Here is a 72,089-nt window from a genome sequence, read left to right as displayed (position 1 = left end):
AGGAGATGAGTATATGGACTTAAAATTCTAGGACTATTTGATAGAACATAGAATTCATTCTCAACCAACACTTGACACACCTCAACAGAATGGTGTTGCAGAAAGAAGAAATAGAACTTTGTTAGACATGGTTCGTTCTATGATGAGTTATGCTCAGTTGTCAAATTCTTTCTGAGGATATGCAATACAGGCTGCAGTATATATTTTGAACATGGTTTCCTTAAAAAGTGTTTCAGAAACATCTTACGAGTTATGGAGAGGACATAAAGGTAGTTTATGTCACTTTGATTTGAGGATGCCCAACACATGTGTTAGTTCAAAATCCTAAGAAAGGTGGTTATTTTTATGATCCTTAGGAAGATAAAGTATTTGTATTGACAAATGCAATATTTCTAGAGGAAGACCATATTAAAAATCATCAACCTCGCAGTAAGCTAGAATTAAATGAGATGACCAGAGAAACTACAGATAAGGCGGCAAGAGTTGTTGATCAAGCAGGTCCTTCAACAAGAGTTGTTGATAAAACTAATGCTTCACATCATTCTCAAGAATTGAGAATTGGTGAAAAGGAAATATACTTCTTATTTTGATGATGATTTTCTATGCGTCGATGGTCATGCATTGATCATACGTTGATAAGAAGAATATGCGGTAATGGTATATGCAATGATCACAAGATAATCTAAAGGATATGTAGTATGCGTTAATCGTTTATGCGATGACCGTGCGTTCCTGCCACAAGTTTTCTTGCTCTCTCGCCAAGTATAACGAGAACACAAGTTTATTGGGATGATCTGAGGTCAAACACAAGGACTTGCAACTAAAGGATGCTTATAAAGTAATGTGTTTGAGGCGGTGAATAAAAATAAAAAGAAAGAAGTTAATTAGGTATGCGCTACTCCTACTCCTAGCTAAACAGACTAAACAATTGAAGTTTGACTATGAGAATTGGTAGAGATGCGACAACTATTAACGCATAATGAGATGCATAGAGAAGTAGAGTAGAGGGAAAATTTCACCAAGTCATTTAGTTTGATCGCAATGGTAATCCCAACCCGCCAGACTAACGCATCGCACACCTCTCGATGGTCAGCCACATGCTTATATCTCTATAACGTATGGTTGTGTTGAGCATAAGATTATTCCTATCTCTAAGAACACTGCTTACTTTGCTTAGTGAGTTTCATTACTTACCCTCTTGGGCAGTTGGTTATAGCTACTCAGCTCATAGACAAGCATTGTGATAGCCTCACACTAAGCAAAGAGGATTGACTCACTATACTCGCACAACGCACACCTCTCTCGGTGGTTTACTACTTGCGTTATATCTCTATGCCACATGATTGAGTATTGGATACTCTTGCAATCTACACTTAACTCATTGCGATGAAAGTAAAAGACGATGGAAATGGTGTTAAAGGAACTAGAGAGATGCATTGATTACAAAATGTATTAATGTCTTAAGCCAAAATGTAATACCATACAAAGGTAAGAGGAGAGGTGGAGGGCTAGATGTACGTAATCTCTTACTTCCATAAGATGCATGTCAAGGCTGCTGGTGGTGCCATGGATGGGCGATGGAGTAGTTGATGACATGCAGAAATGCATGTCATCTTAGGCCTTTTACTTAGAATTATGAGGGCTGTTAAATGGAATATGCGACAATTATGGTAGAAATTCATGAGAAATTGAGTTTACGGCATTCAGCATTAAGAATCTCAGGTAACTCGTTATTATGCGTTCAATTGTCTATTTTTGTAGCTAACGCAAGAAGTGGACGCAAACGCGAAAACTGGACCACCGCATAGACGACTGCATGCAGAGAAACTCTCCATCGCAAAGGTGAGTGTGCTCGATCAACGCATGGATGTTGCGGTAATCAGCCTTATGCGTCCATCGCATAGGAGTTGCGATCGTCAATCGATTGCGGTCATCGTGTAGAAGTTGCGGTATTAAGCGAATGCGGTCACTACACGATTACGGCTACACGATAATGCATAATAATGGGATCAACGCAAGGTAGGTGGAATGAACATATCAACGCAAATCAAAAGATGATGTTGACATCTCACCTACCACGCCGTTGGCAACAGGGATTCAGAAAGGACTAAACGCGTCGAATGTCAGAATTAGAGCAGTCCATTAATGTTGTCGGTGATCCAAGCTCTATATAAAGAAGTTGATGAGCAGAATTCTAAACTGTCCAGGGCTTTCGCCTGAGGTTCGCCTAGGGCGGATCCTTGTGATCCGGACAATTGTGTGAGAAGAAGCTTGAGAGCTCTTCACCTCCTTCATCCATTCAGAGTGACGACCGGAACTTTCGACTGGAGCTAGATCTCGAGAGAGTCAGCTCCATTGCCCATCCATGGTACCACCGATAGCCTTGACGCACATCCGCTAGAAGTAAGTCTTTGCTTCCAGCCGATCATTTCATTTTCCTTTCTTTTCTTATATTGTATTGTATACATTTTGTGATTAAGGAATTAATACATTTTTTGTTCAATGCATTTCTGTGTTTTCTTCGACTCCATCTCCATCTTCTTTGCTTAGCATTTTTACTTTCATTGCAAAACTTAGTGAGATTGCTTGGGTATTGCATACTTAGTCATGTGGATTAGGGATATGAAGCATGTAGCAACCCACCGAGAGGTGTGCGTTGCATGAGTGTGTGAGTAATCTTATTTACTTAGTGTGAAGCTGGCAAGAATGTTAGACCATAAAGAAGCTATCATATCCCATTTAAGTTGGGCCAGCCTTTTTCTATGGCGACAACATCTGTCTATAGACTAACACAATGTTTGTCTATGAGTAAAGTTGGCAACAATCAACTGCCCGAGAGGGTAAGTGGTTGGTCGCATTAAGTAATGTATGCATTGTTCACTAGAGATAGGAATAATCTTGCGTCAACCAAGTTCATGCGGTTACCTTGTCCTATGAGCACATCATTCATCATTTAGGCATACTTGGGAGAGTAGTCTAAAACCCAAATCTAAGACTCGGGAGAGCGGATTGGAACGCATAGAAAAGAACGGGGAACTTAGAAATAAGCTCTATTTGCTAAGTTGCATCGCATGCACCCTAGGAATAGGAATGATATTATGTGGTCGCCTTATTTGTGTGTGTGTCACTTTGTCATCGCATAAGTAAGAATAGAGGCTTATGTGTAGGTCCTATAGACTTATCGCATATATCGCATGCGTTCTAGCATTAGAAGCCGTAGCATTCGCACCGAGAGATGGTTTACTATTGTATGGGGTTGCATGATCGCTTGGCTTGCGTTAACTAAGGTTGCCCTTGCGATTGCTCTTAAGTATTGCAATGAAAACATCTCTGCATTTTATCTATTTTTCCCATTCATTTGTTTCATGTCAACAGTTGTCGTATCTCTACCTCTCATGCATAATCTCATTACGTTGTCTGTTAGCTAGGAGTAGGAGTAGTGTTAGCTTAGAAACCTCTTCATCATTCTTTTGTTCAACCGTTGCATTCACAATCACCGCATTCATTTTGCTACAAGTCCCTGAGTTTGACCTCAGATCACCCGAGAAACTTACGTTCGTGTCATACTTGGTGTGAGCACAAGAAAACTTGTGATAGGACACATGGTCATCGCATACATTTGTTGGCGCATATTCATTCCAACGCATGACCATCGACGCATGACTATCAACGCATACCTTAAGAACATGCATTGCATATTGCGTCCAAGGGATTTTATTTGTCGAGTAATTGACATCTAATTTCTCATCATCAGTAGTCTCTCTCGAGCTCTATCTTCGGTGAAGCTTTGGTCGTCAATCAAAAAGGGTTTTGGGAATGAAGAACTCTCAAAGTATGTCTGCTCATGCTTTCGTCTGTTATCACAAGAATCTATCTAAGGCAAAGACTCGAATGCTTTGAATTTGGGCTCTATTTATAGAGCTCATATGCCGACAACATTGGTAATCCCGCATTGAATCTCTGCCATCCTTGTCGCGGTAGGTGAAATGTCGTCATGACCTTATCTCTTTGACACTTCCGAGGTATGTGTTCACGATTGTTTCTTTTGAAATATCAACGCATCCAACCCACTTTGTCATCATCCTCTATCACGACTATCACTCTGTAGTTGCAGCATTCCATCCGACGAACTTGTCTTCATGAAAATCAACGCACGCGATCAACTTTGCGATGGTTTGGGATCAACACATGCGATCGATTCCTGCGATAACTACAAAAATAGGCATTTTGACACAAGATAACGCATGATATAGGGTTAGCGGGAATTTTCAACGTTGATCGACGTAAGCTCATTTTTCCACATGGATTCTTATCAATATCAACACATATTTTTCTCATCAATCCTCATAATTCTAAGTAAAAGGCTACAATAGCTTGTATTTCTACAAGCTATCAAGAATGCCTCGTCGTAGTGGGAGGGTTGTTCAACAACCTGACCGTTACATGGGTTTAATAGAAATTGAAGTCGTCATACCAGATAATGACTTAGGGCATCCATTGTATTTCAAACAGACAATGGAAAATGTGGATATAGACCAGTGGATAAAAGCCATAGACCTTGAAATGGAGTCAATGTACTTCAATTTATTCTAGAAACTTATAAATCAACTAGAGGGAGTCAAACCTATTGGTTGCAAATGGATCTACAAGAGAAAACGAGACCAAGTTGGTAAGGTACATACCTATAAAGCTAGACTCGTGGCAAAAAGGGTTTACCCAAAGAGAGGGGGTAGACTTTAAAGAAACATCCTCTCAAATTGCCATGATTAAGTCCATTAGAATACTCTTATCCATTGCTACCTTTTATGATTATGCAATTTGGCTAATGGATGTAAAGACAGTTTTTTTAAATGGCTATCTTGAAGAAAGTATCTATATGTCTCAACCAGAGAGGTTTATTGAGCAAAGTCAAGAGCAAAAGGTTTGCAAGCTTAATAGATCCATTTATGGGTTAAAACAAACATCTCGATCCTGGAATATGGGATTTGACATTGCGATAAAATCTTATGGATTTGAACAAAACGTTGACGAACATTGTGTTTATAAGAGGATTGTCAAAAAAACTGTAAAGTTTCTGGTTCTATATGTTGATGATATTCAACTCATTAGAAATGAAGTTGAATTTCTAGCTGACGTTAAGAAATGGCTAGCCACGCAATTCCAAATAAAGGATTTAGGAGAAGCATTGTATGTTCTTGGGATCCAAATAGTTCAGAACCGTAAGAACAGGACGTTAGCATTGTCTCAGGCATCTTACATAGACAAGATGTCGTCTAGATATAAAATGCAAAATTCCAAGAAAGGTATGCTACATTTTAGGCATGGAATTCATTTGTCTAAGGAATATTGTTCTAAGACACCTCAAGAGGTTAAGGATATGAAACAAATTCCATATGCATCAACAGTTAGGAGCTTGATGTATGCCATGTTATGTATGCATTTTGACATATGCTATGCAGTTGGAATCATCAGTAGATATTAGTCCAATCCTAGATATGATCATTAGATTGTTGTTAAAAATATCCTCAAGTATCTTTGGAGAACGAGGAACTATATGCTCGTGTCTGGTACTAAGGATTTGATCCTTACTAGATACATTGATTTTGACTTCCAAATTGATGTGGATTCTAGGAAATCAACTTCGGGGTCAATATTCACTCTGAATGGAGGAGTAATAGTGTGGAGGAGTATCAAGAAAAGTTGTATTGCTGACTCCACAATGGAAGTTGAGTAGGTAACTGCAAGTGAAGCTGCCAAAGAAGCGGCGTGGCTCAGAAAGTTCTTGACCGATTTGGAAGTCATTCCAAATATGCATCTGCCTATCATTCTGTATTGGGATAACAGTGGAGTAGTTTTCCACTCCAAAGAACCATGAAGCCACAAACATAGAAAGCACATCAAATGAAAGTACCATCTCATCGGGGAGATAGTACATAGAGGAGACGTGATTGTCAGACAGATAGCCTCCGAAGACAACTTAGCCGATTCATTTACAAAGGCCTTTCCAGCTAGAGTGTTCGAGGGTTACCTAGTGGGACTAGGTCTACGAGATAGATAGAATTAGGGCAAGTGGGAGAAATATTGAGCATCTGATGCCCTAGTTTATTGTATTTATTCATTTATTACTCAATGTTTGTATATATGTAAATCCACTGAAGTTTTAGTCCAAGTGGGTTTGTTGGATTTTATGTCCTAAAACTCGTGGTTTGTAAAAAAGAAACATATTCTATTTGTAATAAAGATGTTATTGACGTTTATTCAATAAAGTTGTTATTGAATATATAAATTGCACTTGTAAAGACTAAATCCAATAAACTTAAGATCCATGGTTATTATATGAATACCTAAACTTTATGTGGAGACATAAGAGTGCATCAAGTTTGAGTAAATAGCCAAAATGGTCTATAGTATATGAATAAGGTTGGGTACTTTATTTTGGTAACATTATCAGATGCGGCCCACTCTTTAGTTGTTACAATTTGTTGTAAAGTACTACAAACGAGTGATCCTGATTTATTCATGTGGTGACATGAGGAGTGAGGGCATCCTATGTAAAGAGTTTACATAAGATTGGACCAAAAAATAAGTCACTCTTACTTTATAACATTGTTTACTGTTTAAGATTGACTATTTCAAAGCGATAACCTAGGTAACTTAACCTTAATATTGAGCTAACTATGAACTCCTATTTATTCGGGATTATCTTTAGATTTTCATGGGTGTGGTATGACTAAAAAACATTGACTTAATAAGTCTCCTATTTTAGGGTAAGAGCGGGTAGATAGCTGGGGACATAAGGTGCAAGATGGAATTCACTTCTACCCGCTTTTAGGGATTGTAAAAAGATTGTTCCCTTAAGTGCTGACTCCAAGTCTTCAACAAGGGATCACACCCTCTCATTGGCCCGAGAGGGACTCAGTTTGATGATTGGATCTCAAACCAATTATTCATTAGAGAATGAGTGAGATTTAAGGAATAATAGGTAATCTCAGGGGTAAAACAACGATTGACCCAACCGTTATTAGGAACAACCTTTGAAGGATTAACTTACTAATTATGGTTATATCGAGTGGACACAATATATCTACATTGAGGGGAGTGTAACTACTGGGCTTTAGTGGAGTGACCCGATAGTTAACGAATAGGGTTAATTAGGTTAAAGTATTTAGCTGATTAATCTCGGATCGTTGAAGCCCATGTTCTATAGATTCATTAAGTCCCCTTACAAGCTCCCAAACGGAATAAACCTTTGAATAGCGTGATGAGTTAATTTGAATCATTCAAATTCAAATTAGGGGAATTAGTAATTATATGTGTTATAATAACATATTTAATTATCTAATTAAACGAAATTGGAGAATCGAATAATATTTAAATATGATTTAAATATTAATTTCATGAATAAGAATTCATGATAGTGGAGTTGGTGTTTAATTAATTTAATATTTGATATTAAATTAATAGAATTAATTAAAATATTTAATTAATTTTTAATTTTATTAGAAAAATTAATTATTGAATTAAGTTTTTTAAAATCAATAAAATTTCAGTTTAATTAAAAGAATTAAAACGGAATTTTGAGTTTTACTTTGAAAAGTATTTTCAAAATTAAAGAGGAAATTGAAAGTTGGAAAAACCCATTAAAAGTGGGATTTTCCCACTTTGTATTTCCACTTTAATCCCGTCACAATCTCAAAGTATGAGATGTGTGATTTGTGTGCAATCCGATTGCATGAAGTAGGGATGACTATTCAAATCGTAAAAATCGAACTGTTTCTAAAAACCGAACCGAACCGAACAAAAAATTCAATGAAACGAAAAATACGGTTTGGTCCGATTTGAAGAAATTTTGAAACTGAATTAATTCGGTTCGGTTCGATTTCAGTTTCGAAAATTGAATTTGAATCCAAATCGAACCGTTCTTAACTAATATATATATATAATTTAAAAACCAGTAAAAGCGAATTTAAAACTGAATCGTTTTTAATTAAAAAAATAAAACCAAATTTAAAATCGAATCAAACCGAACCATTTTTTAATTAAAAAATATAACATAGATTTTTTAAAAATGCTAAAACCGAATTTGAAACTGAACCAAATTGCATGTATGCAATTCGGTTCGATATGGTTTGAACCAATAAATCGGTTCTGTTCAGTTTTATATATTAGAAAAGTTGGTTCGGTTCGGTGGTCTGAACCATTTCCACCCCTAGCATGAAGGTTTGATACAAATCTGAAGTTCTAATGTTGAGAAATGGCATGCAAAATTTGTTTTTGCTAAGATTTTGACTGAAAAAAAGTTTTTCAACCCAAGTGATCTTCTCCTCTAATATTTCCTCTAATCTTAGCTCATTTTGAGTCCCACAACTCAATCTAAGATCCTAGAGAATAGTAGGGAAGATCTTGTGGTTGGGTGAGGAGATTTGAGCTGAATTTGAAGATTAAAGTAGTTCTTCAAAGGTATTTTTGAAACCCTTCTTCTTATTGTATGAGTATACTTGATTGAAGCTATCATTAATGAATTAGAGTGCTTAATGATCCTAAATTCTTCCACTCTATGTTTGCTACTTCCAACACAGACGTCTAAAAATAGAGAATCAATGTCTGTCATGGTTTTGAATTGAAAAAATAAATATGCATATACTTTTTTTTGCTTACGTACATGCAAATCAATAATATTTTTCTTTTATCTATACATGCACAAAATAAAATCTTAATTGCTATTATATATACAACTCAACTTTAAACAAACACAAAAATTAACTAATTCACAACGAAGAAAGTGACAAATTGTTTAACTAACCTATCAACAATTTATATTGATCAATATATACATAAAGCTCTAAAGTCTAAAGATCAAGAAAGAGTTGGTTGTCTACTTTGGAAGGTCATATAGATACATCCAGCAAAAAAAAAAAAAAAAAAAAAAAAAAAAAAAAAAAAAAAAAAAAAACAAACAAACCTAAAATAATTGCACAACTAAACTAAAATAATCACGCAATCGAATCTCGTCGCACCAAAAAAATCCTGCCAATTTGGAGTTTTATCTTGAAAAAAAAGCATGCATTTTCTTAGCAAATCGAAAACTACAGTTAAGAGGTAAACATCACGACAAAAGTTCAATAGATTATTTAACATGATGTTTTCACTAAATGAGATATTTTAAAATTATTTCTTCATTTCTTCAGGAAAATTTATACTTATAAACACAAACAACTTAATGAAAATCATAAACAAATTTTATGAATCCAAACAAGCAAGCTTGTCAAATTTAAAAGAAAAGGCACTAACACAAAATTGGGCTATAGTAGCCATAAACAATTTAACAATCTAAGCTAACAATTTAACAATTTAACAACCCAAACATGAAAATAAGAATTTGATATCAAAACTAAAAACATGAAACCATGAACTTATCAACAACAAAGCTATTTATAAGCCACATGTTCCAATCTCAAAACTAAAGACTACTTATCACCAACATTATTTCCAATACATTCATTTAAGTCTTCTAGCACATTAATTATAAATCCAAAAACAACATGACTACCAACCATAACAAAACTCACTAACGAAGACATTAACATAACATCTCTCTTTTTCAACAAACCATGACTACCAAATGTTGTTGTTTCAATCGTGTTTATACTTTTGAAGATAAATGATGATAAGAATAAATGATTATGAAAAAGGTGTTTAATCTATCTCTTGGTATGAAGATGATGCTATGCGTTAGATTGATGATAGATTTATGTCCGTGACACCTTGCTAGTGCATACAATTTCTCTTAAGTTAGACACAAGTATAAATCTAATTTAAGTGTCTTGGTAAGCCCAAAGTTGAACGTAGGGACTTTAGAGTACACTAATGCAGGTTTGGTCTTTGGATCTATTGCAGAAGTTTCCTAATTGTTTGATATGCGTTGGTTATGTATATTAAACTATTGGCACACATGCAAGAGGGTAATAGGAGTTCAGAAAGAGGGAAAAAGGTTCGTGGATGATTGGATCAAGCATAGATGATATGCATTAATTTCCTAGTGGGAACAACAAGCCTATGTAAGCACAATGACAATGAAACAAAAATGGTGCAGATGCCTGATAACTTGTAGAAATACAAGTTATTTATACTACTTTATTTAGATATTGCGGCCAAAAGAAAGGAAAGTTGCGTCAATTGTAGAGAAATTAGCTAAGAAATGCAAGAATTATAAATTGTCGTCAATACACCCACTAACACCATTGCGATGGTAGAAGAGAATATTTCAAGTATGTTTTGCAGGAAATCAAGTCACCGCATGTGTTCATGGCTCAAGATAATCTGAACAACGCATCTACGTCGCATTGCGCCAATCATTCAGAAATGAATAGACGATTAACGCAATGACGACTCATGTGACAATCGATCAAGAGCTAAGTGATCAATGCAATCTCAACTGCATGTGGTAATAAAAAACAACACCGCATGCGGGCAAACGATCGAAGATGTAAAGAGAAACACAATTGCAGAGGATTCAGACACATGTACAACTGACCGTTGTGCATTTCTGACAGGATGGATTGTGTAGCAAAAAGAATATTCACTCTACCATTTCCGGAATTGCCATAACAATAAAGTGGGATCCACACTACAGAAAGTCAAAGCTGAGCCTATAAATAGCCTCTGAAATTCTATTGGAAGATATACTTTATACGGGCATATTTTGATATTTGTATATTGAAAGAGAGACTGGTATGAAGAGCCTGATTAGAGAAGATCTGGGAAAATTTAAGAGACAAGGCTGAGAGGTGAGTCTCAGAGCAAATTCTTTCAATCCCCGCCGTTGAAGCTCTGTATCAAGGTCATTTCTATTGGACGAGCACGCCTGAGAGGGAAACTCTTCTCTTCATCCATTCCATATGCCGGTAAGCAAATCCACCATCTAGATCTGTGTCAAGACATTGGCACTCTTCTGTATTTGTTTCTATCTCTTTATTATTAATTGTATTCATCTTCTTAGTCTATCATTCACACCATGTATCAGACGCTAAATATTAGTATTGAATGTCATGATCATTTCCATCTCCATCTTTCTGTCTATTTCTGTTCATCTGTAAATTGCTTTCTCCATGATGCTTTCTTAATCCCTTGGTAATTATTACAAATTGAGCAAGTAAATCAATTAGGTTAAGGAAATAAACATTTTTAGCTAAAGCATGCTAGACGACATCTTCACCTGTGAGAGCATAAGTGAAGATGTTATTCCTCCTGTCGAGAGAAGGTTGGAAGAATATGTTAACTAAAGCAAGAAGTACTTCTAGAAATGGAAGCAACCTTGCGTTCATTACGTTCATCCATGTTTCACCACAGAGATGTGGGAACACAGCCGATCACCGAGAGGTGTACGCCAAGGGAAAGTGGAACTGTAGTTATGTCTTTAACACAATTAATAACTTGCGATGTTTATACTAGTTTCCTTTTCTATTTCTATTTCATATATAAAGACTTGCCACCGCATAACACGACCCTTTGTATAATCTTCATAGTCAGTCTCAAACTCAGTATCATGTATCATGTATCCTATATCTTGTATCATAATAGCTTAGGTTTACTTTTATGCACTTTATTTTATTAACGCAAGTTTACTTTACCGCACAATTTTACTTTATCACAATTTAAATTCATGTACAAACCAATCTTTTATTAATTGTAAAAACCGGTCGCATATATCACAAATGTAGTGCATTAACTAAGCAATCCCTGTGTTCGACCTCGGACCACTCCGAGAAACTTGCGGTGAAATTATACTTGGTTTCAATGCAAGGAAACTTGTGACAACGCATAGCATTACTACAAGCATTCCATTAATAACGCACACATCTAGAAGTAGTATCGCATAAAGTCTGAATAAGCACAACACAACATCCATATTCCATTTCCATCTTTCAAGTCATCAAGTTTATGGCAGCATGAGCTTGTATGGTCCATCATTCATCACTGTCCATATGCTTATTTAGACAACATCAAATTAAGCGTACCATGCCTGCTAAAATCTAAAGATAAGTGTGATGCGTTGAAAGTCTGTTATTTACTTTATGTTCAACATCTCTTGATGCGGATGCCACACTTATCCTATCTCTAAGTTGCATGAGTTAATTAAAATGGACAGATGAATGACATGAATAATTTTATCTCTAAGACTACTCACGCCCTAACTTGATGCGTTCAACAAGTAGAAACTCTCTCGAGTAACTAATTACTTTTTCACTTCAATCAATTGATTAGGTGGAACAAAGTTATGCACTTATCAAGTCAGAAGATTCACATACATAAATACTTAGAAAATTAATAGATGGAGATGTGAAGAATGATTGAGATTGAGATTTAATTAAAGAAATAAGTCTTGATACATATAATCTTAGTTCAATCAAATGAGATAGTGAATGAGAATGCAAAGTAAAAGAAAGAAGTCAAGCTGCAAGGTTCAATCTCTTGTTCCCATTGGATTTTTTTTATGCTTGTTGTTGCCAACTCGATGGAAGGGTTAAAGGAGATGTAAACCCCGAACCCTATTTTTCCTAATTAAGTATGATAATTAGTATGTTAATTAAATTTAAGTATAAGTTAATGTAATATTTGTAGGGAAAACTTGAGAATGATAAAGAAGAAGGAAAAGTTCTAAGAAAGGAGAAACAAGGCTCTCGGATAGCATTGGCATTGAGACATTAGGTGAGGAAATTTGGCTAAGTGTGGAAGTTAGATGTACCATGCATTGATAGCCCATACGTTGAAGGATGTGGCCTAGTTCACGACAACTATGCTCATGGAGGTTATTTAGGTGCATGAAAGGCATTAGCCATGAGGCTAAGTATGATCGAGAGTGAAGCCATGTGTTGAAGCATGAGCAATGCGCTAACCAAGCCATGTCTCAGTGAGGTTAATTGGGCGCTTGTAGGGTGTTAGACAAGAAAGAAACGGCTAAGTGCTGGCCGTAGGCATTGCATGCATTGGCCATGAACTATGCATTGGTAAGGTGGGGCCTTGGCGTTGGGCATTGGTCTATTCTTCGGTTGAAGAGTCAATGACGTGTAAGATTGAGGGAATTTGGCCGCGAGTGTCAAAGTAAGGTCATGCATTAACCATCCTGCCAAGTGATGAGCACATGATGCGTTGACGCTATGCATGGCGAATGGCTGTCCGTTGAAATGTGCCATGTGATGGTGAGTTCATGGTGAAGCTTGCATTGGTTAAATGGTGACACAACTTAGTCACCCACTTTAGTGGGTCAGTTGTTGAAATTAAGGGAACTAATCCCATTTAGTGGCTGAGTTGGCAGTCTAAGATTTAAAAGAGGCATGCAGTGTTTAGTATAAAAGGAAAGCATCAATTCAGGAAGTAGGTTTAAGCAAATTACTCATGCTATTGCAGTGATTTTAGAGCCATTTGAATGTATGTTGAGTGTAGTTAAAGCACCAGGACTGCTAGAAGAAATTTCCTATGGATTCAAGTTGGCATTTGAAGAAAATCTTAAGAAGGTCAAGCTCTCGGATGAATCTGAGCCAGTGGTGATTATTGAAGAATTCCAGCCAAACAAAGAGGAATTCAGAGCCTAAATTTTAAGATAAGCAAGTTAAGATGTTTTTAAACAAGTTTATAAAAGGAAATTTTCCAAGAAAAGTTTAGAAAATAAGTTATTCGAGCTCAAAGATGAATCTGGAATTTTGGTTTGAATAAACAGGCAGTTGCTTAGGTTGAACAAACAAGTAGCTTGAAAGGCCAGATGGTGATGCTGGTTGAACGCGAGCGCGAAGGGCTAAGTCACGTGCAAGGGATGCACTGTGGTTAACGCAAGGTATTGCACGGGTAAGGGCACTCGGTTGTTCACGAGAGGAGGCGTGAATCTGCGAGTCGAGTGCTTGAGAGCAAGGGCCGCATGGAGCGTGTGTTGGCACGTGGCTGGACGAGCGCATGAGGCATATGATGGGCGCTTGGATGGTCTTGTGGATGTATAACCTAGAAATATAACTCAAGAAAAATATAAATATTAACTGCATAAGAAGGTATGCGTTGAGCTTGAAAAGGATGCTATAAGTTAAATGTTAAGCTTATTTACGTGAGTTAATCTCACATAAGGATTAAAGGCAATGACTAAACATGGTTATTATTTCCACAGGGTTAACCCCAATAGGAAAGGCTTATCAACCCTAGGAGAAACTGTTGGGGTTGATGTCCCTAATCTCGTAGGGTCCTGTAGTTTGTAAACACATGTATCAACAAACAGTTTTGTGATTTATAATATGAGATATTTTATTCGTTTCAATCTATGAAATATGAGATATTTTAGTTGCATTAACCACAAACCAATAAACTAAGATCTCTGGTTATCGTTGTAACCTAAGCATGTATGTGGAGACATACAAGTGGATTGTGCTTTAAGTTATAACCTAAATGGTCAGTAGTATATGGATAAAGGAGGGAAACCTTATCCTGGTGACACTACGAGTGTGGCCCACTTTGTAGGTATTACCAATGTTGTAAAGTGCTACAAATGATCTGATCCTGATCATTCGTGTATTAGACATGTGAGCGGGGATACTCTATGCAAAAGAGTTTGTATAAGATCGGACCACGAAATGTTTAGTCTCGTTATATAGTGCCGTTCATAACAGAGACTTTCATTTCACTAGGATGACCATAGGTAACATGATCTTAATCCTGAGTTAGTTGTGAACTTTTGCTTATGAGGGTAGTTCTTTGATTTGCATAGGTGCGAGTGGCCAGATCACCGACTCAAACCTACCATTTTGGGGATTTTTCTGATTGGGGAGTTGGGAACTCAACTACAGAAGACAGAATTCACTTCTTTTCCGAAGCAAGGGTAAGTAGATAAATTGCTCCCTGAAGAGTTGATTCTGGGCTTGAACAATATGACGCTACACCTTCTCTTGGCCCGAGAAGGGTTTAGTCATAGTGGGACTATGATGTATTGTTCATTAGAGGAATCAATGGTACTTAAGGAGTTAGATGTAACTACAGGGGCAAAACAGTAAATTGACCTAGCTGTACTTAAGATCGATTTGTGAATGGTCATTGTACTATTGATTGGTTATATCCAATAGACATACAAATATATTTGTAGTGCGAACAATTTAGCTGTCGGTCTTTAGCGGAGTGCCTGACAATTAATGAATGGTGGATTTTGTGATTAAAGAGTTTAGTCAGTTATTCATGTACCATTGGAGCTTCAAGCTACAGGTCCATAAGGTTCTCTTAGTAGCTCAATGGATTCAAGTTGAGAATCAGTTTTTGAGTTAGTTTAAAATGTTCAAATTAACAAAAGGGAATTTGATTATATATGATATAATTAAATTGATTCAATTATATATGATATAATTGATTTAATGTATTTGATACACTGTTATTTGATTTGAGGAATTAATATAAATATGATTTATATTAAATGCCATAAAGGAGAAAAAGAACTATGGTTTATATGTTTCATATGATGAAATATTAAAACTATAGGTTATAAATATAATATGATAAGTTAGTTATTATATTTATTTATAAATAATTAATTATGAGATAATTGATTTTGTTTTCTCCAATAACCGACTTAGTGGTTGGTTATGCATGATTTATGGCAAATGATGGATAAAGTGAACAAGAATTTTTCATTTTCATAACACAAGACACACGCATCAAGTGATCGTTTTCATATTCGAGAGAGTAAACGATAGTCATCGAGTTTACTATACGATAGTTAGTCACTTACTAAACGATCGAGTACTCAAGTCTATACGATAGGCTTATTCCTTTTATCACATACTCGACTGTCTAGTTCCTTCATTCCTCTATCCAAATCCATATAAAGCCCACAACTTCTGGATTCTCACACTGAGAATACCAAGGTAATTGAGTTGTGGTGTCCAATTATGTTCTAAGGTCGAGGATCGAGTTATATTTGATGGTGATCGAGGATATTTTAGTATGTGTTGTTTGCTGAGTTTTCTCGTTGTGTTCGTGCTGTTCAACGTATATGAGTTTGATTGAGGAAATACGTGAAGAAAAGGGTTCTTCAAGGTATTGTACTCGATCTTTTTTTTTAATTAAGAAGCATGTTGTAATTTAGTCTTTAATGCATAACTGTTTCTATTTGATTGTAAATGTTTATGTTCTTTCACATTGGAGTTTGAAATGATCTGCTTCCGTTCACTGGTTCTCTAGATTTAGAGTTCTTTCAATTGGTATTAGAGCTAGGTTGTTCTAATATTCCAAATCCATTGATACATTGAATTACATTTACAATCTTGGTGGGTTTAAGCCTTCCACAATGCGTGTAAATGTTAGATGGGGTTGTACATGTGAATTGATGGATGTTTCGGGGAGATTGCCTCTGTTTCAGCTTTCTTTTACTTTTATATAAATTAATTTGTAAAGGCCCCTGCATTTTTGGACAAAATTAACTTGCTATTGAGTCTGCATTCAATTTCTTGTTTGATTCATTCGTGATGAAGCTTTAGACGCATGGAGATGTTGTTCACTTCGAGGAAGAAGACCAAAGGTTGGTCGCATCATGTAGCCTAGGCTAAAGGATAATTTAGATTTGGTTATGCGATCGTGTAGAAAAGTTCTACTTGATCGTGTAGTATTTGCTAAACAATCGCATAGCTAATGCTACAGAATAGAGTAAAGAGTTTACTCGATCGTGTTGCATTGGCTACTCGATCGCGTAGACGTTCAGGGTAAACAATCATTGAGTATATGGTACTCGATGCATGGCGTGCGCATTAAGCGATTGCGTGAACCAGCATGCTCATTGTATAGTCACTGGCTACTCGATCACTCGGTATATGATACTCAGTGCTTGCTCCTCGATCGTTTAGACAATCATGCTTTATCGTATACGAAAGAGTAATATAACATGCAGCGGAATAAATCAGAATCAATAAGCAATCTAACTACTCTTAATTTAAGTTTTAAACATGCTATTCAAGTGATATTCATAGAGGGTTTGAAGCAAACATTACCTTTGAAGACTTAATCCACGAATTCAGCAGCAATACTCCAAGATTGAGCTTGAAACTTCAACAAGACCGCCACTAAGATCTTCTCTACAAAGCTCAAGAAGGAATATGTGGTGAAAGCACTCAAATCTAGCTGAATTGGAGAGGAATTTTGGTGGGTTTGTGAGAGTTTTTATTTCTGCAACACTTCAGATAAATTTCCAGAAATTCTACCCCATTTCTCTGCATGAAGAATGTATATATACACTAAAATCATGCAAGATAGTAGGGCTGCATGAATAATACCACCTACTTGGTGATAATTGCAAAAAACAATTGAAATTTGGTGAAATTCCATTATAGTGTAGTTAGTGGATTTTTCTAAATTGGAAAAATCCACTAACTTAAAACCAATTTTTAAAAATTGAAAATTTATTTTAAATAAAACAGTTTTATTTAAATTAGTTTTATAAAATTAATTCAAAATAATTAATTTAAATAAAACTAATTTTGATTTTAATTAAACTTTTTAATTAAAAGAATATTAATTTAATATCTTAATATTAAATTAATAAAACAACAATTTCACCAATTTGATTCAATTTCATATTTAAATCATAATTTAAATATTAATTGATTCTCCAATTTCATTTAATTTTAAATAAATTAAACGTTTTTAATTTTATCAAATATAATCAATTGAAAACCCTAAAAATTGAATTTGAACATTTCAAATTCATAACCCTAATTCCAAAATTCTTCCAATTAATACTCAGTTTGTTATTCCAATTTATGAGCTAGTAGAGGGACCTAATGGACCTACAGATCATGAGCTCCAACGATTTGTAATTAATTGGTTAAACTCTTTAAACCGAATTAATTACTATTTGTTAACTATCAAGGCACACCATTATAGCTTGGTAGTTGCACTCTCCTCACCGTAGATGTGTTTCTGTCCATTTCAACCATAATCAGTAAGTTGATCCTTCACAATTCATTCGTATTACAGTTGGGTCAAAATATCGTTTTACCCCTGTAAATACATCTTGCACCTTAAGTTTCCACTGACCCTCTATTGAATAATTGATTTATAATACAATTTATAAATCATATCCCTCTCTACCAAGAGAGGGTGGGGCCCTATTGTTTAAGACTGGGCATCGACACTTAAGTAGGGTTGGCAATGGGGCCGGGGCGGGGCGGGGCGGGGGAGGGTCCCCTGTCCCCGGCCCCGTGGGGGAAGTTCCTTCTCATCCTTGCCCCCGTCCCCGCCATTGGGATTCTTCGTCGGGGAAACGGGTCCCCGCGACGCCCCATTCCCCATTTCCCCGCGGGGAATCCCCTATTAGATCCCCGCGAGGATTTTCCATTTTTTTCTTTTAATTTTTTAAGTTTGGGCTTGACTTTTAGGCTTAAATTTAGAATTTATATATTCAATATTGAGCTTACAACACTATAAGTCTATAGTATACATTATAAACATACATATAAATAAGTTATTTTATATATTATAAATATAAATTTATAAAATATTAAAAATATAACTATATAAAATCGGGGTCGGGGTCGGGGTGGGGATACCATCCCCGTCCCCGCCCCGTCCCTGGACGGGGCCCCGAAAAAATTCCCCGGTTTGACCCCATCCCCGGTCAAACCAGGGATTCCCCACGGGGACCCGAACCCACGGGGAATTTTGTCAACCTTACACTTAAGAGAACAACCTATCTACTGACCCTAAGTCGGGTAGGAGTGAATTCCATCTTGCATAGTTATGTCCCCAGCTATTTACCTGATCTTATCCCAAAAATAGGAGGCTTATTGAGCAGTGTTATTGGACTACGCTCACCTATGCAAATCAAAAGATAATCCCAAAATAAACAGGAGTTCATAGTTAGCTTAGGATTAAGATCATGTTACCTTAGGTCAATTTAATTTGAAATAGTCAGTTTTAACAATAAACGGTCGTTATAAAGAAAAGTGACTATTTCGAGGTCCAGTATTATGCAAACTCATTGCATAAGATATCCCCACTCACATATCTCTACATGAATGATTTGTGGATCACATCATTTGTATCAGTATACAAAATTGGCCGCATCCAATAGTGTTACAAGGTTGAAATACCCAACTTCATCCATATACTTATAGACCATTTAGGCTATATACTATAACTTGATCCTGTTTATGTCACCACATAAAGTTAAAGTATTCATACAATAGCCAAGGATATGTTTATTGGATTTTCTGAATAGAATGCAATATCAATAACTTTATTGAATAAGTTACTCAATAATAATTTATAGAATGTTTAACATGAATTATGAACTGTGAGTTTTAGGACATCCCCAACAACATAGTCGTTGTCTACTTGATCGTATAGCATGTGTTACTCGATGTGCACTGCACGATCGTGTGACCTTCATGCTCATTGCATAGTCAAAAGGCACTCATCCGCACTACATGATCGTTTATATTCAATAGGCGTTACTGGACGATCATAATATGCTATTACACGATCAAGAAACGAGGTTTCACTCGGGTGGTTTAAGACCCAGTTCGCCTGTTTGAATCGATTGACTCGATGCTTTTGTAATAGATAGCTTTATTTTTTCCGATTTTGAGGCTAATTATCCCGGTCCATCAATTTTTAATGAATGTACATATGATGTATGTTTAATTATATGCCATAATGTATGTCATATAGTTTTAAAACCCACCATAGCTTATGCATTTCTTCATACATCATCTTTATATTATAAGAATTTTAATATAGTAGTTTGCATGATTAAATTACATTAAAGCATGTTCATGCATCATATAATATAAGAATTATAAAATATGCATGCATTAAGCATATTCATGCATCATCTTTATATTATAAATGTTATAGTATAAGGGTGTATGTTGGTATATATGCTTGTTTATTACAAGTTATATAAAAGTTATATATAGTAATGAATGAACATTGCATGAAGCATGACACTTAGGTTAATTTATAAAAGTTATAAATACCTTATCTAGCTTAGCAATGTGGTTCATTTTAGTTGTTTTATTTTTTTATAAAAGTTATAATTAATGAAATTAGAATTAAAATTAATAAGAAAGACATGTATGCACCCTTAGGCTTAATCATGTTTTAAAAGAGTTTTAAAATTTTATTGAGATAGATCTAAGATCACGACTCTAATGAGATTAGAAACCTAAGTTTAATCTTTTAATTCGGTTTAATAGGATTAAATTGACTAATAAAATATTAAATATATACCAAATCTATCTATAAGGTACCTTTTATCTAAGGCGGTTTCTGGCTAGGCTAGGAGTATTTAAGCTGACGGAAACGAAACACCCCTACCTAGGAACCTACCTGAAAAGGTGAATTAGATAGATTTTTTGCATGCATGCAAATTTGATGATAGTCTGTTAAAGTGTTTAATACGACTTGACTCAAACTTGTTTAATTATCAAAAGCAAGTGTTGTTTTTTAGCAAATTAAACACCCATTTAGTTAAAATTAGTAGCAGGTAATGGAGGATGTTGACAGAGATGATTGGGTCAAAGCCATGGATCTCGAGATGGAGTTTATGTACTTCAACTCAATTTGGGATCTTGTAGATCAATCTGATGAGGTTACACCTATAGGTTGTAAATAGATCTACAAGAGAAAACGGGGTGCCGATGGGAAGGTACATACCTTTAAGACTAGACTGGTGGCAAAGGGTTATACCCAAGTAGAGGGAGTTGACTATGAGGAGACTTTCTCGTCTGTTGCCATGCCTATCCATTGCCTCATATTATGATTATGAGATATGACAAATGGATGTCAAGACTGCTTTTCTGAATGGTAGTTTTGAGGAGACCATTTATATGATGCAACCCGAGGGATTCATAGCTCAAGGTCAAGAGCAAAAGGTTTGCAAGTTGAATCGGTCCATTTATGGACTAAAACAGGCATCTCGATATTGGAACATAAAGTTTGATATTGCGATCAAATCTTATGGCTTTGAAAGAAACCTTGATGAGTCTTGTGTCTACAAGAAGATCATCAATAGTTTCGTAGTTTTCCTAGTGTTATATGTAGATGATATCCTACTCATTAGGAATGATATAGGTTTACTAACTTCAGTAAGAATTGGCTAGCGATCCAATTCCAAATGAACAATTTGGGAGAGGCTCAGTTTGTTCTTGAGATTCAGATCTTTCGGGATCAAAAGAACAAAATGCTAGCACTGTCTCAGGCATCATACATTGACAAGATGTTGATCAAGTACTCGATGCAGAACTCCAAAAAGGGGTCTTTTTCCTTTTTGGCATGGAGTTACATTGTCTAAGGAACAGTGTCCTAAGACACCTCAAGAGGTTGAGGTGAGACGAGTTCTCTATGCATCTGCCGTAGGCAGTTTGATGTATGCGATGTTATGTATTAGACCTGTCATCTGTTACACTATGGAGTTAGTCATTAGATATCAGTCTAATCCAGGACAGGGTCACTAGATAGCTGTCAAGAACATACTCAAGTATCTTCGGAAAACGAGGGACTACATGCTTGTGTATGGTTCTAAGAATTTAATCCTTACAGGATACACAAACTCTGATTTTTAGACTGATAAGGATTTTCGGAAATCCACTTCAAGATCAGTGTTCACTCTTAATGAAGGGGTTGTAGTATGGCAAAGCACCAAGCAGGGGTGCATTGTTGACTCCACCATGTAGGCCGAGTGTGTAGCGGCTTATAAAGCTGCTAAGGAGGTTGTTTGGCACAGAAAGTTCCTGACTGATCTGGAAGCTGTTCAAGACATGTCTAGACCCATCACCCATTATTGTGATAATAGTGGTGCTGTGGCGAATTCCTATGAGCCTTGGAGTTATAAGCGCGAGAAGCACATAGAGTGGAAATACCATCTCATCCGAGAGATTGTGCATCGAGGGGACATGATTGTCACGAAGATAGCATCGGACACAACGTTGCTAATTCGTTTATGAAGGCTCTCATGGCTACAATGTTTGAGGGTCACCTATGAAGTATGGGTCTATGAGACCGACAGCAACTGGACTAGGCCGAGTGGGAGATGTTGTACTGGCCATTTGTGCCTTAGTTTATTGTTTTATGTACTTGTAATGTGATTATCTTGTACACCTCACTAGCTTTAGGACAAGTGAGAGATTGTTGGGGTTGATGCCCTAAATCTTGTAGGGTCCTGTAGTTTGTAAGCACATGCATGAACAATCAGTTTTGTGATTTATAATATAAGATATTTTATTCACTTCAATCTATGAAATATGAGATATTTTAGTTGCATTAACCACAAACCAATAAACTAAGATCCCTAGTTATAGTTGTAACTTAAGCATGTATGTGGAGACATACAAGTGGATCGTGCTTTAAGTGATAACCTAAATGGTCTGTAGTATATGGATAAAGGAGGGAAACCTTATCCTGGTGACACTACAAGTGTGGCCCGCTTTGTAGGTATTACCAATGTTGTAAAGTGCTACAAATAATCTAATCTTGATCATTTATGTATTAGACATGCAAGCGAGGATGCTCTATACAAAGGAGTTTATATAAGACCGGACCACGAAATGTTTAGTCTTGTTATATAACACCATTCATGATAGAGACTTTCATTTACTAGGATGACCATAGGTAACATGACCTTAATCCTGAGTGTGTTATGAACTCCTGCCTATGAGGGCGATCCTTTGATTTTCATGGGTGCGAGTGGCTAGATCGCTGACTCAAACCTACCAATTTGGGGATTCGTCTGATTATGGAGTAGGAAACTTAGCTACACAAGACGAAATTCACTCATTCCCTGAAGCAGAGATACGTAGATAAATTGCTCCCTTGAGGACTGATTCTAGGGCTTGAACAATGTGGCCCCATACCTTCTCTTGGCTCGAGAAGGGTTTAGTCATAGTGAGACTATGATGTATTTTTCATTAGAGAAATCAGTGGTACTTAAGGAGTTAGATGTAACTACAGGGGCAAAACGGTAAATTAGCCTAGCTATACTTACGAGCGATTTATGAAGGGTCATCATACTGTTGATGGTTATATCCAATGGACACAAAAATATATCTGTAGTGCGAATAGTGCAGCTGTCAGTCTTTAGTGGAGTGCCCGACAGTTAACAGATGGCGGATTTCTTGATTAAAGAGTTTAGTCAGTTATTCACGTACTGTTGGAGCTTCAAGCTACAGGGCTATAAGGTCCACTTAGTAGCTCAATGGATTCAAGTTGAGTATCATTTTTTGGATTAGTTGTTCAAATTAACAAAAGAGATTTTGATTATATATGATATAATTAAATTTTTGATTTAATGTATTTGATACATTATTATTTGATTGGAGGAATTAATATAAATATGATTTATATTAAATGTCATAAAGGAGAAAAAGAACTATGGTTTATATGTTTCATATGATGAAATATTAAAACTATAGGTTATAAATATAATATGATAAGTTAGTTATTATATTTATTTATAAATAATTAATTATGAGATAATTGGTTTTCGTTTTCTCCAATAACCGACTTAGTGGTTGGTTATGCACGGTTTATGGCAATTGATGAATAAAGTGAAAAAGAGTTTTTCATTTTCATAACACAAGACACACGCATCAAGTGATCGTTTTCATATTCGAGAGAGTAAACGATAGTCATCGAGTGTACTATACGATAGTTACTCACTTACTAAACGATCGAGTACTCAAGTCTATATGATAGGCGTATTCCTTCTGTCGCATACTCGATCGTCTAGTTCCTCCATCCCTCTATCCAAATTCATACAGAGCTTATAACTCTTGGATTCTCACATCGAGAATACAAGGTAATTAAGTGGTGATGTACAGTTCTGTTCGAGGGTCGAGGATCGAGTTATACTCGATGGTGAAGAAAAGGGTTCTTCAAGATATTGTACTCGATCATTTGTTTTTAATTAAGAAGCATATTGTAATTTAGTCTTTAATACATAACTGTTTCTGTTTGATTGTAAATATTTATGTTCTTTCACAATGGAGTTTGGAATGATATGCTTCCACTCACTGTTTCTCTAGATTTAGAGTTTCTTCAGGAACATCTAAGGCTGTGAGTGACAAAACTAAATGTTTTAGTAACACATGCTTTATTTAAATATTAAACTCATGCTTAGTTTTGTTTAAAGAAATTTTTGAAATAATCTCCAAGCAAACTAGATTTCATGAATCCTATTAACGAATGCTAGTTTAAAGAAGTTTATGAAAGCACGGTTTAAGTATTTTTATACTTAATTTTTCAGGAAGCATGCGTTGGAAGTTTTATGCTTTATAGTAAAGATGTTTAAGCATATGATTTATGTTGCCTACGCTTCCAAAGTATGTTCTAATTCAAAGTATGAGTGTTATGATGATTACTAGAATCCGATACTGAAGAACATTGTAAAGGTATCTTGGCAATAGTACCTAATGTTGGGATTGGTGTTCTAATTCTCCTGGAGTCTCATTATTTTGTAAGGATACACATTGCTCAATGAATAAAATAAGTGTTATTTAATTCTGGCATTTACTCATATCCAATAAACAAAGCTCCTTGGTTATCTTATGTGAACTTAAGCATGTATATGTGATAAGTGGATCATGCCTTAAGTGATAACCTAAATCGGTATGTAGTATAAGGATTAAGGTGGGATACCCGATCCTGGTAACACTACGATATGACCCGCTTTGTAGAGGTTTGCAAGTGTTGTAAACTACTACAGATGGTAGATCCTGACCATTCATGTAGAGACGTGGAGCGGGGGTGTCCTATACAAAGATTTTGTATAAGACCTGAACCACGAGGTGACTAGACTCTGTATATAACGCCATTGATACTAGAGACTTGCATCTCACCTAAACGACCATAGGTGACACGACTTTAATCCTAAGTGTTTGGGAACTCCTGCCTTTGAGGGCGGTCCTTTGATTAGTATGGGTGAAAGTGGCCAAATTGCCAACTCAACAAGCCTACTTTTTTGGGGACTTGTCTGATCTGGGAGCTGGGAACTTAATCCACAAGATGGAATTCACTCCTTTCCCGAAGTAGGGATAAGTAGAGAGATTTCTCCCTTAAGGGCTGATTCCGGGACTTGAACATAGTGGCCACAACTTCTCTTTGGAAAAGAAGACTCAGTCATAGTAGGACTATGACTTATGTTTATTAGAGGGATTAGTGGTACTTAAGAAGACAGATGTAACTACAGGGGCATAACGGTTATTGGCCCAGTTGTACTATCTGTGAGGGGTTGGGCATAACGGTTATTGGCCCAGTTGTACTTAAGAGTAATCTGTGAGGGGTTGCCGCACCGCTGATTGGTTAAGATGGACATATAATATATTTGTAGTAAGGAGAATTCAGCTGTCGGTCTTTAGTGGAGTGCCTAGCAGTTAACGGATGGTAGATCCCGTGACTAAAGAGTTTAGTCAGTTATTCACGTACCGTTGGAGCTTCGGAGCTACAGGTCCATGAGGTCCCTTTGGTATCTTGGATTCATGTTGAGGATCAGTTCTTAGTGTTGATTTAAAATATTCAAATTGACAAGAGGTATTTTGATTATATATGAATAATCGGTTTGATGTATGAGATATATCTAGTGGAGGATTGATGTAAATGAGATTTACATTAAGTACCATGGAATAGAAAAAGAACTATGGTTTATATGTTTCATGAGATGAAATATTAAAACTATAGGTTATAAATATAGTATGATAAGTTGGTTATCATTTATGTTTATAATAATATTAATTATTAGATAATTAATTCTTTTTCTTTTAAATAACCAAAATAATGGGTGGTTATTGGATCATAGTAACCATGAGTTTAAAAGGAAAGTGGTTTCCTATTTTGAAAAGAGTTTTTTTTCTTTACAAACGATTGAAAAAAGGATTTTGAGTTTTTCTCTCTCGCACAAAGAAACTCGGTGGTCGTCAAGTAAATACGGATTTACTAAATGATGGCTGGGCGAGCTAAAAGATCGTGTAGGTGCGAGCTAAACGATCGTGTAGTGTTTACTAAACGATCACATAGTTTTGCTAGACGATCGCTGACGCAAGGTAAACAATCGTGTAATGTCTGTAGGCAACAGACCGAGCTAAACGATAGGCTAAATGATCGCATAGCTTTTGCTAGACGATCGCATAGCTTTATCTAAATGATTGGGCATCGACTTATACGATAGGTCTCATCCATCTCCCACTTGCCCAGTCGTGTACACGATTGTTGTTTCCTCCCTTCGTCTGCCTCATACCAAGTTCGAACAGAGCCTACCCTTTGGATTCTCACACCGAGAATACCAAGGTCGCCTTGTTGGTGGTGTCAGACTCAACTCGACATCGTCGAGGTTTTCTGAGGCCGTTTGTGGTGTTATGGAGGCTGTTTGTGTTGCGCAGGAGTTTGTGACTGAGGAGATCGTTGAGAACGAGCGTGAAGTGTTCGTGCGATGTTCGTGTTGTGTTCGTGTGGTGTTGCAATCGTGTAGATCGAATGTTCGTGGTCGCTGTCGTTCGAGCGGTCGCGTAACGAAGCGTGGAGACGCTTCTGCCTATGTGCGTAGAGATTTACTCTCTGTTCCGTTGTATTTTACATGCTGTAATTTCTGTATGAATCACATAACCGTTTGTTTGAAGTCGACTGTAAATGATTTATTGATTCATGATTGTAATTTGGAATAGTCTTGCTTCCGCTACTCACGGAAATCTTCGAGTTCCGATTTCCTTCATCTAAGGTATGCGGTACTTAGTTATTACCACGTGCACGTAGGTAGAGTTGACGTTGGTTATGTTGAGAATACTCCACACCAACTAAGGCTTGTCGTTGAGGGATTGAGCAAAAGGGTTCTCTCTCAACTAAGGATCATGTTAAGTTATGTTTAAGCCATACTATGTTTGAAAGTTTTAAGTATGAGTTTGTTTGGCAATTTTCTGTTTAAAGCATGATATTTATGATTTGTTAGTCATCACTAGGCTAGTAGTTCACTCGTTTTAAATGTTTTCTTCCTCAGGTAGTGGTTAATTCCCCAAAAGTTAGTTGCACTGCTACTCTGCCATTCAAAGACTCCAGTTTTCAGAAAAGTTTTAGGTGTCTACTTGTAAATGTTTGTACATATATGTTGTTAATGTTAGGGACAAGGGCTAGCTGTCGGGACCCAACTTTGTATTTGTTAATGATGTAATTATGTTGTGTGCTTAACCCTGGTTGTGTTATCTGAATTTAAGTATCTTAAACTATTATTTATATTCCAGGGTTTTCTAAGTAGGCAAAGGGTGTAGGGTAGACAGTAAATGCCACAAAGGGTTGGTAACTATTGTCATCACACTCTTCTAGATTAAAAGAGTAATATGGGAGATGGTATGACAGAAGATGTCTCTCTCAAGATTCTTTCCATCAACACCTCGTTACCAACTGTGGAGAATAACTATCGTCCCTCCTATTCCTTACTTGCAGTCGGTAAAGGTGAAAAATAGGAAAATGGCTAACTTTGTAACTAACTAACTGCTAACTCCTTCATTTATTGGCACCTCCTTATATAGACAATCAGCTCAGCCACTTGGTGATGTGTGATTGCCACCTACCATTTTACCTTAATCAGATGCCACTAGTCAGATGCTTATGCCTGCAAGTTGTGATTTCACGTGGATTGCATGAGTCAAATGTATCTTTCATGCGTCGATAAGCTAAATGCATTCCCCTTGCATTGGTCTTGTCTGCAATACTTAGTTGATTCTTGCATTAAAGTGCATTAGTGATGCAGTTTTTTACTTAAGAAGATACTTTTGCATGAGTTTATCACATATATACAATTTCATGCATTTTCCTTTATCCTGAGTATGTTTTCATCACATATAATCCTAATTATTCCAACTTTTAGAGAACACTAACTTGTATTTCTACAAGTTATCACACCTTCAAATTTTGAACAATGCTCATTCTCAAGCATTTTTAAAATAATTCCTTAACATACTCTTATGAACTTGGCACATTAACTCCACCTCTCATCATATACTTTAACCTAAAAGTGTTTGAGATTTGCATTTGAAATATAAATTTGTTCCTTTCCCAAAGAAATATATACCTGATCTCTTATGCGGAAATTACATTCTTAAAAAATTCTTTTGCTTTCCAAAACGTTTCCATCTTTCAAGTTCAGCAATGCATAAGAAGGTTTTCTTGTTATAAAAATCCTTTTAAATGTAGGTTTTTATTTCTTGAAGACTACTCATGCATCGATTCAAGTAACTCACCTTCGTTTTGGCTTGCTCCCACGGGTGTCATGTGGACATCCAATTATAGAAAGAACCTATACATCTTACTGGAACTCAGATCTTGATGGAACGAACTTGAATTTGGAAAGAACAGACTTAGATCTAGACGATGGCATGGACGAGAGTGACGGTATACGAAGCTCCCAGATTTGAACGACACGTGAAGCAAGCTCTCAGATCTAAATTACATGTGGACACACGCAACTGGCATGAAGGATCTAGACAAGCGTGACGACATGAAATTCTCGTATCTAGATGAGCGGACGAGCTGTGATGACCAACAATCAGATTTGGATGAATCAGATGGGCTAGATGACGACCAACAATAAGATCTGATGAACCTATTGCGGGGACGGTGTGGTTGAGAGAGAAAGGAGTGGATAGACGACGTGGTTGAGAGAGAAATGAGAAAATGATGAAGGTTGAGATAGAAAGATGGTGAAGGTTGAGAGAGAAAGGAGAAGATGGTGAAGGTTGAGAGAAAAAGGAGAAAATAGTGAAGGTTGAGAGAGAAAGGAAAAGATGGTGAAGGTTGAGAGAGAAAACAATAAGGGTTGTGTGAGAGAGAAAGAATGGTTTTACAAAAAAGAAAAGTGAGTCAGAAATTAAATAGGGAGGATCTTTAATGTCGATTTTAAATCGACATTGTAGCCTTATATTTAATGTCATGTCGGTTTAAAACCGACATCAAAGATCCACTTTTCATTTTGAAGAAACCGACATTATACATTCGTATTTAGTTTTTCTAACCAACATCAAAGGCCAAATTTCTTGTAGCGAATGTAAAGTAATGTCATTGCGAAGTCTATCAAATTCTATCACTGATAGACTTCAACACTCACTACAGATTAACAAGGGTTTAGCCCTTAGATTTTTAAAATAGATTAACAGAGTATGTGATGCCCTAGTTTATTGTATTCTCTCTAAGAACTCAAAAACTCATAAATATGTGTTACCATTGGAGTTTTAGTCCAAGTGGGAGTTTGTTGGATTTATGTCTTAAAACTCATGGTTTGTAAACAATAAACTTATTCTATTAATCAATATAGATGATATTGAAGTTTTAATTCAATAAAATTGTTATTGAATGTATGAATTGCTCATTTCGTTTTAGAAAGAACCTAAATCCAATAAATTAAGATTCATGACTATTACATGAGTATTTGGACTTTATGTGGAGACATAAGAGTGGATCAAGTTCGAGTACATAGCCAAAATGGTCTATAATATACGGATAAGGCTAGATACCTTATTATTGGGACACTATATGATGTAACCCACTTTATAGATATTACAATTATTGTAAAGTGCTACAAACGATGTGATCCTAATTTGTTCATATGGAGACATGCAAGTATGGGGTGTCCTATGCAAAGAGTTTGTATAAGACTGGACCAAGAAATAAATCACTCTTACTTTATAACGCTATTTACTATTTAAGACTATTTCAAAGCGACGACCTAGGTAACTTGACTTTAATCCTAAGCTAACTATGAACTCCTGTTTATTCGAGATTATCCTTATATTTTCATGGGTGAGGGTTGGCTCAATAGCTCTGACTCAATATGCCTCCCATTTCAGAGGTAAGACTGGGTAGATAGCTGGGAACATAGGGTTCAAAATGGAACTCACTCCTACTCGCTTTTAGGGATAATAGAGAGGTTGTTCCCTTAAGTGTGACTCCGGGTGTTGAATAAGGGGCCCTACCCTCTCATTGGCCTGAAAGGGACTTAGTTTGGTGATTGGATCACAAACCAATTGTTCATTAGAGGATCAGTGAGATTTAAGGAACAAGATGTAATCTCAGGGGTAAAATATCTTTTGACTCAGTCGTTATTACGAACAACCTGTGAATGGTAGACTTACTGATTATGATTATATCGAGTAGAAAGATATATCTACAATAAGGGGATAGCAACTACTGGGCTTTAGTGGAGTGACTCGGTAATTAATGAATGTTGGTTAATTAGGTTAAAGGATTTAGCCGGTTAATCTCGGATGATTGAAGTCCATGATCTATAGGTTCACTAGGTCTCTCTACTAGCTCAAAAACGACTAAACCTTAGAATAGTGTGATGAGAGAATTTGAAACGGTCAAATTCGAATTAAGAGAATCATTAATTATATACGATATAATTACACGTTTAATTATCGAATTAAACAAAATTGGAGCATTAGATAATATTTAAATATGATTTAAATATTTAATTACATGAATAGAGATTCATGTATGTAGAATTGGTGATTTAATAATTTAATATTGGATATTAAATTATTAATTAATTAAATTGATTTGAAATTCGCAATTTCTAAATTACATTGATTTAAATGTAAAATCAATTTAGACGATGAATTTTATATGGTATTAATTATTGAACTAGTATATAATAAAATTAGTTTTCATTTTAATTTCAATTGAATTTTGAATTCATTTTAAAATTGAAATTAGATTCAATTTTATTTTAAAATGAAAAGCAAAACCAAAGTGGGGTTTTTCAACTCTTTCCACTCACCATTCCACTAATCTTTTTAAGAGATTGGTGTCAAATTCTCAATATTAACAGTTGTGGTTAAATAAAAAAACTCAATTTGTTGAGTTGAGAGGGACATGCAATTTTAAAATCTCTTGTTTTATGATGAAGAATGAGTTCTTCATACCTTGAGGGAAAAAAAAACAGAAAATTGCTTCTCCAAAATCCTTCCTAAATTTAATTTATTTAGGATCCATTTATTTTGGATCCTACATTGATATCTAAGGTCCTAGACTATAATAGGGAAGATCAAGTTAGTGGTTTACAACATTTTGGAGTGTAGATTCAAACTGAATTCAAAGATTGAAGAGTTCTTCAAAGATATATTTTCAAAACCCTATTTTAGTTTATGAACATGCTTGCTTAGTTGTTAAAATTGAAGGAATTAGACTGCTTAATGATTCTATTTGATTTCGCTAATTGCATGCTAACTTCAACACTCTTTACCATGGATAATTTCTAATTTCTCCTCATCATTCAACATCTTAACATGCTTCTTCCAATCCACCCAATTATGAGGTTGTTTTGGAACCAACAAGTTTTCCAGCAAATAAAGATCGACAAGTTTTAATTTTTTCTTTTTCATCACTGCAGTTACTACAAAAATAGTTAAATGCACTCTTAAGATATTCTCTATTGATGATAATATCATTTCTAAAAAATGCTTGTCTAATCTCAAATCATTTTCTTCAGTTTCATCTAAAACATCCTCAACATGATATTCACCACAATTTAATTTTGTAATCAAACAAAAATCCCTCAATCCAAACTCTGCAATATTATTTTCAATGTTGAAAAAAGAACATTGTTATCAATAAAGATACATTGTCTTCTAATCAAATGTGCTAGAAGTTGTAAAGGTATTTTGGTCATTTTAAAACTTAACAAATGCCCGAATGGTCCTTCCTTAAATAAAGATAGACAACTAGAATCTAAGCTCTTAATGATATGGCCTATCACTTCCAGCATGAGGCAAACTTTGACTTTCAAAGTGGATTTCCAACTTTCTTCGGGAAGAATTATTGTTTTCCCTATTTAAACAAGAAAAGAAAATATATATTATAATTATGCTAAAGTACAAGTTAGAAATAGATGGACTAAATATATAGTGAGTACCTTCTCTTTCTTCATTTTTTTTTTCTTATTGTTATATATAATATATATATATAAATTCGAAATTTCGCGAAATTGAGTCAAATCGAAATTCTTAATTTTAAAATTTCGAGATTTCGACTGAAATTTTAAAATATGCACATATATACATGCAATTCTTTCATTTATCACGGGTAATAAAAAATAAAAATTTAATATTTTTTTAAGAAAGACAAGATGTAGGGTGTAGATAGATGTTAATGTAACCACTACCACATATATTTCTTTTATAATGGTTTATAAACACAAATACCATTTTTTTTCTCTACTTAATAATTATTGGGTCACTACTTGGCTTCCAAATTCCAGCCATGTCCTTCTTCTTTTGCTGCAAACATCTCATTTTCATTTCCTTTATCTTTTCTCTTTTGATAAACAATCAATTAATTGAAGCTCAAATAATGGAAATGGACCCTAATCTTGATCAATCCCTTCTCCCCTTCGGCTCAATCGCTAATATCGGTAGTGGTTTCATGAGAAGCTGCGGATCAATTCCAAGTGGCGGTTTCCCGACTTTCACTGTCCTCAATAACTGCTCCTACACAGTTTGGGCCGCCGCTAACCCAGGCGGTGGCCGCCGCCTCGACAGCCGGCAGACTTGGTTCTTAAACCTACGTCCCACCGGCACAACCACAGGACGAATTTGGGGCAGAACAAATTGCAAGTTCGACAGCTCAGAGCGCGGAAGTTGCGAAACCGGCGACTGCGGCGGCGTTCTTCGGTGCCAAACCAACGGCTCACCACCCAATACTGTGGCTGAATTTGCCCTCAATCAAATCAGCGATCTGGATTTCTTCGACATCTCTCTAGTCGACGGGTTCAATATTCCAATGGAATTCAGACCGACGTCCAACGGATGCAGCAATAGCATCCGTTGCACCGCCGACATCAATGGGCAGTGCCCGTTGGCGTTGAAGGTGGCCGGCGGGTGTAACGGCCCGTGCACGGTGTTCCAGACGGAGGAGTATTGTTGCATTACTAACAGGGAGAATTGTGGGCCCACAGGTTATTCGAAGTTTTTCAAAGAGAGGTGTCCTGATGCTTATAGTTACCCAACGGATGATGCAACCAGCACATTTACGTGTCCGGCGATTGGTGGGACTAAATACGACGTCGTTTTCTGCGCTCATTAGTGGTATGGACTATGCATTTTTTTAAAAATTTATATGATATAATAATTATAATATTATATAATAACTAATATATTCATATTCTGTTATTAATAATGATTTTCAAGTAATAATAATTGTAATATTATATAAGAAAATTAAAATTGAACAACTCTTAAATTACATGGACCAAAATAATATTAATCTAAATTATTGATAGTAAGTTTGTGTGAATAAATATCATTTTGTTGTGAATTCGAGGAGAATGGGAATACGGATGGTAATAAAATATAATATAGCATTAAAATAAATAAAACATAATATATAAGTAAATAAAATAAAACAAAATAAGAAATGAGAAAATTCTCAAATTTCTCCACTTTCTCCAATTTATATAGAATTTACTCAATATGTGTTATTTTAAGATCCGTCAAACGTCACTATTTACAGGCAAAGTGACAAGTATGATGTGGACTTAATGGATACCAAACATGAATAAGTACATGGCACATAGACAACATAAAGGGTGACACATGACTTTTAAAACACTAAGCAATGAGCATCTATTTATTATTATAATATTCATAATACTCTCCCTTAGATGCCTATATATATATATATGAAATATGCCTCATTAAAATTTTACTAGGAAAAACCCAATGGGAAAAAATCCTAGTAAAGAAAAAAAAGAGTATATATTTCATATAATATATACTCCTAAAAGAATACAATATATTTACTCTCCTCATGAAAACATCACTTAAGATTTTTGAGTTGTTGCATTCCAATGTTGTGGATCAATTTTTCAAAAATTGGTTGGTAATGTCCTTGTAAATAAGTCTGCCAGATTATATTTCTAACAAATTTGTTGTACAGTGATGTTGTCATTTTCTTCAAGACCGTGAGTGTAGAAAAGTTTCGGTAAAATATGCTTTGTTCTATTTCCTTTGATATATCCTCTTTTCATTTGGGCTATGCAAGTTGTGTTGTCTTCGTAAAATATTGTTGGAAGATTTTTATTAGAAGAGAAGCCACACATTTCATGAATGTGCTGAGTCATTGACCTTAGCCATACACATTCTCGATTAGCCTCGTGAATTGCAAGAATTTTAGCATTATTTGAGGAAGTGGCCATTATAGTCTGTTTCATCGATCGCCATGATATATCAGTTCTTCAACATATGAACAGATAATCTGTTTGAGATCTAGCTTTGTGTGGATCAGATAAATATCTAGAATCTGAATAACCAACTAGATCAAAATTTGATCTATTTGAATAAAATAAACCCATATCGATTGTTCCTCGGAGATAATGGAGTATACACTTAATTTCGTTTCAAAGTTTTTTTTTTTTTTTTTTTAGGAGAAGAACTATATCTAGCTAATAAATTTATTAAAAATGCAATATTTGGTCTTGTATTATTAGCAAGATACATAAGTGCATCAATAACACTAAGATATGGTACTTTAGACGAAGAAGTTTTTCATTATCTTCTCGAGATCGAAATATATCTTTCTTTATATCCTATGAACGGACTTCCATTGGAATATCTAATGAAAGTGCTTTGTCCATATAAAATCTTTTAAAAAAATTTTCCTATATAAGCTGACTGATTAATAAATATTCTATATGCTAAATGTTCAATTTGTAAACCAAGACAAAATTTTGTTTTCCAAGATCTTTCATCTCAAATTCTTTCTTAAGATATTCTATTACATTTGAAGGTTCTTCAGAAGTTCCAATTATATTCAAGTAATCAATATATACAGTTATAATAGTAAATCCTGATTGTGATTTCTTTATAAAAACACACTGACATATTGGATTATTTTGATATCCTTCTTTCAATAAATATCCACTCCGGCGAGTGTACTACATCTGTTCTAATTGTTTCAATCCATATAGTGATCTCTGTAACTTTATTGAATACTATTCCCGGGAATTTGATGTATATGTTTCAGGTACTTTCAATCTTTATGGGATTCTCATATAAATATCATTATCAAGAGATCCATATAAATATGTTGTGACTACATCCATAAGATGCATATCTAGACTTTTATATATAGTCAAGCCAATTAAGTATCTTAGTATAATTGCATCCACCATTGGAGAATATGTCTCCACATAATCAATATCAGGTCTTTGTGAAAAACCATGTGCAACTAGTCTTGCTTTATATCTTGTGACCTCATTATTTTCATTTCTTTTCTTTATAAATATCCATTTGTATCCCACAGGTTTAACACTTCGGACTACTGGTCCAAAAACCTAACATTTTGAAAGTGGGTTTAATTCTGTCTCGATTGCTTCTTTCTACTGAAGCCAATCTTTTTTATATCGGCATTCTTCAACAGATTTTGGTTTAGGATTCTCATTTTCAGATATAATATCAAGAGCAATATTATACGCAAAAATGTTTTCAATAATTACATTAGCACGATTCCATCTTTTTCCTGACATGACATAGTTTATTCAAATCTCATTATTATCTTAGATATTTTACCTTCCTCACTAATCATGTCGATGATTTCTTTATGGGTATTTACATTCTCAACCAAGTGTTTTTCACTATTAATTATTTTTTGTTTTTGAGGATTTTTATCTTTGGAACTCACTGGTCTACCATGCTTCTGGCATGTTCTAGACTCATTAATGAAAACTTGTTGTGTTGAGATATCAATTTTTGATGGAACATTTGTAGCTGGTATCTGTGACTTAGTTACTTTCTTTGCATCTATAAATACATCTGGTAATTGATTTTCTATATTTTGCAAATGAATTATTTTCTAAACTTCAAGTTCACAATGATTTGTACGGGGATCTAAATGAGACAATAACGATGCATTCCATGTAATTTCTTTTTCCAGTTTCTTAATTCCTCCCCCTAATGTTGAAAAATTTGTCTCATTAAAACGAAAATTAGCAAATCGTGCACTAAATACATCACCCATCAGGGTTCAAGATATTAAATAATTGATGGAGAATCATATCCAACATATATTCCTAACCTCCTTTGAGGACCCATCTTAGTGCATTGTGGTGAAACAATTGGAATACATACTGCACATCCAAAAATTCTCAAATAGAAAATATTTGGCTAATGACTATAAGCTAATTGTAATGGCGAGTACTTATGATACGCTACTGGCCTAATGCGTACAAGTGATGCTGCACACAAAATAGCATGTCCCCATGCAAATGAAGGAACTTTAGCTCTCATAAGTAATGGTCTTGCAATTAATTGCAAACGTTTTATAAATGATTATGTTAAACCATTTTGTGTATGAACATGAGCTATAAGATGTTTAACACTTATCTCAATTAACATACAATAATTATCAAAAGCTTGAGATGTAAATTCACCAACATTATCAAGACGAATGGTCTTAATTGTATAATCAGGAAATTATGCTCTTAACTTAATTATTTGAGCAAATAATCTTGCAAATGCAAGATTTCTACTTGATAATAAGCACACGTTTGACCATCTACTAGATGCATCTATTAATACCATAAAATATCTAAATGCTCAACTTTGTAGGTTAATAGGTCCACATACATCACCATGAATTCACTCTAAAAATGCAAGTGATTCAGTCCTCACTTTAGCTGATGATGGTCTAATTATCAATTTTCCTTGAGAGCAAACATCACATAATAATTCATTAGATTGAAGAATCTTCTAGCTCTTCAATGGATGTCCATTTGAATTCTCAATAATTCTTCTCATCATTATAGATTCTAGATGACCCATTCAATCATGCTTAATTGTAAATATGTCTGGACTCATGAACTTCAGGTTCATTGTTGCATATGTTTCAATTACTCGTATATGAGTATGATAGATCTAGAAGATAAAGCAGGCAACTCTTCCAATATACATTTTTCATTTGAGGCAGTGGATATGATATATAGATATTCCACATTATTCTTACTATCAGTCTAAAAATGATAACCATTGCAACGTATATCTTTAAAACTTAGAAGATTTCTCTTCGATTGACTAGAGAACAATGCATTGTCAATTGTAAATTTTATTCCTCTAGGAAAAATAATATTTGCTTTTCCAAAATCTTCGATCAGGTTTGCAGAACTTGATATCGTATTGACTTTTGCTTCTAGTATTGTCAGTTTGGAAAAATATTTTTTTATTTGTAAGTATTGTATGTGTAGTTACACTGTCTGCCAGACATAGATTTCTTTGCTCATTTTTGAAATACCCAACAGATGAAAATGATCCATGTTTCTTCATTAAAAGAAAATAATTACGATAAGAAAAACAAGACTTAAAATATACAAAAGTTACTAAAAAAACATGACAATAGATTTAAAAAAAGACATCATTAAGTCTAGATATTCTCAAAGTCAAAAGAAACATTTGATCTTGCACCAACTATGTCAATCTTCTCTTTAGGAGATTCAAAGAAGTCCGCCACATCCAAATTTGTCATGTGAGATGGGTCAAATATGTCATTATCCTGGTTTGTAAAATTTGCTTCCACATTTTTCTTTTTTTCCTTCAGGGAGGCTTGATAGAGGTCAACTAAGTGTTTTGATGTATGACAGGTACGTGACTAATGGCCAGTTGTTCCTCATCGGAAGCATTTATTTTCAACACTCTTTGAACTTTTATCTTGTGGAGCTTTTCTTTTGTGTTCATCATTTTACATGGTTCTTTTAAAATTTGAATGATTAAAGTGATCACCACGAAAATAATAATTATTTCTTCATCTACCATGGTCATGACCACGACCTCGACTACGATTATTAATATTCGTAGCATTCGCTTCAGGGAATGATGCTGTTGTGGTTGGTCGAGATTCATGGTTTTTCATCAATAACTCATTATTTTGTTCAGCCATGAGAAGATATGAAATTAATTCAGAACATTGTTTAAAACCTCTCTCGATATTGCTATTGCAGGAGCATATTCTAGACATGAAATATAGAAAATATCTTCTCTAACATATCAGAATCAATAATTTTCTCTCCGCATAATAACAATTTCGAACTGATTTTAAATAATGCGGAGTTGTAATCACTTACTAATTTGAAATCTTGTAGCCTCAAGTGCATCCACTCATAACGAGCTTTAGGAAAAATAACTATTTTTTGATACCTCTCTTTCAATTTTTGTTCACAAGATACGAGGATTTTTTATTGTAAGATACTCCATTTTCAATCCCCAGTGGATATGATCCTGACTGGATATCGTATTTCCTTTTTTAATAGTCTCCCCAAGATTTATAAAATCTAGGTGAATTTCGGCATCAAGTACCCATGAAAAATAATTATTGCTGTTAATATCAGAGGAGACAAGTTCTAATTTTGTGAGATCTGTCAGATGGCACTATCATAAAATATTGTACTTATGTTAGAAATTTAATAGATATTGAATATGCAAAATAACATTAAATTTATTAATTATAACGAAGAGGAAAAAACCGACATACCTTTAGGACCTACCTTTAGTGGAAAAAACAACAAGAGCTATAACGTGTTGTGAATTTGAGGAGCACAACGGGAACAAGGATGGTAATAAAATATAATATTAAAATAAATATAATATAATAACAAAATAAATAAATATTAAAATAAATAAAACATAATATATAAATAAATAAAATAAAACAAAATAAGAAGTGAGAAAATTCTCAAGTTTCTTCACTTTCTTTAATTTGTATAGAATTTGGCCAATGTATGTGATTTTAAGATCTACCAAATGTCACTATAGGCAGAGTGACAAATAGCATATGACAAATAGCATATGGACTTACATGGACATTAAGAATAATTACAAGGCAACCACATGAAGGGTGACTTATGGCTTTTGGAACAATAAGCAATGGTATCTATTTATTATTATAATATTCATAATAGGAATAATATTCTGGTCAAGATAATTGTTGATTCTCCCTTCCATTTAATATTCCTTCTCAAAATATTGTGTTTGTATTTTCTTTTGTAGAATAGTATATTTTTCAGATTGTTTTTGCTTCGTCGGATTGGAAATTCAAATTTAAATACCTCATAATAGTATCAATTTCTGAATTAAATTTTTCACAATGAAGGAACTTAATTAACGAGTGCCTGATGGTAGAAAATGAAGTTTCATTCCTTAAATAATTTGTTTTTTTATTCTTTCTTTTGCTAAATGGGAATTTTTTTTACCTCATAATAGTATCAATTGCTTGTGGATGTGCTTTTAGAAGAATCAATTGTAAAACGAAGTAAAATAGTGTCGGATAAATTTAATTTAAAATAGAAAAAACTAACTATGATGTTGGGTAAATTAATACTAAATTTATGTAATTTAGTTATATGAATCAAACTAGAGTTATTATTTTAATTATTTTTGTCTAGATAATTAATTTATAATTTATTAAAAAATTTCTGTGATTTAAATTTCAACTAATTTTATTTAATCTAAATAATTTGACAGAAGTTCTAAAACTATCTTCCTTGGCAAATGGTTAAAAAATAATTCTTATAAACGTGAATTAGTTAACATTTAAAAATATATATAACAAATATATTAATATAAAAGGATATTATTATAATATATTTAATTAAATGATTAAGAAGTTAGCAAATTTTTAGGAAACAAAATATAAAAACTAGTATCTATAAGTCATTTTATCCAATAAGATAAGCAGTTAGGACTATAATCAATTGCAAACGAAATTCAAATGAAGCATAATTGACCATTATTAACTACTTTGGGTTTCTTCTAATTAAATCTTTCCTTATTCACTAATTACATGAAAAGTAAACTTTTACATCATATTTAATTACAATGAGTCTCTTCGAAATGAGAATGATCAAACTAAGATTAAAAAGAAAAAAAAAAAAAAACACTAAAACTTAAGGTATAATTTTTTTTATATGCCCTAAAGTTTTTTTAAATGGATACTTTAAGTCCATGATGTTTGTGAAATAATAAAAAAATGTTCCTAAGTTTATTTGGACTAAAAATGTGATGTAGCATGGTTGAGTGTTACTTTTTGAAAATATGTTGTGCAACGGAAGATATTTGCTGAAAAAGATTTGTCTGATAGGGCTCAAGATTGCCTAGAGATTATGGAAATCAAGATTGTTTCGAACCTTGACCCTAATTATCCAAAGTTTGAGTGAGAACTCATTATGAACTTCTTCCCATCATTTGATGATGCCGGGTATCTTGAATTTCGACATGTTCATGTGAGGGGTCATAGCCTTGTGATTTTTACTTCTATAATTAACAAATTTCTTGATAGAAATGTTTCAGCGAACACTCGAGAATTACGTCCTTTGTTGAAGGAATTAGTGTCTGAATTGACTGGTGGTATGAAAAATTCCTAGCCTAAGACTGGTCAACTTGCTTAAGCAAGATTAAGTGCCATGTATGCTATATTGTTTTTTATTGGTATTGCCAATTGGTGTCCATCATCGCACTACTCAGATCTCTCTGTATCTCTTCTAGTTACCTTATTATATCAAATAGGTAAATTTGCTCAGTTTGACTATGGAATCTTTACTATTGATCAACTAAGGCATCACATTGGGTCTCAAGAGAGAAACTTTTCAACTCAAGGGGAGAGACAGAGTTAGACAGAAAAGGGAATTTCAGAGGCAATCAATTCTTTTAAAATCTTCCATTCTGTATAAATGCACACTTTACAGTTAGGATACCATTTTCTATTTATATAGGAGAAGAATGGTAAACCCTAAGAAATAAAAGGGTATTATACACAATTTATATATATAAAAGAATCGTACAAGAGCAGCCACATGGTAGGCGCAGAGAGGGTGACTTGGTAACAAAGAAATTCAAATATCTTCACAAATTCTTTTCTCCTAATACCTTGATATCCCCCCTCAAACGAGAGGGTAACATGGTTATCCCGAGTTTGGATCGTAGGTAGGCAAACTGAGAATGAGATAGAGGTTTCACGAGACAGTCGGCGATTTGATCAGCAGACGGTACGTACCGAACTTGAAGAAGGCCTTGAAGGATTTGATCACGAACGAAAAGTACATCTATTTCAATATGCTTGGTTCGGGCGTGGAAGATGGGATTTGTTGCAAGGGCACCGGCGCTAAGGTTATCACTCCAGATAGCAGGTTGGTTGCCTGATTTCGTATTTCAGCAGATGTACGGGCAAGGGCTCGATACTCGATACTCGATACTCGAATTTTGTACTTGATCGGGCAATGGTGGGTTGTTTCTTAGAAGACCACAAAATGAGAGAATTACCTATATAGACACAATAGGCAGCAATAGATTTCCAATCATCGATGTTGGATACCCAATCGACATCAGAGAAGGCAGTGATATTGAGATTATCAGATGGGGGAGTCCATGTCTTTCGTACCACTTAGACAATGGAGAATCCGTTTCACACCTTGCCAATGGATATCAGATGGCTGTTTGAGGAATTGACTGAGATGATTTACAATGTAGGTAATGTCAGGTCGGTATTGGTTAAGTATTGTAAAGCACCAATAGTACTTCGATAAAGAGATGGGTCTGCCATAGGGGTGCCATCATTGGAGTAGTTTTTGCCGAAGACAGATGGTGTGGGTGCGAGTTTAAGTGAGCTCATGTTCAGTTTGTGCAAGAGGGCATCAATGTAAATGGATTGATTGAGAAGAAGGCCTGAAGGAGTTCGAATTACCTGTACACCCAGAAAATAAGTAAACTGCCCAAGATTTTTTAGGGTAAACCTTTGATGAAGTGTTCTTGTTAGATGGTCAAGCAAGAAGGGGTTGTTGCCGGTGAGAATAACATCATCAACATATACTAGGAGTAAAGTGATGGAAGATCCTTGCCTGTGAATAAATAGTGATGAGTCGGAACGACTGTTTTGAAAACCCCAGCTGAGCAAAACGAATTTCAACATGTTATTTCAAGCACGAGGGGTCTGCTTGAGGCCATACAGAGCCTTTTGTAGCTTATAGACATGCGTGGGAAAGTTTGAATAGACATACCCCGGTGGTTGGGCCATATACACATCCTCTTCGAGATTTCCATTGAGAAAAGCGTTATTGAAATCTAAGTGGCGAAGCTCCAAATTACAGGAGACAACAATTGGTAGTACCACCCGAACAGTTGACGCATTCACCACGGGACTGAATGTCTCAAAAAATAGATGGCAAAACTCTGATGAAACCCCTTTGCAACAACTTTGGCTATATATCGATCAACTGAGCCATCAGGATTTCGTTTGATTCGAAAAACCCATTTGCTGCCAACAATAGTGGCATTTTGTGGAGGTGGAACAAGGACCCAAGTCTTATTAATGAGGAGAGCTTGGTATTCAAGGTCCATGGCATTTTTCCAGACTAGGGTAGCAAGAGCATCAGAAATGCGGATGGGTTATGTTTGTGTCCAATCAGGACTAGAGGTTGTCATCCACGCTTTGGGTTTGAATATACCGGCCTTTGCACGGGTGATCATAGGGTGACTGGGAATGAGAGGATTATGAGGGGTAGCCGAATGAGGCAGGGAAGAGTGAGATGAAGGCTGAGGGATAAAGGGTTGGTGTTCATCGGAACGAGGGGTGATAGGGTTTGGTGAAAGATGAAGGGGCAAGCACGTGGACAGTGAGGAGCTAAGGGATGATATTGGGCTTGGAATGGGGGTAGGGAGACGAGAAGTAGTGGGCTGAGAGAGTGGGCTCACAGGCGGTGCTGTAGGAGTATCAGTTGGGCCCATAGGTGGGGAGAGAGGGTCGTTTGGATGAGTGGGCTGGGCCCAAGGTGGGCTAGGAAGCTATGAGATTGAGGGTGGGCCGAGCTACTGTGATGACACAATGCTTGATCCAAAACCTTCTGCAAAAGGAAAAGAAGACTCATCAAATTCAACGTGCCTTGAAATAAAAATCCTCCCATTTTGATTTAGGCATTTGTGCCCTTTGTGTACTGGACTGGGCCCTAAATAAACACACTTTTCAGATCGAAACTGAAATTTATTTGAGTTGTATGGCCTCAGGCATGGGTAGCAGGCACACCCAAAACACCTTAAATCATTAAAATTAAATTTTCTTTTGATCAACATCTCCACAGGGGCTTTTCCTTTGAGTACTGAGGATGGTAATCCATTGATGATTAAGGTAGATGTCATGAAGGCTTCCCACTAGAAGCGTAACGGCATGGATGCTTGAGTAAGTAGTGTGAGCCCCATCTCTACAATGTATCTATGTTTTCTTTCCGCTATGCAATTTTGTGATGATGTATAGGGGCAAGAGTAACGAGATAGCATTCCTAGTTCAGTACATAGCTTGTGAATTTTCACATATTCTCCTCCATTGTCAGTTTATAGGGATTTAATTTGTAACCCAAAGTGATTTTTGACAAAGATAGTAAAGTGGTTAAATGCAGCAAACACATCACTCTTTAACTTAAGTGGGTAGATCCACACAAATCTACTAAAGTCATCAAGAAAGTGTATATAATAACAGTAACCTTCAGTAGATATAATCGAAGCAGGCGCCCACAGATCTGAATGAATTAATTCGAAAGGTGAGCTAGCATGAGAGGTAGATAGAGAGAAGGGAAGAGCAGGAGATTTCCCAAACTTACAGGCTTCACAGAATAAATTTTCTTCATTGGCTTTCACTGGTAGATTTAATTACATCATTGAGAACTTTAGGGGAAAGGTGTCCAAGCCTCCTGTGCAAAATGGTTTAGACACAACATTGATACTAGTATTGTTAACTACTGCAGAGCATGCCATTATCTTCTTGTTCGACTTCAGGTTTTTGTTTTACACACATGAAGCACTACCAGTGGCTCTGTTCGAAGCTATTTTATATAGTCCATCATCAAGTTCCCCCTTCAACACCACTTGACCCGTGTTGATATCCTTAATAAGACAGTAATGGGAGTGAAATTCAACTGTTACTTTGTTATCCTGTAAGAGCTTAAACACACTTATGAGATTCTTTGCAATGGCAGGCACACATAACACATTATGAAGATTCAGTAATCCAACATTAGTAGATATATGATACGAACCAATATGAGTTATAGGGAGAGAATTTCCATTACCAACAATTATTTTTTCTTTACCTGCATATTCATAAGGATTGGTCATGCTGTTATGGTCAGAGGCTACGTGATTGGAGGCTCCACTGTCAATGTACCAACCTGGATCAAATATTGACTCAAGTGTTGCAATGAACGGGTTGATGCTTTGGGTTGCTATAAACGCCTGATTGGGTGGGGGGCCTGAAGGGTTGTGACCTTGATTTGGATGTTGTTTTCCTGAAAAAGAATGGTCCTCTGTTCGATTGTTCACCGTTTGAGTTTGGACCAAACTGTATGTTGAGTAATTGATAACACTGAAGGGTAATGTGTCCAAGTTTCGAGCATATTTGACAAATCGAGCGATTGTTCCATCGACCCCTGCCCCTGCCACAACCATTTCCACGTTGGCCATTGTTTTGCTGTTGAGGAGGTATGCTGTCATTGAACAAATTTTGATTTGGCTTCTGATTTCCCGAATTGGGATTTTTGTTGGTAGTCATATTGATGGAAGTGGATCCACTGAATGAGATCGTTTTCTGGGTGTTCTGATGTTCAAGCTGCTTTTCGTAGATTAATATTTTCGACTGAAGATCAGTCCACTTGATATTCATCCTTCTTTCCATCGTTGCAACGATTGGGTTATATTCTTCATCAAGACCCAATAAAACTTGGGAGATCAACGCCCTTGAGGAAACCGGACTTCCTGCCTACTCTAGATTATCTGAGTGAGATTTCATGGTATGAAGGTAATCGTTCATTTTCATTGATCCCTTGCGAGTAGATTGAAAAACTTGCCTTAAATAATCCTCCTCAGCACGAGACTGAACGCCAAAGAGCTATTGCAAGGCATCCCATAGTCCTTTAGCAGTCTCGTGACCCATTACTTGGGTGGCTACCTCTGATGTCATGGAGTTGTATAGCCATCCCAAAAGGAGTTGATCTGTTACTGTCCATGACTCATACAATGGATCGACAATAGTCTGGACGGTGAGCGATGAACTTGAGGCCCCTGATGCTTCAACTTCTGAGATCATTACTCTTGGAGTTGGAGATGCTGTGGTAGCTGCATCCTCTTGTTGAACAAACATGGGTGGGCACACCTTCTCTCGTGAGATGCCCAAATAGCTTGTAACTTTTCAAAATAGGAAGGGCCAGGTTTTTTCATAGGAGAAAGTTTCTCCTATCAAGCTTAATGGAGATGATCTAGTTTAGGGGTGGGTTGCTGTAGGTAGGATTTGTAGCTGGTCTATTTGGTCTATGATCTAGTTGATTTGTAGGGCCATTTGTGCTCTGATACCAAGAGAAACTTTTCAAATTCAGGGGAGAGACAGTGTGAGACAGAGAAGGGAATTTCAGAGGCAATCAATTCTTTCAAAATTTTCTATTCTGTATAAATGCACACTTTACAGCTAGGATACCATTTTCTATTAATACAGGAGAAGAATGGTAAACCCTAAGAAATAAAAGGGTATTATACACAATTTACATGTATAAAAGAATCGTACAAGAGCAGTCACATGGCAGACGCAGAGAGGGTAACTTGGTAACAAAGAAATTCAAATATCTTCATAAATTCTTTTCTCCTAATACCTTAACATCAAGCTTTTAGACTCCTATTGCATATCCCCACCTCGTTTGTGGCATAGTGTTGTCACATAAACTAGATTTACTGACTACTTGTTCGTTGCTATCGTGATTCGAGTTGGGAGTGTATTGTATAAAATAAATTAGAAAAATAAGTTCTGAGTATAGATGATGCGTTGATGCTTTGATGCGTTTATGTGATTGTAACGCATTGGTGCATTAGAGATATGCAACATAACGCACAACTTTCCACTATTATTGACGTTTAAGTTTTCCTAAACCAGACCCAAGTATAAATCCAATTTAGATTCTTGGTAAGTCTAGAGTCGAACTCAGGGATTCAGTTAAACTGACGTAGACCTTGCGTTGTAGCTATTGTAGGGGTTTTCCTAAATTTATGAGAGAAATGTGTTATTTACACTAAAGTGTTGTGCCTGTGCAAGAAGATGCAAAAGAGTTGAGTAGTGAGTGATGAATCATGCGAAAATGGACTTTAATGTAAGTGGTATGCATCGGTCTAAGATGAGTGTACACAAACCAGAGTGTGATGTGGATGAGATGGGATGATTTACTTATCTTTGTTTATGCGTTAGACTTCATTAAACATTTCTCAATGCGAATAACATACAAAACCTATCTCTATGATGCATGCGTCTAACACAGAATGCAATAAATACCAGTAAGTCTATCTCTAGATGTACTGGGCGTCTTACTTGATGCTGGCTTATCTATTCTCTCGAATAATCTAAGCTAAGGATGCTTTCACCAATTGATCAAGTCGGCTTAAGCGTTTGAAATGAGATTTTGCATAAAGTATGAATGCATTCAACATAAACAAGAAATAAACAATGACAAAGTGTGATGGATCAAATATATGAATTTATAAAGAAGCAAATTGTCTTTACAAAAGCAATATTCAATCAAATGAAATGAAAGCGATAAATGAGATGAAAGGAACTGAGTCAAGCCGCAAAGTACAATCTCTTGAATCTCTTTGGCTCAATTCTGTTGTGTACAATCACTTGTATAGGAGTTGGACGAAGTGTCTTTCTCAAGCTTGGCTTCCTCCTCTCCCTGACCGGCGATGGCGGTGGTTCTTAACTCTTCTGATCGTCTTGGCACCACAGCACAGCTTTTAAAGCCTAAAATTACAACTACGCTATACAGAGAATGGGAGTCTTGAAAATTTCTATGTACTGACTAACTGCGAACTCTGGAGGGACTTCATCTATTTATAGACGTTGGTCATGTCCACTTGGTGATGGGCAACATTAAAGTCCATGCCCTAGTCAGCCGCCTGACACTCGAAAGCTTTTCAGACGCTGCCTGTTGCAGGTGCCCATACTTGCAAATGGTGATGTGACACAATCAGCCTGGATCAATGTATCTTCTCTGCGTTGAACTCCCTCCGACGCATGGCCCATGTGTTAGAGCTTTCCTTGCGACACTTTCTTGATTATGCGTTAGCTTCGTTGAAATCCTGCAATTCAATGCGTTAGTGCCGCAGTATTTAGTAATAAAACTTCTTTTACATGAGATGCTAATGTTTGAATAATTTCATGCGTTTTTTCTAAAAATGAGAAGAATTTATCATTAAAAATCTTAGGTGTTCCAACTTAAGAGCAAAAATAACTTGTATTTCTACCATTTATTACTACTAAAGAATCATTTAGTGCTAATCCAGAGTTGATAAACTTTAATTACAAGTTATTTCAAGGACGCCATGAGCCTGATATCACCCCTTCGTCTTCGTCTTAAATTGAATATGCTCCGAGTGCTAAACTTGTTCATTCTATGTTTGGCCAACGTCTTTGCACTATTTGATTGCAGAACTTCACATGTTATCTGATATGATTGATTGGGCTTCTGATCACAAGCGTGAAGTTAGTCTTCTTTTGAATCTGATGAGAGGAGTAGTTAATGATGGTGGGCAGGTTGGACCATCACAATGATTTTTTTTTTTTTTTTTTTTTTTTTGAAGTCAGAATGGAAGAAGTTTGGTGTTTGGTGTTTTGTTTTGGGTTGTTGTTGTTGAATTGTTTTTATTTGGTTGGTCTTTAAGTGACTTTGTTGTTTTGTCCTTTTTTGTGCATGGACCTCTTTTTGATACCATGGATTTGAACAGTATTTTTTATTTTTCCAACCCTGTTGTTTATGTGATGGTTGGTTGGTTGTCTTGTGGAAGTGTTCTGTCTTAAAAAAATATATTTTAGCCGAAGGAGCAAGCAATTTGTTAGATATGTGATATTGACTATATATTTCTGGAAGATTCTTGGTGTTTACTCCTTGGGGGGTTTATGAAATATCTCCATTTTTGTCCCTGTGAGAACTTGTCTTAGAGATTGTGTCAATGTGCTAATTTTGCAAAATATTTTGTTTTCTTATTTAAATGATTTTGCAGAATATTTCTTGTGGAATGTTTTTCTTTTTGGTGTCCTGCCGATTTTATGTGGGGATATTTTCCATCCTTCCACTATGATATTTAAGCCTAAGAAGTTTTCTTTGCTAGGCGTTGTCGCATGTATTATCGTGTGAGATTGTTAATTTAATTTGACAAGGTACTTTCTATAATGAGTGCATTCTGAGAAAGGAGTTCTGTTTTTCGTGTGTAGCGGTGTATTTCTCATATTGTTCTTAAAGTGAACAGATCGATATTGTGAAATGTTGTTTATTTTTTGGGTTGTTTGGGGCGCTAAATTGAGATATAATTTCTGGAGTTTATATATCCGTGGAGTTCATATGTCTGTATTTGAGGTGCAGAGTTGAGTTCATATATTTAGGATATCTTGTGTAATTTTTTGAATTCTAAATAGTATGCTTTTACTATTTTTGTTTTATAACTTTTTTATTCAGTAATTTTATCCATCTTTGTTTGAATAAAATATAGATTGTTTTTTTTTTCTTTTAATTGTTAAAACTTTTCTTACTTTCTTTCTTTTTTTGGGTAATGAACAATAATTAACCCATTACATTTCTTGTAGAAACATGGTTATTAAATAAAATGAGAAAACAAAGAAAAATCAAAACTTTTGATTTCTAATTTTTCTCAATGAATTTCAGTATCTTCTTCTTCTTCTTCTTATTCGTTCTGTTGTTGCTCTATATTTTTACTATGTAATGAATTTTTTTAATTAAATCTCTCTCATCATCTTAGCAGCTAATGGAATGTCACCACATTTCTTCAATAATTTCATTTTCAATTCCTCTAAAGTTCGAAGATTATCAGATAACAAATCTCTATTTTTCACTAATTCTTGTTGTAAAATATTCCATGAGTTTTTTTTTTTTTTTTCATTTTATGTTTTTTTTATATGTTACATACTTTTCAACTACATACATACTTTTTGTCTAAATATTGTTAACACTCATTTGATATGTGAATTTAATTAAATAAAAATATTTTTTTTACAATTTTTTACGTATAAATATTGCACTTAATGTTGACAAAATAATATTTCTTTTTATATAATCAACAACCCTAGTTTAACAGTCATCAGTCTTATAATAGTCGAAGGTAGTTTAACAGTCATCGTATATATTATAAAAATTTATAAGCTATGTGATGGAAACTTCGATGAACATTACATCCAAATATTACTCACCAAAATTTGCTTCCACCCATATGGATCGTCCCGACCATTTACTACAAAGATTTTGAGGAATAGAATTCATTCGTGGATACATTGATTTGAAGTTTGATTTGAATGGCACTGTGTTCTTTTTACTTCTTGAACTGTTTTATTTCTTTTATTGTAATTTTGTTGAGGGAATAATATTGTGGTTTAGAATATTTGTTGATACTCTCTTCCATTTAATATTCCTTCTCTAAATATTGTATTTTCTTTTTGTAGAATAGTATATTTTAAATTGTTTTTGTTTGGTCGGAATGGAAATTCAAATTTAAATACCTCATAATAGTACCAATTTCTGAATTAAAATTTTCATAATCAAGTAACTTAAATCTTATTTGGTAATCATTTGGTTTTTTATTTTTTATTTTTGAAAATTAAACCTATAATCACTATTTCTACCTCTAAATTTCTTCATTTATTAACTTTTTGTCGATGTTTTAAAAAATTTAGGCAAATTTTGAAAACTAAAAAGAGTAGCTTTTAAATATTTATTTTTGTTCTTGTAATTTGGCTAAAAATTCAATTATCGTTATTAAGAAAAATGCAAATCATTGTAAAAAAGATGGAGGATATAAGTTTAATTTTCAAAAACCAAAAATAAAAAACGAAATGATTAACAAATGAGACCTTAATTAACTAGTGCCATATGGTAGAAAATGAAATTCCATTCCTGAAATAATTTGTTCTTTTATTCTTTCTTTTGCTAAAGAGAATTTTTTTTTACCTAAAAATTAAAAAGTTTTATTTTTTCAGAGAGAGACTAATTGACAATTAATTACTACTCTGGCTGTGACTATTTTCTTATAAATCTCTCCTTATTACCTAATGATGTAGAAATAATATTTGAATGAATATTTTCTATATTAATTTGAGATTTACATAGGGAGATTATAGAAAGTACGATAACCAAATTTCCTAATTATAGTCTACATATAAGCATAATACAAAAATTAAAGCCTAAATATCTCAACACCCTCCCTCAAACTCGAGATGATAGAGACAACTTGAGTTTGTGAGCGGATAAACTGAAGCAACTGGATGACTGAATCTGAATCATAATTCTGAATCAAAACCCAGTAGATTTGGGTAGGAAACAGACACCCATGAAATTAAAATAGAACACAAAGAACTTTTGGGCTGCAAACATAAACTCACAAACTTCTAATTTGGAAACAGAGACCTACTAGAGATTTAAAACAAAACCCACGAACTTTTGAACTGAAAACAGAGATCTACGAATGCAAGATTATAAAAGCTAAAAACAGAGATCTACGAATGCAAGATTAAAAAACGGAACAAAACAGAGCTGAAACCCATTAACAAAGACAAACCAAAACTAGGCTTCATTGAACCAAACCAAATCAAAATGAACTAAGTTTTTTTTTTTTTTTTTTTTAACAGAATTGGACCAAACCAATCAAATCAAAATTGAACCGATTACACTAAACCAAACCGATTTGAATTAAATAAACCAAAGAGACTTTTGAAAGGAAAAATTAAAAGGATATTGTAATTTTAGAAACAATTTAGAAAAATATGGTTGTTTTCAAACTATTTAGAAAAATATTGTTTTTTTTTGGGTTCAAAATTCGACCAAGGTAGCAAGGTAAGGTCGAATACCTGTCAAATTTTGAACGCCCGTCCTTGTGCCATTTTTTTTTTTCTTTTTAATTATTACACATTCGACCTTTTTCTTTCTTTCTTCCTTTCTTTTTTTCTTTTTAAATTTTCCATTTTATAAAAACAATTTCTAAAAATATTTTAATATTTTATTTAAACTCTAAAAAGAATAAATTAAAAAAAAAACAGTATCTCATAAAAATAAAAAAGTGTAAATTAAAATATCTCATTTATATAAAAATAATTACAAAAATCAATGTGTCCCACAAGGCGGACGTCATCGATTTCGAGCTGGTTGTCGTCGTCGACTTCGAACTTGAGGTTGCTCGGGTTCTTCTTGATGTTGCTCTGGTACCTCTGCAGGCACTCCATAATATAAATATTCATTATGCTCTCCACGACCCCGACCATGTCCATGCACATATGAAGACGAAGGACCAGCCTCTGAGTCAAAATGTCCTGAACCAAATGTTGGCATCATCATCTTCGGACTAACATAATCAGTTTGACTCTGCGTCTGCATCATAGGGGGAAACTCTTCCACATTATGGGAAACCTCATCAAACTCATCCTCTTCCCGAACAGGTCCTCTACATCTAAGAGCTGGTGGAGGAACAATAGGTATATCGTACATATAATGTATTTCCTACATATAGCTTTGGTTGTCACTACATATAGCAAGAACCTGGTTCGGATCATTCGCAACCTCACGGAGTCTACTGTTGTTCGATCTCTATGAATTATAAAACAATTAGACAATATTTAAAATAAATTTAAATTAAAAATAATTAGATAATATTCTTTCATTTACCAGATGACCCACAGTTGCTCCCGGACGAGTGACGTAGCGCCTTATGATATTATTATGCCAATGAATATATTCTGGAGTGACATCCATGTCAAACTGTTCAAGAGAAACCCCACTGCAATAAACCTTGCATGATAGTGCCATCGCACTACCAAACGTGGAACTTTTTTGGACCAATCTCCAATCCTTAGGTCAATTTCATGCAGTACGGGTTCAGTATTACAAGGCGATGGGACATCCTGCTGAAAACTGAATTGTCTCACCACGAAGATGCCACTCACTAATGTGAAAACATATGAGAGGACTCATCGTCCGCCATATGTTTTGACCATTCGTATAAAAATTAGGCAAAGTATGCCTAATCATTTTGTACAGTTCCCAAATAACCTGAAACACAAAATATTATATTGGAGAACATTAAAGACAAATACAATAAAAATGTGTATAAAATAATCAATTAGGTTCAATGTAATGTACCTGATCAGGTTGAAGCAAATCAAACATGTATCTATACTGGCTGACTATATGTGTGGCTGTCCTAGTCACACAAAATTTGTCTCTCCACCTAAATTTTTAAATTGATAATTTAGAATCTAAATTAACTAGATCAGTGATATAAAAATTAAATTGAATTAAAACAACATACTGAGAACCGTAGGTTCGTCCAACTAACTGAGCGTCATTAACATGTTGTAGCTATGGAGCCATTGTTGGAAATCGCTCCCAAGCCCATCGTTGCAAAAGTATGAGAGACCCAGCTATCTCTCGAACCTCAGGTCTTGTCGTACAATAGATGATCGATGAATGGACTGGACATCGGGATCAACAGGTCCTGGGTTTAAAGCCATGATCTGAAAGAAAAAAAATATTTATTTCTCAATTAAAAAATATTTGTTTCTCAATTAGACGAATAATGTACAACTTAATTAAAAGAATAATGTACAACTTAATTAAAAGGATAATGTACGACTTTATAATAAAAAAAATTGAATATATAATAAAAGTATCTACACTTAATTAAATAAACATGATAAAAGAAGTATTTATTTCTCAATTAAAAGAATAATGTATAACTTTATTGATTACAATAAAAAAAAATTGAATATACAATAAATTATTATAAAAAAATGAATATACAATAAATTATAATAAAAAATTGAATATACAATAAAATGAATATATAATAAAAAAATTATTTATTTTTCAATCCCTAATTATCTGGAGCCCGTCTTAGTAACGAAGAACGCTTCCTTCGATTATGGCCTAACTGGTTACAAAATCCACATCGTTGTCGAGTGGCTGGTTCTGTCCAATCCATCTCGTTGTGATAACGTGAGGTTTTCGGTCTACCATGTTTTCTCAACAACGATGGATTAGGATGTAACACGGGCATATTAGGGTGCGTGATCCAGTAATCTTCATGCGATACAGGTTGAAATTGAGGAGAGTAACATTCAGCATACATTGACAATTTATAGTAGTCCTTAATAAAATCTTCGTAGTTCATGTTAAAATGTGAGCAAACGGCCATAAAATGTGAGCATGGAATGTCGAATGCTTGCCACTTGTTACATGAACAGTACCCTCGGACCTATTTAGCCTCAATATTTGAATGTTTCCTTCTTTGGCATTGAGACTATGACGTTCGGTCTTCACATGAAACACACCTTCATACCGATCGTATGATTGTATTTCATGTTTACTAGATCTTGCAGCCTATTTATTTATTTTCTCATGTACGTATCTGGATTTTTACTCCATTTAGTATTATAAAATATGTTTGAAATAAATTGTTAATAACATATATATATATATATATAAATAATATTACCGAGTGTATTTATCTTGACGCTCCAATGCATCCCTTATTTCTTATCTTTTTTTCTTGAAATAGTTCACGCATTTGAAGAATGTTATCTGAGCAAGAGCATTTATAAGCAACATTCGAGCTCCTTTGAGGACTTCATTTATGCACTCTGATAGATCTGTCGTCATCCACTCATATCTGAATCCTTCATCATATGCTTGAGTCCATTGCTCTAAACTAATGTTGTAAAAAAAAACTCAAACAGCTCCGATTTATTCCTTTGACATCTTCAATTGCTTTGTTGAACTTTCGAATTTTGAAACTGACACCCGACACGATAAACATAATTTTTCAATGAATTAAATTTATACTTTTTATTGAAGTTGCTGACAATATGCCGTAAGTAGAAACGATAGTGACATTTCGGTCCCGTCCAACCATTTGCTGGGTTGTTCACTACCACGATTATACCAGCATGTCGATCTGAAATTAAACACACATCTTCGTGTGTTACAATTTCTCTCAGGTGTTTCAAGAACCATCCCCATGAGTTTGCGGACTCTTCATCAGCGACGAAAAATGCAAGTGGAAGAAGATGGCCGTTCGAGTCAACTGATGTAGCAATCAACAATTTTCCTCTATATTTTTCGTACAAGTGTGTACCATCTATCTGAATTATCGGCCGACATTTATTAAAAGTTCTATACAAGGACCAAATGCCCAAAATACAGAAGTTAGGATAACATGACCTTTAGTAACCGTTTCTTTAATTCTCCACTCTACACGTGTTCCGGGATTGGTCTACTTAACCATATTAACCACATGGGTAACAATTTGTAAGACTCATCCCAATCACCGAACACTTTAGCCAACGCTTTTCTTTTGCCCTCTCATACCCTATGGTAAGGAACATGATATCCAAACTTTGATTTGATGTCGGACTGCAGTTGTTTTGCCCTCTCATACCCTATGGTAAGGAACATGATATCCAAACTTTGATTTGATGTCGGACTGCAGTTGTGCCACACTGATAAATGGTTTTTCTCTTACGACGTCACAGAACTCCAGTGCAATCATTGATGAATCCAATTGCACGTGACTTTGACTTAGTTCTGAATAAAAACATGTATGCTGCTCATCATACTTAGTGATCTCGAACAAGCCATGCAATTTTTTCTATATTGCACGAAGTCTCCACTTGCAACCTTCCTCCCACTTCTTACACCGAATTGTCCAAATCATCAATGTAGATTCAACAACCTCATATGGTGCGTGACATTTTATTGCAAAACATTTGACCGCATGTTATAGGATTTCATTGTCTTGACAAATCATCCCTTTATACAATTGAGTATTGTCAACGTCCACAGGGGCTACAATTAGGTCATGTTCTCGAATGCTATCCAGTACATTCATATCCAAATCATTGAATGTATCTGAAAGCATCTCATGTTCACGACCATCGAAATCCAACTCTTCAAATTCATCATCTGTTTCAGTTCTGATGTCTTTGTACAGGTTGTTAGCCACCATATCTTCATTATCACATGGCGATGCAACTGACTCCGGATCAGGATCGATACATTGAGTTGGATCTTTAAAATGGTTAAATGATGTATCAGGATCCACCCCTATCCTATTTACATTTACATACAAATGCACTAAATTTGATAATGGCATTGCCATTGACAACATCAAGTTCATTGCTTGTGTATTCGAAATAGGGAATGACATAAACCTTATTGATCCTGATGGTTCTAGTTTAGGGTGTCTATATATTATTTCTATCTTATTTGTTCCCATATCTACACTAAGTAACATCCCAACTATTTCAATGAATTGTTCAAATACAATTCCACTATTCACATTTATGTTAAAACTCCCACTTGGTGGTTGGTCATAGTCAACTACATAAATACTATCAATCATATTACCGTTTGTAAACAACAAAAATCCTAAGCATTTACCTGCCATTTTCTAAAAAAAAAAAAAAAAGAAAGACAAACATCCATTTTTTGTATTATACTTTTTATAAGAAGTATATTAAAAATTATTAAACTTTTTAAAAAAATCACAATAATTTTATTTTTTATAAGAAGTATATTAAAAAATAACAATAATTTTGTATTAAACTAAAAATATTAAAATTTTTATTTTATAAACAAAAACTTTTTAAGTTTAATGAACATCAACTTTTTAAACATAACAATAAATTAAACTTTTTATAACTATTTTTAAACATAACAATAAATTAAACTTTTTATAACCATTTTTAAACATAACAACAAATTAAACTTTTCAAATTAAAATGAGGTAAACTTTTTAAAACTATTTTTTTCAAATTTAATACAAAATAAAAAATTAAATTAAATTAAACTTTTTCAAACTATTTTAAACTATTTTAAACTATATTTTCAAAGTTAATACTAGAAAATCAAATATCATAAGAAATATATTAAAAAAAAATCACAATAACTATCACAATAATTTTGTATTAAAGTATAAATATCAACTTTTTAAACATAACAACAAACTAAATATTTTAACACTATAAATATCAAAGTTAATACTAAAGAAATCAAATATCGTATGAATAAACTAAACTTTTCAAACTATACTAAACTTGTTAACTATCACAATAATTTTGTATTAAACTATAAATATCAACTTTTTTAAACATAACAATAAACTAAACATAAACTAAACATTTTAACATTATAAACATCAAAGTTAATACTAAAGAAATCAAATATCATATGAATAAACTAAACTTTTCAAACTATATTAAACTTTTGAAACTATACTAAACTTGTTAACTATCACAATAATTTTGTATTAAACTATAAATATAAACTTCTTAAACATAACAATAAACTAAACATTTTAACACTATAAACATCAAAGTTAATACAAAAGAAATCAAATATCATAAGAATAAACTAAACTTTTCAAATATCATAAGTTCAACTCACAGATTCGACGATAGTTCTCTTTTTTACTTCAAAGTGACAACGTTCACCATTTTTTCCTGTTATTTGTTATCTGACAACAACTACAAAAAATTAAAAAAAATTAGAATCTATAAAAAAATAATAATATAAGAACAAAAATAAAATATATAATTATTCTTAAAAAATAAAAATTTAGTAGAGTAACGAACCAGTATAGTTTGTGGTCAACGGTTGTGTGAGAATAATTTGTATGAAATACAAGAAGAGAAATGGAAATGGAAAGCAGTGAGTTAAAAAATGGGAGGAGAGGGATATTAAGAAGAAGAGAAATGAAAACGGAAAGAAATGGGAGGAGAGGAAGATGATTTCGAAGGCTGATTTTTGAAGGCAGTAAGGGGGCAGTGAGTAAGGGAAATGAGGCTGCAAAAATTAACGAGGCAGTAAGCAAAATGAAGGGGAGAAGAGGGTTTAAAAGGACATAGATCGAGTGTTGAACGCTCAACCCACGGGTTGGAAATTAAAGGGGGTGGTTAAGCGGCAGTGAGCATGCATGCTAAGGCTGTGGAGGGGAGCATGCATGCAGGGAATCTGGTCAACACAGTAGGGGCAGACTTGGTAGCACGGATGTGACTTGACAAGCTTGTCGAGGGTTGAAGTTTCAACATACATAAGTCGAAACTTCAACCTTCGACTTATCTTCCTTGTCGAGGGTTGAAGTTTCAACTTATGTATGTCGAAACTTCAACCTTCGACAACCCTTAATATATACCTAGGTACCCACTCTTTCTTTGCTTATCGAGTTTCAACCTTCGACCTCCATATTCATCGAATCCTCAACCCTCGACTTCTAGCCTCGATTACACAAAACAACAACATTTCTCTAATTAGTTTCAAAACTATCCTATTTTCCTAATAAGTTTTCAAAACAAAAATAATATAATAAAAGGTCCCTTTTGAAACCCTCCACGATGGAGCAGATGGAGATGGCAAAGTGGCGGACGAGATTGGGCATGGGTCTAACATCTAGGCGACGGGGGCTGTGCATGCGGCGAAGCAGAAGTAAACCTGGCGACGGATTTAGGCGAAGCTGGGCGGTAGGAACAGAGTAGAAGAGGTGGCTAGATGATGGTAGATCTGGTACCCATGAACAAAAATAGCAAAGACACGACAACGAATCGATGGAGCGATGTAGATCGGGGTAGGGCGATGCGATATGAATCTACTTAGTGGCAGGGGTGGACGAATAGTGGACGGGGAGAGACGTGTGATTGATCTGACGGTGTATGAGTTGAAGTGCGGTAGTGGAACTGGTATGATGAAGAGGGGCTGAGCGGCGACAGATTTTGAGAACTATGGAGGTTGAGAATAGAGATTTGGGCCAGAAGAGTGGTGACGCATGGATCTAGGTTTCCACAAGTCGAAACAAAAATCAGGCACCAATAGATCTAGGTAGGGACGAGTCTACGTTAAGGGTTGTGTAGGGGCTGGTCTAATGGTGCAAAGATAGAGATCTGAGGAACGATTGGACTAGAGGACGCCAATGGTTAGAATTGTGAAGGTCTTGATCTAGACTGCAAATTGATGATGATCTATGCTAGATTTACCTCCGTCGATCGGCCATCAACGCGGAGGCAGAGATCAGAGAAAAGCCTGAAAATTAGAAAACTCTAGGAATTGAGCTCTGATACCATGTGGAAAAAATATTTGAAAGAATATTTTCTATATTAACTTAAGATTTACTTAGGGAATTTATACAGAGATCTGAGGAGCGATTGGACTAGGGGACGCCAACGGTCAGAATTGTGAAGGTCATGATCTAGATTACAGATTGATGATGATCTATGCTAGATCTACCTCTGTCAATCGGCCATCAACATGGAGGCAGAGATCGGAGAAAAGCCTGAAAATTAGAAAACTCTAGGAATTGGGCTCTAATAGCATGTGGAAATAATATTTGAATGAATATTTTCTATATTAAAACTCTAGGAATTGGGCTCTGATAGCACGTGGAAATGATATTCGAATGAATACTTTCTATATTAACTTAAGATTTACTTAGGAAATTTTTAGAAAGGATGATAACCAAATTTTCTAATTATAATATATGCATAATACATAAATTAAAGTCTAAATATCTCAACAAAATACATGAAAACTGTTCAAACATATTTAATCACAACGAGACTCTTAAAATGATAATGATTGAACGAAGATTAAAAACAAAAAGAATTGGAAAATACACTAGAATTTAAGGTATATTTTTCTAAGGTCCCTAAAGGTTTTTAAATTGGATAGTCCACAAGGTTTGTGAAATAATAAAAAATGGTTCCAAGTTTGTTTGGCCATTAGTTGACTACTTCTGTCGCTCCATCCCCACAGGGGTGAAGCAGGGTCAGGAACAACGAATCTCTTTATGATAAACAGATTCATTTTGTGAATTGTCATCTTTCCTTAAGTTAGAAAGTGAATTCGACGGCTTGGAAAGAGAAATCGCTCACTGGAGCAACAAACAAATTCCTTCCTTCAAAAACGTTAAGTAGTATGGTTATGTGGTACATTTGATTGTTTTAATTTAACAACTTTTTATTGAATTTTTAGTTTATGTGACGATTTTTTAATTTTAATTTTAATTTTCCTTTCCTTCTTTTAACGGCACAACCATATGACGGAAATTAAAAATAAGAATAACTAATACAATGTTATTTGCTTTAATTTACTTACCATTTATGGCAAAACAATGTTTGAAAGAAAATTTCAATAGACTTGCAAATGTGAAGCCAAAAAAACATCTTATAAAAATTTCCAACGGTTCTTTATAAAATTAAATCCTCTCATTTGTGATTTGGCACATCATCATCACAAATTACTTAGAGTTTCAAGATTGGAGAGTATTAAAATACGATGTCATTGATGATTTTCAACGAAATGGTGTTTCTTTACGATTATCTTCAATTTAACCTCGTATGTAACTCTTGGAATTTTATTGTATTATAATACAAACTCCAACGATCCATAATTACTTCGGAAGTTCCTCAACTTCTCATGCTCATTGTTCCCTAAGAAGATGATGTTGAGGAACAACATTATTCTACAATTTTCACAAAGTTAACTTTAAATTTCCCTTCAACAAAAGGTGTTGTGGTTCATCTTTCGATGATTGATCATACATGAAGAGACACTTGAGGTTACTCTATTCTCTTTTCTGGGAGTGTGATTTTTCTACCTTCAATTATCATAGATTACGAACCTGGTTATTTTCCGGCTCGCATAATTAAAGCTATATCTAACCAAATATTCATCACTATAGTTCATTTTTTGAATTGAGATAAAGATAAAACTTGATTGCATTATTATCCGCCAAGAAAGGAAAATGCTTATGAAGATGTTAATGTCTTTAATGATACTTTATATGCTTTGACAAACAATACGACGGTTTGGAAAGTTGAAGTTGTGAATAAAGATGATGAAAGTTCATCTATTTCTATTTTCTTAAAATAGATTAGCACAAAATAAATATCTGTTTTAGGTATACTGTATATTACAGAGTGTTGAAAAAGAGAGGTTTTGTTAGTTCAAAGGTTCATAGATCTATTTTAAGAGGACAATCGGAGACTACCAAGTATAAAGTCTACAAAAGTTACACATGTATGTAAAGATGACGTACAAAGAGTTGTAAGGGTGAAGAGCTTAGATGATGATTCAATATTTATCGATGATTGTCTTTCCATGTGTGTTTCAACTAAGGATTTTCCTAAATGCTTACCAAGTCATATATATTTTAGTAATAGTTATCACAATCTTATTCCTCATCTTTTTTAAATGGACCTCAAGATTTAGGTATGCACAACTTAAAGGGATAAAAGCTATGATAAGCGTTACAAAACAAATCCTACCCACAAAATTTCCCTCACCCTATATGGATCGTCGACAATATAATTAATATTCATTTCTTCTTAATATATACCAAACTCTTGCTTTTTCTATTTTCTTTAGTCTCGCCATCTGTTTGTTATAATTTAACACAAATTTATATTTTTAGAATATTCTTATATATTTATTGATACTCACTTTTGCATTTAATATTATTTTTTTATTTGATATTATTGATTTATAAAAATACAGGAAAGTAATAATTTAATACATAATCTTTAGTTAACAAAGATTTAGTCTCTATATTTTTAAATTTGTAACAATTTAGTCTTTAAACGTTAATAAGTAGTCTAAATAAATATACCTAATTACAAAATTGTAGTCTAATGAACTATTATTTTATATAAAAATCTGCCCCAATTTACTTTTGCAACCCTCCTTACTATTCAATTTTATATATATAAGAAAAATATAATAATAATATTGATACAAAAAGAAGCATATAAGGAAGTTTCTTGTGGTTTTAAACCTTTCAAAAATGTTTTCTTTTCAAAACCTATACAAATAAAAAACCTATAGATAGGTAATCGATTTTAAGATAGGAAAAATAGAATAAAATTAATGAAATTTCCTAAAATGGAGGAAAAATTAATGTTAAACAAAGAATGGAAAAGAGTGAATTAAAAAAGACAATCTATTAAATAATAATTATTATAAAAAAACTCCAAAAGAAAAAAAAAAGAATTATAAGAAAGAGAAAGTGTATTTTGGAAAATTTATTTTTATTTAAACACTTTTGATAAAAACTCTTTAAAATAAAAATACACGTGTTTGACAACTCTTTCTTAGAAGTATTTTTATATACAAGTTTATTTGTTTGTTACATACTAAAAGAGTGTTTTTATTAATATTTTTCAAGGTTAGTTGAAGTTGGTGGCCAAAGTTTGCTGACGATGGTCGTCGAAAGTGGTGACTGGATGTTCGCCGGCACTACATTTTTAATCTCACAAATCATGAAATTCATACTGTTGACTTAATGTAAAGACCCTACCTATCCTAGGATGATATGTACCTAAATTAGGATCTTTACTACATGCATATCATGGAGGCCTAAAGAAAATTGACCATTCTAAATCACAAGAAGAAACATAGAGTTTATAATCATCCGAAAGCACTACAAAAAATACAGTCTTTAGCAATGAAAGGTAGCAACAAATTTTATCGTCGCACCCTTAGCGACAAAGAAATATTTTTCGTTTCTAAAGTTGCGAAAAAAATCTTAGATATCGCATTTCAACGACTATAAACGTGGTCATCGCATATTCGTGCTAAGAAATATTTATTCCGTCACATGTACTTTACAATGAATGAGTTAATTCTTCATAGTTTGTTTGAGACGAATATGTAAATCGTTGCAAGTTGCAAGGAAAAGGTAATAACGTCACAAGCCCAATTAAAAACGTAGGAGTTTTGGGTGCAGATTCAAAGCCCAGAGGAGAAAAGCCCAAAACTGTAGGGATAAAAGCCTTAACACAGTAGAATTAACCGGAACCTTTTCTCGAAATTAATTTAGAAATTGAAATACTCAATGCACTAAAAAAATCTAGAAAATCATAGAGACGTAAAAAAAAAAATATATATACAGCCTACTGTAAAAATCCTAGGTTAAACATACATTATAATAAAGAGATCAAATCTACACAGGAAGGGAATAAAACTTAATCTACACAGGAAGGGAATAAAACTTACTTTCGTCTGATGACTCAGACGAAATGGTCAATTCTCATTTGAGATCGAAATCAACACTACCAAAAGGCTTCCTTCCTATTCTCTAAGAATTCTTAGGTGTAGTTTGTGGGAACCAAAAGAATGGTGGGAAGAATGAGAGAATTTTAGAGATATTTCTGTACAGGACGATTACGTGAATTCTTTTTGCAATCTCCTGCAAAACATGGTTTCTTAACCAAATTGAGGGAGAGATGAAAGGAATGTGGGATAACCCACATTTCAGATAATTTCCCTAAATGGGAGTTATTTGATTAATTAATTTAATTTAATTAGTTAAAATAAATAAATAATTACATCTAGTTTAATTAATGATTTCATTTAAATCATATTTAAATGAAACATCCTCACATAACCTATAGTTTTAATTCAATTCATTTGACTAAATCAAATGTAATTAAATTAAATAATTATTTAATTCTTCAATTAAATAATTAGTAAATTAAATATAAAATATTTAATTTAGCCTATATTTAAATCATATTCAATTGTACTTCTCTTAGTTTTAATGTGTATCTAATATACATTAATTTTAACCTATTGTTTTAATATGAACCCAATTCATATTAAATTAATATTTGAATTCCTTTAAGTAATTAATTCTCCCATAAATTAATTTTGAATCATATAAAAAATTATATATATATATATATATATATATATATTATAAAGTTTAATTAAAATATAAACTTTATATTATAATGTATCATTATACATTATTGTTGAGGTTGATGCCCTAAATCTCGTAGGATCCTATAGTTTGTAATTGCATTGTACAAACATTTTATTTATGTAATAAAATATGTGATATTTTATTTTCAAATTAGTTGCATTAACCACAAACCAATAAACTAAAATCTAAGGTTATCTTATAGCTTAAACATGTAGGTAAAGACATATAGGTGGATCACGTTTAAGTGATAACCTAAATGGTCTGTAGTAGATGGATAAGGTTGGGTACCTTATCCTGGTGACACTACGAGTATAGCCCGCTTTGTAGATATTACAATTGTTGTAAAGTGCTACAAATGATCTGATCTTGATCATTCATGTGGAGACATGTGAGCGAGGATATTCTATACAAAGGAGTTTGTATAAGACCGGACCACGAAATGACTAGTCTCATTATATAATACCGTTCATAATAGAGACTTACATTTCACCAAGAAGGCCATAGGTAACATGACCTGAATCCTGAGTGAGTTGTGAACTCCTGCCTATGAAGGTGGTCATTTGATTTGTATGGGTGAGAGTGACCAAATTTCCGACTCAACAAGCCTACCATTTTGGGGATTCTTCTTATTGAGGAGCTGGGAACATAGCTACACAAGAAGAAATTCACTCCTTCCCCAATGTTGGGGCAAATAGATAAATTGCTCCCTAAATGAATGATTCCGGGGCTTGAACAATGTGGCACCATACCCTCTCCTAGCTCGAGAGTGGTTTGGCCATAGTTGGACTATGATTATTCATTAGAGGGACCAATAGTACTTAAGGAGTTAGATGTTACTACAGAGGCAAAACAGTAATTTTGGCCCAGCTGTAGTTATGAAAAATTTGTGAAGGGTCATTGTATTGTTGACTGGTTATATATAATGGACACAGAAATATATCTATAGTGTGAAGAGTGCAACTGTCAATTTTTAGTGGAGTGCCCAGCAGTTAATAGATGATGAACAATTTAATTAAAGAGTTTAATTAATTATTCACGCACCGTTGGAGTTTTAAGCTCACAGGTCCATGAGGTCCCCTCATAGTTTAATGGGAATTAATGAGAATCAATTTCTGGATTAATTTGAATTGTTCAAATTAATTGAGGAAATTAATTATATGTGATATAATTAATTTATTCTAACTATATATGATATAATTACTAAAATGTATTTTGATACATTATAATATAAAATTTATTTGAGAGGAAATAAATATTTGAATATGATTCAAATATTAATTATATGAATTTGATTCACATAATTAGATTTAATATAAATGGGATTTATATTAAATGTCATTAATGATAGAATATAAACTATCGGTTATATTGTATTTAATACAATATAGAAACTATAGATTATGTGTTATTTTTTATATAACATATAGTATAATATATATTTTATATGATAAGGTAGTTATCATATAAATATATATTAAATTGATTTATGTAATTTAATTTGATTTATTTGAAAAATCATTTTGGGAGGGAGTTCTAACTCCTTCCCCCATCTTTTCTCTAAAAAACATGCTAGTGGGTAGAAGAGAAGTAGTTCTTCTTCTTCTTCCTGGTGTGGTTCCACAAAAAGGGAATAAATCCACATAAACATTCTGAGATTTTTGAAATCCCATCACTTCCTCTCATATCTCTCAAAACCAATCTCTTCCAAAATAGCCAGAGTCTACAAAACTCCTGGATTCTCACCCAAAGAATATATAGGTAACATTTGTGGTGGTGCCCTCATTAACGGTTAGAGGGTTCAAGATTGTTTGTGACAAGATTTGGAGAAGGAATCTCGTGAAGAATAGTTCTTCAAGGGTAAGGTTTCTTAAGCCCTTTTTTTCTTTTCTGTAATCTCTATTTTAAACCATGCTACATTTATCTTTTAGTCATAATATGTATTTTTTTTTGTTTTTTGCTATAAAATTTATGTTATGTAAATTTTGGATATTTGGTCCAATTCCATGCTTCCGCTCAAAGACCTTCAATGGTTCCTTCAATTATATTATTTCCCTAAGCGAATTTGAACATTTCAAAATCTATTCAAGACATAATTAGCTCAATTTCCTTTACGAGCTAGGAAGGGGACCTCATGGACTTACAGATCAGAAGCTCCAACGATATGAGATTAATAGGTTAAACCCATTAATTAAATTAATCAATATTCATAAACTATGGGTACACTTCACTAAAGATCCACAATTGCACTCTTCTCACTACAGATATATTTCTATGTCTAAGGATATAGACCAATAACAACAAGTTAGTCCTTCACGAGTGTTCGTAACATCAACTGGGTCAAATTACCAATTCACCCCTTGATTACCTCTGTATCCTTAAGTGGTGCTTTCTACTAAACAACCTGTTTATGGTCAAACCATTAAATAAAAACCCCTCTTGGGTTAGTTAGAAGGTAAGGCCCTTTGTTCAAGTTTCGGAGACACAACTTAAGGTAACATTCATCTACTTACCCTATTGTTGGGAAGGAATGAAACCCGTCTTGTATTATTATATTCCTAGCTCCCTACTTGGTCTTGTCCCCAAAATGGTAGGAATGTCGAGTCGGCGAACTGGTCACTCTCACCTATAAAAATTAAAGAATAATCCCTTGTGAACAGGATTTCATAATATACTCAGGATTAAGACTAAGTTGCCTAGGTAATTTTATTGACATAGAATCTTAACTACTAAACAGAATTACATCTAGTGGTTACTATTTCGCGGTCCGATCTTATACAAACTCATTAGGAGACTTTCATTCGCATGTTACTTACACGAACGCGTTGGATCATTGAGTTTTTATCAAATACAAAGTGGGTCGTATCCATAGTGTGACCACGATAAGGTATCCAACCTTATCCTTATACTATAGACCCTTTAGGTTATATCTTGAATATTGATCCCTGTATGTCTCCACATACAGTTCAAGACTCATAAGATAGCCTAGGATGTTAGTTTATTGGATTTAGGATATTAAGACAAAACATAATGAACCTTTGAAGTGTTGGGGTTGATGCCCTAAAGTCTCATGTCCTGTAGTTTGTAAACAGTTTGTACGAACGTTTATGATGTATAATATATGATATTTACATCACTTCTTGACTTTGCATATTTTGATGTTTTATTTGCTTTACCACAAACCAATAAGCTTAAAATCTCTAGTTGTCTTTATGTAACTTAAACATGTATGTGGTGACATACAAGTGGACCATGTCTTAAGTGATAACTAAAATGGTCTGTAGTATATGGATATAGGAGGGAAACTTTATCCTGGGAACGCTGTGGACGCGGGCCACTTTGTGGAATAGTTACAAGTGTTGTGACTTATCACAGATGGTCTGATCCTGATTATTCGTGTAGGGGACATGCGAGCGGGGGCGTCCTATACAAAGAGTTTGTATAATACTTGACCACGAAGTGTTAACGTCTCATTATATAACAACATTCATGACAGAGACTTCACTTCACTAGGATGACCATAGGTAAGATGACCTCAATCCTGAGTGAGTTGGGAACTCCTGCCATCGAGGGCGGTTCTTTGATTTGTATGGGTGCGAGTGGCCAGGTCGCCGATTCAAACCTACCACTTTGGAGATTCGTCTGATTTGGAGCTAGGAACTCAGCTACACAAGATAGAGTTCACTCCTTCCCCGAAGTAGGGGTAAGTAGATAGATTGCTCCCTTAAGGGTTGATCTCAGGGCTTGAACAATGTGGCACCACACACCTTCTCATGGCCCGAGAGGTGTTCACACATAGTAGGACTATGTTGTATTGTTCATTAGAGGGATCGGTGGTACTTAAGGAGTAAGATGTAAAAATAGGGGCAAAAAAAGGTAAATTGGCCCAGCTGTACTTACGAGCATCTGTGAAGGGTCATCGTACTGATGATTGGTTATATCCAATGGACATAGAAATATATCTGTGGTAAGAAGAGTTCAGCTGTTGGTCTTTAGTGGAATGCCTGGCAGTTAACGGATGGTGGATATCATTGCTAAAGGAGTTTAGTTAGTTATTCACGTACCATTGGAGCTTCGAGCCATAGGTCCATAAGGTCCCCTTGGTAGTTTGGATACATGTTGAGAATCAGTTTTTGGGTCAGTTTGAAATGTTCAAATTGAACAGATGGAGTTCGATTATATATGATATAATTGAACTAGTTAATTATATATGATATAATTGACTTTATGTTTGAGATATATTAATTTGAAGGAAATTGATATAAATATGATTTATATCTAGTGGAGGAAAAAATACTATGGTTAATGATATTAAACCATAGGCTATGAATCTAATGTGATTATATTTATTATTTATTAATTGGACAGTTATGGGATAATTGGTCAACGTCTCTTCTGTTTCCGTAACTGATGAGTAAGATGAAGAATCATTTTGAGACGCTTAAATAGCTCATGGTTTGTTACGATTCAAGAGAGTCATCGCTTAGTAAATCAGAGCATATATGATAATGCTGTTTACTGAACGATCGCTTACACCCATGCGCGCTACTTACTAAACGATCGTTTAGCGCCCGATCTTTACTAAACGATCGTATAGACGATCACTTAGCTTTTCCTACACGATCATATAGACAATCGCTTAGCTTTTCCTACACGATCATATACTTTACCTAAACGATCGAGCATTTTGTCTATACGATAGATAAGTCTTTCTCCCACTTGTTTGATCGTTGTATACGATCTCTTTTCCTCCTTCCATCTACCAAATTCGAACAAAGCCCACCCTTTGGATTCTCACTCCGAGAATACTGAGGGCTCAAAGTGGTGGTGTCGTCCCCATTTCCTTGTGTTCGTGCGAAGCTGTTTTTGTAGACGACTGGGGTGTTGCTGGACGATTACTTGCTAGTCTAGCAAGAGCAAGAAGTCGTTCCTGGAGAGAGCAAGATTTCAAGTGAAGAAAAGTCTTCAATTGGCATATTCTCTCCGTCTCTTATTTATTGATCTGCATGCCAGTAATTTAGCATTGTTAATGCATATTTGTATGTTTGAATGTATATGTGAAATTTCTGTCACAATGAATTGGAAAGATCCGCTTCAGCTCAGAGGTACTTTTATATAAGAGTTCCTTCATGAAGGAGCGGAAGCGTGGAGATCGATAAAAAAATTTAATTTCATAAAATCAAAATTACAGAGTATAAATGTTATGCATAATCATAAATTTACAGCATGCAAAAAGAAAATGAGAGAATTATGGTGAGAGAACTAACCCTTGAAGAACGATCATCTTCGTGTATCCTCTTCTCCAAAAATCACGAAGTTGAAACCCCACAATGGACACCACGACTTGATTGCCTCTATATTCTCTGGTATGAGAATCTAGGAGTGTGTGGGCTCTGCATTTTTTGTGAGGGAGAGAATTAAGAAAATGGAGAGATTTTTTGGGGAAAGGAGAGATAAAAATCACATAACCTTTTATGTGAAAACCCTAAAGAGGAAGAAGATTATAAAAACCAAATTCAACCCCTCTGGCTTCCCACTAACGTAGTAGAGAAAAAAAAAGGGGAGGGAGTTACAATTCCCCCCCTAAAATTATTTTTAAAAAATAAAATTAATAAATAAAAATAATTTTAATAAAAACTTTAATATATATTTATATGATAACTACTTTATCATATAATATATATTAAACTATATGTTATATCAAATATAACATATAACCTATAGTTTAATATTATATCTAATACAATATAAACTATAGTTTAATTCTCTCAACCACGATATTTAATATAAATCTCATTTATATTAGATTTAATTATATGAATCCAATTCAAATAATTAATGTTTGAATCATATTCAAATATTTATTTCCTCTAAAATAACTTTATATTATAATGTATCAAATACATGATAGTAATTATATAATATATAATTAAATTAAAATAATTGTATCACATATAACTAATTTCCTCAATTAATTTGAACAATTCCAATCAATCCAAAATTGATTCACATAAAAACACTGTTGAGCTACAGAGGGGACCTCATGAATCTGTAGCTTGAAGCTTCAACGGTACTTGAATAATTAATTAAACTCTTTAATTAATTTACTCAACATCCATTAACTATCGGACACTCCACTAAAGACCGACAATTGCACTCTTCGCACTACAGTTATATTTTTGTGTCCATTTGATATAACCAATCAATACTGCAATGACCCTTCACAAATTGCTCGTAAGTACAACTATGCCAAAATTATCGTTTTGCATCTGTAGTTACATCTAACTCCTCAAGTACCACTGATCCCTCGAATGAACAATAAATCATAGTCCAACTGTAACTAGACTACTTTCGGGCGAGGAGAGGGTGTGACGCCACATTGTTCAAGCCCCGAAATCAACCATTAAGGGAGCAATTTATCTACTTTCCCCTACCTCGGGGAAGGAGTGAATCCGTCTTTTGTAGCTGTGTTCCCAGCTCCCCAATCAGATAAATCCCCAAAATGGTAGACTTGTTGAGTCGACGATCTGGCCACTCTCACTCACACAAATCAAAGGACCGCTTTTAGAGGCAAGAGTTCACAACTCACTCAAGATTTAGGTCATGTCACATATGGTCATCCTAGTGAAATGTAAGTCTTATTATGAACGGCATTATATAATGAGACTAGTTATTTCGTGGTCTGATCTTATACAAACTCCTTTGTATTGAATATCACTGCTCTCATGTCTCCACATGAATGATCAGGATCAGATCATTTGTGAAACGGAAGAATTCAGAATCAATAAGCACTTTAACTACACTTATTTGAGTTTTAAACATGCTACTCATGTTATATTCATAAGAGAGTTTGAACATAACATTACCTTTGTAGATCTCTCCACGAATTTAGTAGAAGTTCCACGAATTTGTGCTTGATTCTTCAAGTAGACCACCACTAAGATCTTCTCCATTAATTTCAAGAAGGAATATGTGGTGGAAACACTCAAATTGAGCTGAATTGGTGATGAACTTAGGTGATGAACTTAGGTGGGTTTTATGGTTTTTCAGTTTTGCAACAATTCTGGTGTTTAACTCAGATTACCCTCTAAAGTCCTCGCATGAAGCTCTTCAGTTTTGCAACAATTCAAGTAGACCACCACTAAGATCTTCTCCGTTAGACGCATGTGATTTTCGTCCGCGCTGTCTTTGCAGTAGACTGGCTTCAGCGCATGCATTTGTCTGTGATTGTTAGCTTCAAATGCATGCGTTTGATTCATGCGATAGCTACAAATATAGATATTTTGGCACGGAATAACGCATAATATTGGGTCAGTGAGGATTTAGGTGTTAATCGACGCAAAACTCAATTTTTCATAAATTCCAAGTATTATCACCGCATTTTCTACTTATTAGCCCTCATGATTCTAAATGAAAGGCTTATCATAACTGGCATTTCTACCAGTGATCATATTGTTCAAAATTTGTGATTAGTTTCCTTCGTCTAGCATTCTCAGTAGGTGGAAAATATTTCTTCATAAATTTCTATATGACCTGTTCCCATGAAGTGATCTCTCCCGGCTCGGGGGAATACACCCATTTTCTTGTCTGATCATAAAGCGAAATTGGGAACAAAGTTAGTCGAACTTCTTCGGCAGAGATGTTTGGGAACACAAAAGTATTGCAGATTTCAATAAAGTTACGGAGGTGGGCATGCGGGTCTTCGCCACGTCGTCCTCCGAATTGTCCTGCAGTCAGATCATCTGTAGCATCACTGGCTTCATTTTGAATCTGCTTCCATCGAGGGCAGGCCTCATGATTCCTGGAGAGAAATCATAGAGGTTTGGAGATATATAGTCCCTAATGGGCTTATTACGATCTACCAGCAGGATTGGATTCGTCATGACGTTCTTTTCGTTTGGTGCTCCGTTTTCAGGCTACTCCGCCATATCTTCTTTGTCTGACTATTGTTGTTGGCGGTATCTTAATCGTCATCTAAACGTCTTCTCAATCTCTGGGTCGTAATTCGCTAGAGATTGAGAGCCTGCAAAGAAATCAGAAAAAATACTGTTAGCACACTATTTTGCCAAAGTCCTCGGCAACGGCGCCAAAAACTTGATGACGGGAAATTAGATGTCAATTTATTCGACAACTAAAATCCCTTGGACGCGATATGCGATGCATGTTCTTAAGGTATGCGTTGATAGTCATGCATTGGAATGAATATGCGTTAATAAATGTATGTGATGACCATGCATCCTGTTACAAGTTTTCTTGCGCTCACGCCAAGTATAACACAAACCCAAGTTTCTCGAGTGATCCGAGGTCGAACACGGGGACTTGTAGATGGCTGAATGCGGTAATTGTGCATGCGGCGGTTAAATAAAAGAGTGGATGGGGAGGTTTCTACGCTAACACTACTCCTACTCCTAGCTAACAGACAATGAAATGAGAATATGAATGAGAGGTAGAGACACGACAACATTTGACATGAAACAAATGAATGGAAAAAAAATAGATAAAATGCGGAGATGTTTTCATTGTAATACTTAAGAGTGACCGCAAGGGCAACTTTAGTCAACGCAAGCCATGCGATCATGCAACACACGTACAATAGTAAACCACCTCTCGGTGCGAATGCTACGGCTTCTAATGCTAGAACGCATGCAATATATGCGATAAGTCTATAGGACCTACACATAATCCTCTATTCTTATTTATGCGATGACAAAGTGACACACACACAAATAAGGTGACCATATAATATCATACCTATTCCTAGGGTGCATGCAATGCAAGCTAGCAAATAGAGCTTATTTTTACCCGTTCTTGCCTATGTGTTCCAATCCACTCTCTCGAGTCTTAGATTTGGGTTTTAGATTACTCTCCCAAGCCTAAATGATGATTGATGCGCTCATAGGACAAGGTAACCACATGAACTTGGCTGACCTAAGATTATTCCTATCTCTAGTGAACAATGCATACATTGCTTAATGCGACCAACCACTTACCCTCCCGGGCAGTTGGTTGTTGCTGACTTTACTCATAGATAAGCATTGCATTAGCCTATAGACTGGCGTTGCCACAGCTTCACACTAAGCAAATAAGGTTACTCACACACTCACTTAACGCACACCTCTCGGTGGGTTGCTACATGCGTCATATCCCTAATCCACATGACTAAGTATGCGATACCCAAGCAATCTCACTAAGTGTTGCAATGAAAGTAAAGATGCTAAACAAAGGAGATGGAGTTGAAGTCGAAGGAAACAGAGAAATGCATTGAAAACAAATTGTATTAATTCCTTAATCACA

The 72,089-nt window shown here is 34.6% G+C and overlaps 1 long non-coding RNA gene and 1 pseudogene across 2 annotated transcripts; one reads left to right on the top strand and one right to left on the bottom strand.

Moving 5' to 3' along the window:
• The first annotated feature begins 32,033 nt into the window (after window positions 1–32,033).
• Window positions 32,034–33,212, top strand: LOC120091425 (protein P21 pseudogene; annotated as a pseudogene). The gene has a single exon (XR_016524705.1). The product of XR_016524705.1 is annotated as a protein P21 pseudogene (transcript).
• A 7,449-nt stretch (window positions 33,213–40,661) lies between these two features.
• On the bottom strand, window positions 40,662–42,631 carry LOC120092222 (uncharacterized). Its single transcript, XR_005485939.2, has 2 exons — window positions 42,029–42,631; window positions 40,662–41,917 (listed from the first exon to the last, which is right to left on the bottom strand). It is a non-coding gene; the product is annotated as an uncharacterized LOC120092222 (long non-coding RNA).
• Between the last annotated feature and the right edge of the window lie 29,458 nt (window positions 42,632–72,089).

This window comes from Benincasa hispida, chromosome 11 (genome assembly GCF_027475165.1).
Source record: "Benincasa hispida cultivar pf3 chromosome 11, pf3_genome.v1.1, whole genome shotgun sequence".
In the NCBI taxonomy this organism is placed as follows: Eukaryota; Viridiplantae; Streptophyta; class Magnoliopsida; order Cucurbitales; family Cucurbitaceae; genus Benincasa; species Benincasa hispida.
Note: the sequence above shows the minus strand (reverse complement) of the source record. Positions and strands in the feature narration are given on the sequence as shown.